This window comes from Cavia porcellus, unplaced genomic scaffold, assembly GCF_034190915.1.
Source record: "Cavia porcellus strain 051 isolate PalLab524CR breed Dunkin Hartley unplaced genomic scaffold, mCavPor4.1 scaffold_19, whole genome shotgun sequence".
Lineage (NCBI taxonomy): Eukaryota > Metazoa > Chordata > Mammalia > Rodentia > Caviidae > Cavia > Cavia porcellus.
The window spans coordinates 27,724,152-27,795,783 of NW_026947502.1; the positions used below are offsets into that span (position 1 = coordinate 27,724,152).

Here is a 71,632-nt window from a genome sequence, read left to right on the forward strand (position 1 = left end):
AGGAGAATATGCACAGGGAGAGGTTTGCTGAGGGGGACAGCCAGGAACATGGGCTAGTGTGGGGAGCCAGGATGGCCATTTTTTGGTGGACTTATACCCCAGACAAAAGCAAGAAAAGACAAGGACAGAAAGCCAAAATCACAAGCCCAAATTTAAATCACTGGGCTTCCTAAACCATTCAGCCTTCTAATGTCATTCTGCGTTTTAATGTTCAAACTCTGTGACCCTGGTAGCCCCACAGCCAAGCCTATGTAGGATTTCGTTTCCTGTTCCTCATGCTCTCTCAGCCTTTCTCTGTCTCTGTCTGTCTCTGTCTCTTGTTCCTCTTTCTCCCTCCATCTCTCTGTCTCTGTCTCTGTCCCTGTCTCTCCCCCACCCCTGCTGAGATCTCCGTGAAGAACCATGTACCACTCTCCTCAGGTGTGTGAAATTTCGGCAATTTGCTGTAATTCTGGAAACTTCCATTTCTCCTGCAAAAGAGTAAATTGTACCTGTTGCTCCAGCGTGCTTGGGGGATTACATGAGAGAGTGGGGGAGAAAGTCCTCGCTTAGCATAAGACCCCGTGACCAGTATTTGGCCCTGTGCTCTCTTCCATCTCCCCGCCTATTGTTAGGGCCATGGGTGTGTGGTCTACAGGTAGCAAGACGCTGAGCTGGTTCCCCTGAATCTCCCCTGCAGGCCCCTGTCTCTCCCCAGAGCCAGGCCATGTGGTCTCAGCCAACCCATACTTCTCATTACAGGGCCGGCCTATAATTAGACAGTTGCCTGGTTTGGGAGAATGTGCCCGTCAGCATCCAGCTTCCCTACCTTGTGAAGACCTACCTCTCTGCTTGTTGCAGAGATCTCGTCCCTGCACACAAGAACATCTTTGAACACTGGAAATAAGGCAAGGTATTTTGTTCCTATGGCCTTCTTTAATTTGGAGTCAGCTGAGTCAAAGTTTGCATCACAAGAATTTTACAGATGGGTCTCGCCATTCCTGAATAGAATGCTCAAAATTTTAGTTTTGACAGGGAGGGTAAGAACTGAGTTCTACAGAGAACTTTGAAATGTCTTCTGCCATGCTCCCAGCCCAACTCATTGCAGATTCTGGGGATTTGGGGGGCATGGCTGTCTTTATCCTACCATCCTACTATCTTAGCCTGAGAGGCAGGGAGATAGGTGATAAAGGTTCAGGCACACATTAGAATCCTAGGTTGATCTTTTGCTAGCTGTGTGGCCAAGTGATATCCCACTTAAAGGTCCCAAATTCTTCATTGAATATTGGGAGGAATGAGCCTCATCTCTGAAGATTATTGTGAAAAGTAAATGCAAGAAAAACACTTAGATGCACTAATCACTCCAACAATGAATGATAGCTGTCCTTATTTTCTCTAGCCTGGCCTCACCCTTATCTCCTTTTCCTTCCCTAATCAGGCTTTACATATGACTGAGCTTTTATACATACAGGTCCCTCTCTACACAGAATATTAATATCTTATACGATTTCCCTAGCAAACTCCTATTGAGTCTTTGAGACCCAGATCAAATGTCACCTCTTCAGTGAAACTTTCCCTGATTCCTCAAGCAATCATTTACTTTGTCATCTGGACTCCAACAATAATGTTTATACTTTTGGCAGCGCATTCAGATTTTGAGTTAGGCATTAAAACTGCTCTATTCTGTTGCATTAACCCTGTGGCTAGGTTAGGAGGTCATGGACTATAGGGCCTCTACTTGTTTTTCCTGGTAAGTCACAGAGTAGGTGCTTTGTAATTCTTTAGTTGAATAAACAAATGACCACATAAGATAAATAAATGGATTGAAGGATGATTACACGGAAGATCAAACATTAATATAAGAAAAACACAGAGAGGCCCAAGAATCTCTTGGTCTTTCCATCACTACTGCTTTCTTTAAGCCCAGACTGGGTTGGAAGTTCAGGAACAAGAGGAAGGAAATACTCCACCTAGAGAGACAGTGACCACTCAGGAAACTAGAGACAAAGAGCGAGTCTACTCCAAGAGGCTGCGGAGTGGTCTCAGAGCAATTTTTACCCTCTATGATACAGAAGGTTTAAAAAGGCTCCCAAGTGGTTGGCAGATGAAAAGCACAGTCTGGAGGAATGTGGGGGCCCAACTAAGTGGGCCACACCCAATGGGCCTTGAGGAAAACACCACGCCTTAGCCTGTGACCGCAGGTCCTGGTGACATGTGCAGACTCTTCCCTGCAGAGGAAAGGACCTTGGCCATAGCTACAGCTGCCTGCAAGATGGAATGTTTCCAAGAGAGGCCCCAGGGAAGGAGACAAGGACTGATGCTAAAGAGAGCTGCAAATCCTTGGTCACAGACAGCATCAAACCCAGAGCCACTTGCCTCTTGAGACAAAGAGGTCTTTGGTCTTCTCCTACAATCCTTACACACTCTGTGGGCTTGCTGTGCTCCTGGACTGACTCCTTCTCTTCTTTCTGGTCATGTGGTAGATGACACCCACTTAGGTCCTTCTTTGCCCACCCCATAGCTTTGGCTAATTCTTCACTGGATCTCATGTCTTCACAGTATGCCTTCCTATCTCTTTAGTTACTTTTTTCTCATTTCTGAGACAAAATACCCAACCTCCAAAATTAGGAAAGAAAAGATTTATTTAGCTCACAGTTTGTGGAGATTTCAGCCCATAATTCAGCTGACTCCAAGACAGGCTGGCGTGACAAAGGGGCAATTGTTCATGGTGGCTGCAAGTGACAAGAACAAAAGGACAAAAAGGGAAAAGCAGGTCTCCTTCCCTCCCACATATTGTATGCCTGCTACCCGCCCCTGGGCAGGTGTTACACTCATAGCGACAATCCCAGAGCTAGACAACGAACCAATCACAAATGCTAGACTCAACTGCCTTCAAAAGGCCCACCCTCCCATGACCACATGAGGCTTTGGGGGACATCCAAACACAAACCATAGCACTACCTGAGCTGGCTCATCTGCTTCTGTGCCTGTGGTCTCACTGTCCTTTGGTACCCTCAGCTCTGTGAGGTGGTGACAGGTTCTCTTTGTCCCAGTTATATCCCCATATCTTGGCACAGGACCTCATTCAGAACAAGTCATAGGGGTTGGCTGAGTGTTTGTCAAATGAGCGAGTGAAGGAACGAGTGGAGGGATGGGTGAGTGTGCAAAGTCTCTGGGCCTGATCAGAAACAGGACTGCATGACTACTAAGCTATGGGTTACCTCAAACCTATGTGGACAGAGGGAGCCTGTGATGAGACCCTGAAGCCCCTCTACAGGATCTGATTCTTTATAGTACCCACAGTGGTACCCATAGCATAGTGCTGGGCATGTAGCAGATGCCCAAAATATGGTGTGTCCAGGTCCAATACACTGACCACATAGGCTACTCATGTCGGATTCCATTCTAAAGTGCAGAAGATCTTTGAGTTATGAAGGGGTTGTGTGCTGATTAAATCCATCATAAATTAAAAATATCTGAAGTTGAAAATGCATTGAGGCAACCTCATCTACTGAACATCCCAGCTCAGCAGCACAGTGCACCAGAGTCTCGGTCATTTCCCCTTGTGATCTCAGGCTGAATAGGAGCTGCTGTTTGCTGCTGAAACCCAGAATCTCAAAGGTGTATGCACCACACAACGCTATCAGGGTAAAAGCATAAATTCAAAGTATGGTTTCTTTTCCATGTATATGGCTCTTGCACCCTCCCGAAATCTAAAAAGTGTTCGCTGCAGTTGAGGACCAGCCAGATTCAAACCTCAGCAGTGGTACTTTCTCACTGTATGAGACCCCTGACTGTTTTTTACCTTCTCTGGGTTCCCATTTCCGTAAGACAAAGCAGCCAATAATGACAGTTTCCCTACTGAGTGTCATGAAGACATGCAGGGACAGAAGACAGAAAAAGCACTGGCGCCCCGTAGATGCTAAGCACATGAACAGCCCAGTATCCCATGACTCCCGCTCCTTTAAGAGCTTTGCCCACTCCCAGCAGGCACAAGCTTATCTCAAATTTGATGCCACCTCAAATCTCTCCACATACCTCACTGTTATTCTCAGTTGAGACTTTGGAGGGCTTTAAGGCTCCTTTCAACACCTCCCTTCTCTCCCTGCACCATGACTTTTCCCTGGGTAAGGTTACACTGGGATAAAATTAGCAGGGCTGGTGTGCTGGGAAGAAGACCTGGGAACACGCATGTGTACTTCCCTTGGTCCGGGGCTCCACTTGGCGAACACGGACCAGTTGTTTACTTCATGAGCAGTGGGAATGCCAGGACAAGGCACAAAATCCCAAATAATCACTGACTCTAGCAGCTGTGAGGATCTAGAAGGGCTATTCGGGCTCTTTGTCTTTGAAAATGAGGAAACTAAGGTAAGTTCAGGCCAGCGCTGGGAACTAGCTCTCTGTGATTTCTCAGCCTCCAGAATTACAGAGACTTGAGCTCAGAGATGAAGGCTTTTCACGTCCTGAGAAAAAGCTGGGTGGCATTTTTAAGTGGTTTTTAAAATACCATGACTGTTTCCCAGATCATCTTGAAAATAAAAACAAATGAAGACAAAGAAGCAAACTGTCTCCGACTGGCTCAAATAATGAGACAACAGCCAGCTGGGTATTGACTAAAACCCTTTCCCCCATCCTGTCCAATGCACCGTGCCCTGGGCAGCCCCGGCCCCTGCTGAGTCCCTCCCCTCACCTGGCACTTCAGCCTTCGCCTCCACCACCATCCCTTCCTGTGGCTTTCCTAGAGCTTCCCTGGCAGCCTCTGCTGCATCTTTTGGCCTAAACCAGAGTCTATGCTTATTCCTAAATCAACCCTGCAGCTCTTATGGGAACTCAATACATCTTAATTAAGTACCTATGCAGCATAGCAATGAGCAAAACAAAATTTCCAAACATGGACTTATATGTTATCAGGAGGAGAGGGGCAAAATATATTTTTTTAAAAAGCCCAATACACAGTCAGTAATTTTTAGATGTGGTAAGTTCAAGTGCCGTGAAATAAAAATAAAGCAGTAAAGGGAGATGGCTAATGCAGGAGGGAGAAGTTGCACCGCTAATGGGGTGGTGGAGGCAGAGACCCGAGGAATGCAGGAGAGAGGCAGGAGAATACACAGGGAATAGCATTCCAGGCACGGGAACAGCCAGTGCGAAGGCCCTAAGCCAAAGCTTGCTTGGTGTTTTCGATGAACAATAAAGTAAATGATTCAAACAGAGCAGCTGAAAGGGAGACTGCAGGAGAAGAGGTCAGGAGTTAAAGGGACAGGGAGCCTAGTCCTTGAGGCCCATTCTGAGATTCTGGCTTCCAAGGAGTTAAATAGGAAACTCATGGAGGATTTTGGCCTCATTTAGGTTTGAGGTTTATGCACACCGTGGATGCACAGTTTGCTTGTTACCTCTGCTGCTTGGATCCCACAGTACTATAGTGTGTTTAACCGTCTGGGTGCCAACCAGGCTGTCACAGGTGGAGCTGCTTGTCAGATTTTAAGTCCTGACTGCACAGTGATGGCCCTGAAAAGATTTACAAATACGGAGTCTGAGTCTCCTCCCCAGAGGCTCCGAGTTAACTGGGTCGGGAAGGGGCCCAACTTCCAGATGATTCTGACGTCCAGCCAGAGCTGAGGGTTCTGTATGCTGAGGGCCCTCTGCTCCTTGGGTCTGACACAGCACATCCCCATTTAGATGTGAGCTCCCAACTTTCGATCTCTATTTTGATGTCTAATAATTATAAAATCATGTTCAACTTCATCTGGTCTTAATCACCCTCCTGACTCCACTGCAAACTTGTTACTTCAGAGTCTTCTCTGTCTTGGTAGGCTCCCCATCCTCGTCCTGCTTGAGTTCAAACCTTACTTTGATGTTATTTTTATGTCTTATGCCCAGTGTTTTAGGAAACACCATTCACTGTTATATTCCATATTCACCCTGTTCAAAACGTATCTATACTTGGGCTGGGGTGCAGGTCAGTGGTAGAGCACATGGTTTAGGATGTGAAAGACCTAGTGTTTGATCCCTAGCAGCACCACACACACACACACACACACACACACACGCACGGACGCACGCACACACGCATGCACGCACGCACGCACACACGCATGGGCGCGCGCGCACACACACGCACACACACACACACACACACACACACACACACACACGGGGGCGTGCCTGTGATCTCCACAGTCTGCTATTGCTCATCGTACCCACAGTTACCATCCTCACTGAACTCTCCTTGCTCTCCATGTCTGCCTCCCCTGCCTCCAGCTGTGGTGCCTAAGCCTGGATCCCATAAACTCATATTGGAAGCTTTACAAACTATCAATGAAAACCATTTTCATCTTGCTGATGCTTGATGCTATTTTTAGTTTTTGAGTCTGATTCTGAAATTATCATTTGTATACCCAGAATTCTCTCCTGCTCCTACTCTGGTCCCAGCTCTTCCACAAGAGACAGCCACTTCTGGAGATGCTCAGATCGGAAGAGACCCAACATTCTCTTTCCCACCAGACACTGCACACCAGAGCCCTAGTACTGTCCTCACATCACAGAGAAACTTAACCTGTAGTTCAAAACCTTTTGTTACTGATTCCACTTATAACAGCCCCTGTTTTCTGACTGGGCAGAAAAAATTTTAGATCCCTATAACAGAATATTAGCTTAGCCATAAAAATGAGCTATAGATATTGGCAGCAATTTGCATGTTGCTCAAGGCATAGTGGTTCAACAGTTGCATGCATCATGATTTCACTTGCATGATATTCTCAGAAAGACAGAGCTATAGTGATGAGGAACAGAGCCATGGCTGCCAGGGAATACAGGTCAGGGAGAGGATGTGATTAAAAGGGCACAGCATAACAGAATTTTTTTTATCTTTTGAAAGATCTCTTTTTGGGGGTGGGAGTAGTACTGAAGATCAAAGGCGAGACCTTACATATGCTAAGCTGCCGAGCTACACCCCTAGCCCAAGAGAGGTTTCAGGGTGGCGGCACATGCCGAATCCAGATTACGGCGGTAGTTTCACGAATCTGCATTTACGTTAACATTTGTAGAGCTATAAAATAAAATAGAGGAAAAGCCATTTTTATCATATAATTTATAAATTAATTAATTTTTTGAGAACACTTTGGCTGCCTGGATGCTGAAAGCCTGCCGGACCCTGTTGGGTGAGATGGTGCTGAGAGTTTAGTAGTTCTCCAGGTACTTTTGTTGTGCAGCCACGGTTGAGGGCAGTTGATACTGATGGAATTAAACCCAGAGAATTTAAAATTTAAATCAAGAGAAGCAAAGGGATCCAAAGATTGAGCTCTCCTAAGGCATATATGCTGGCAAGTGAGGAGGGACTGAGGAGAGAGCAGAAAGGGGACAATCTAATGGCTGGGGCAGGGCAGGAAGGACCCTGATCTATAAGACACATTGCTGGAACTGTGGATGAGGTGATGGCCCCAGAACTCAGAGAAGTCCAGAGGAAGGAGAGTGGATCTCAGAATCAGCTTCTCTGGGAAGGGAAGTGATCTAGCCCTGCTGATACCTTAACTTTGACCCAGGGAGACCTATTTTGGACTAACACCCTTTATGACTATAAAATAGATCTGTGTAAATCATCAGACTTGTGGTGATTCACTACAGGAGCAATAAGAAACCAGTTTAATAGCCTCAAAGCATGCAGATTAGGATCCTGGTTCAGACTCCTCAGCTGCATCCCACCCTGCTCTCAGATGGTCTGACTTCATACCAGTTATACCTGTCCACTGGGCCATCTTGGGCACTCTTGCCATCTCTCTGAGCCTCAGCTGTCATCTGTGAAAGGCAGCTCCTAATCCTGCTGGTGTCACGAGCGTGGCTATGAGGGTGAATGCGACAATACTTGTGAAATCTCTTAGCAACCATCGTTGGCACGAAACTGGTGCTTGGTGCTATTTTTAGTTGTTGAACATAATTCTGGAACTTTCATTCCAATACCCAGACCCCCTCCTGCTCCTACTAGGGTCTCAGCTCTTCCTAAGGGGACAGCTACTTTTGGCAGTGCTTAGATCAGCAGGGAATTAATGTTCTCTTTCCCATCAGCCTTGGGGCATTAGGGCCCTGAGCGTGTTCTCAAAGGGAAGAACTCAACCTGGCGTTTATATCCTTCTGTTGCCATTGCACAGCTGGTTGGCATGGGGAGTTACTTCATTTCTCTGAACCTCTATCACCTTATTTGTAGAATGCCCCGCAATAAGTCCTAGCACAGGGTACCAGTGGGAAAGGTAAATGGGCTCACAGCTGGGTATGTAGCAAGCACTCAATAAATAGCACCAATCACTGGAACCACTGGTCTCCCAAAATACACATATGCTTTTCAACCAGGATTTGGGCCAGGTTTGTGGGTCCAGGAACCCATATAATTTGCAGCATCCTTTAAGCATCCAAAGGCTTCAAGGGTTTCAGGTAGAGCCAGTGGCACAGAAATGTTTAGCTTTTGATCTTTGCTATCAACCTTTTCTCCTCCATGATGCCTTGCACCAAATGCATCCCAGAAAAGTCCTCTCTGACTATCCTGAGTAAACCCCTATAGCCTGAGATTTTCTGGAAACGTCAGAGGCAGTGACCACCTGGGGCAGTATCCAGCCTCCCGTGGTAAGCCAGTAAGTCTTTCAATGAAGCAAAAGCAAAATCTTTCCTGCATGGTATCAGTGCCTTGGAATAGAACAAACATTTTATCTCCTTTTTCTTTAGACATTAAGGTTGCCAGATTTAGCAAATAAAAACGTCAATTGCCCAATTTAACGATGAGTAAAATTTTATTATAAGTAAGTCCCACATATTGCATGGCATATTGGGAGAGATCTTATTTTATCTGGTAGCCTTGTCTGTCAGGGACCCTGTCAAGTCAAGCACAGTGCCAGAAGACACAAAATCAACATTAGCAGTGGGACTCTGGGCCCTTCTTCCCCAGGCGAGAGTGTGGATATTCGAACTCACGTTATGTTTTTCAAAAGTGTTGCTGCTTTGAGAAGTACCTGATACTTTTGATCTTCAGCACAGAATAGCCAATGGCAGAAGACTGAGACACAGCCACCCCTTAAGCCACGCGGTACTTGATTATCAGCCACACCTGGAGTCAGGCACATGAGGTCTGAATCACAGCTTTGAGACCAAGTTGTCCTCTCTGATTCTCCACTGATGTTTCTTATGTCTTTGGGTAGCGTCATCATTAAACAGGAAAACGTGGATAAAGTGCGTGCACTGGATGAGACTCAGTGGTAACTATTTCAATTTCTCAGTCCACTCTTGGTTGCTGTAACAAAATACCTGGCACTAGGTGCTTTACAAAGAACAGAAGTTTATTTGGCTCTGGAAGGATGGGAAGCCCAACAGTATGACACCAACATCCTCCGGACACTTGGTGAGGACCTTCTTGCTGTGCCATAACATGGAGAAGGACAAAACACGAGCTGCAAGTTTCAATGTCTCTTCCTCTTCTTGTGAAGCCTCCAAGACCACCATGGGCCCCACCATGATGACCTTATCTAGTACCCTACCTCCAAATCATATTTACATATGAGTTGGGGATTCAGTTCCCAATCAAGAACTTTTTTGGGATGCACTGAAACCACAGTACCCTCTTTGGTTTTTATTCTCTTTTGGAAAACAGGCATTGCCCCAAATGGTCAGACATGCTTTCCTGAAACAGGCAAATTAGGAATTCACAGGCATATATCCATGGTCATGAGCTGAGGCTTCTCCATGTGGCACCTTCTATCCTCTGTTGAACACCCCTGTGTTCATCATCCCTGTGGTAGAAGCTGGCAGACATCCAGCTGGCCTGTTTTTTTCAAGAAGCCTCCTTGGAGCACCACCCATTTCTTGGCTCTAACACCTGGAGGCTTCTTGGCCTCAGTTGCTGATGCCCATTTTCCAGCTCCATCTCAGGACTGGGTTATCAACCCTGCCCTCTACATGCCGGGCACCCAGGGATGCCTCTGTGGTCCCTGCAGAGTGACCTCAGCTCAGTTGACCACAGACAGCACACAGCAGCCTGTATACTGCATGTCCTAAATGAGTTGCACAACCACCCCTATGAACAGGTGTCTTCAGTACCCTATTTCTGCAGGTGCTGAAACAGAAATCCAAGTGGACAACGTATGGTGCAGGACTACTGTATGCCATGTTTTACGTGCAATTAGCTCGTAGCAGGTAGAATTTTCATCATTGCTGCTTCTATTGCTATAATACATGCAAATACCTGAGAAACACAGCATTGACAATAAATCCTGTCCACACGCAATAGCTCTGATCCCCCTCAAAACTCCTCAAGATTTCTAAACATCTCAGCTATTAACATTTTCTGTCCGATGATTCGCTGTGGTCACAGCGTGGTCCACCTGTGCGTGGTAGGATGCTTAGCACATCCCTGGCCTCTTTTCACTAGATGCCAGTGCCCCCCCCCCTCAATACAATCATCTCCAGAAATTGTCACATGTTCTTTAGGAGTGGGAGTAGGCAAGTGGCTGCTTTAGAATAATCACAGTAATAGTTTCTTGAGAATCTTTTTGAGGATATTTTTATGCACATGCACGTACCTTTAAAGAAAAGATGGGTTGATATACAGGTTTCTTCCACTACTTACTTTTTAACTTAATATGCCTTGAATCTCATTTGTTAAGGGCACACAGAATCCTTAGGGCTCCTTTGAATGACTGAGTGGTATTTCTTTGCAGGCACTGCTGCAAGTGATATAACAGTTCCTTAACAATGAGTATTTGAGTTGTTTCTTGTGCTTAAGCCATTAGAAATACTGCTTATAAGCACACTCCAACACACGCATCTTGATCAATATAGACAGAACACTTACTCATGAGGGAGTCTGGGGTAAACCTTTAAAAGTCAAATTGCTTGGCCAGAGTATACACTAATTTTGATCTGCCACCTTGTAATCTAAAATAGTTTGCACCAAATTAGTACACTGCAACTCATATTTTGATTAAAAAACCAAATACGAAGTGAATTCTGCATTTCACACTATGTTTAGTTACTTGCACGTGCTATCTTATTTAATTCTTACTACAAGTCTGATCGCCAGGAATTATTGCCTTTTACAAATGAAAGAATTGGGGTTTAGAGAAATTAAGAATCTTTCCTAAGCTTGCCAGTATCAGCACTCAAACCTCAGCCCAGAGCAGTCTCCGACTAAAACTGTTCTCTTAACCAGTAGTACATTTAGTGTTCTTAACAATGCTTTTAGGGAGGCTCCCTTATTCCCATTCCCTAATGGGATTACTGAGGCCCAGAACAATTAAAGTGACTTGACCAGCACCATACAACTGAATCGGGAATCTAAACCTGACTCCAGAACCTCTGCTCTTCCATAAAGCTGCCAATGTCATCCTTCTTGAAAAGCTTCCTGGGGTTGCTCTAGCCGCCCTCATCTGCCCTCCAGTAGCAGTTCCCTAGGAATATAAGGGGAAGGCGTGTGGTGACAGACACTGCAGGTACCTCTCACTGGCTGCACATCTCCCAGGTCAGGTATCACACTTTGCATGGAACATCTCATTTTACGTCTGGCAAAAAGCCTATAAGACAGGAAGTATCGTCCTTATTTTACAGGTGAGAAGACTGAGGCCCAGAAATATTCAGCGATGTTCAAAGTCTTTGGGGCCAGTGCATGGCAGAGCTGGTCTTTGAACTTGAGTCTGTTTCGATCCAAGGCCTGTCCTCATCCGTCCCCTCCCTGACCTAACCATGTGACTCATGGAAGAGTTTTCAGTATTTTTGTTTGTTTTTGGGAAAAACAGATTTTGTCATAACAACACAGGTGACCTTCATGTTTTAACAACAAGCTTGATGCCTGGGGCACAATTTTTACAAGCCTAACTGGCTCTTCCTTGTCTGTTTCTTGAGAGGAGAAAGTCCCTAGACCAGAGTACTCACCTTGACTTGTGCGTGCACACACGCACGTGTGCACACACACATACACACACACACACACACACACACGGAAAGGGAAGGAGAGGGGGAGAGTGAGGGGGGAGAAAGAGAGAGAGAAACAGAGAGAGATTTGTTTGTACTGCTTTCCTTTAAAATGGAGGCAGAAAAAACAGAGAGAGGCCTGGCTGAGGCTTGCAGCTAGAATTTAACAACAAACTGAAACCTCACCAAAGTTGCTTGTGCTGATTTGCTTTGGATGTTAAAAATCCTAATCCTGCCAGGATGCTAATTGTTGAGGCTTTGTAGAGCTCAGAGGAGTTTCCCAGAATGCACAGCCAGAAAGGCAGGCACAGGCAAATGAGATGAGGTAGTGTGGACCTAATCCTTTTTGTTGTGCATTTGGGTTGCAGCAACCTGGAAAGATATAGATAGGTACATGTGAAAATACTTTGTTCACTAGATTGTGCAATGAGGAGGAGAAGGAGACTATGACTCAAAAGCTGGAGTCAAACTCAGCTTTGCCACCAGCTGTGTGACCCAAAGGAAGCTGATTATCTGAACCTCGGAGTCTCAGTCTGTAAAAACTGGTTGGACTACCCCATGTCATTACTTTATCCAAGTCTAACAGAGATGATCTTAACCTGTTCAACAGAATTTGGTTTCTGAGAAACACAGCCTAACAAGTGATAATGGTAATAAATGCTAAAAGTAGATAATTTTTATTAAGCATTTCATATAAGCCAAGCACTGAGCAAATTATTTTGCATGGCTTATGTCACTTATGTCTCATAATAAATGCAAGAGCAGGATAATTTTATTAACCTCACCCTACACATGAGGAAATTGAGGCTCAGAGAAGCCAAATGATTTGCTCAAGTTCGAGAGTTAAAAATAAAACAGACAAACAAAAAACCTGAAAGATCTAGCCAGCAAATTTGCCCATTTCCATGATCTCCTTAGGCAAAGAATAGTATCAGATGCTGCTGGTTGTAGCAGTGGACGCTGTCATGACCACTAGACGGGCAATCATTTTAGGGTCACCGGAGAGCCAAGCTCTGACCTCCTTTAACTGGGTACCTCTGGCTTAGGCTGCAAGGTAGACCTGTAACCCGATCCTCTTGGAGAGGCCCCAGCTTGCTGTTCACTGGGCTGGAAACCTGAGCTGCTCCGGAGAGGGCTGGAAGACAGCTTGGGGCCTGGGGATTGGTTCATGCTATCTCAGCTTTTACTCTAGCAGGCTAAGTGGCTTTTGGCCCTTGTTAATGGCGCCATCTCAGATCAGTGTCAGGGGAACCACTGGCCACTTGGGGGACCTTGAGAGTAGGAAAGGCAGGAGGAGGTGGAAGGTGACAAGCATGCCCTCCACCCCCTTGGTCGCCTAGGTGGACTAACCACTTGCTCCAGGGTGGTGCAGCAGAAATTTCAGGTAGGAAGTTTGACCAAGTTCAGGGTCCCTTTCCCTGGTCTATCCAGCAGGGGCGCAGTTGATCCTCAGAGGTACATGCCAGACAAAGAGTGCAACAGCAACTGTGTCTTGTGGTTGTTACCTCAAGTTAATGCAGTCACAGCTTAATCCTATAGTGGAACACCCCACCTCCACTCTTGGCCCCCACCCCCTGCCTTCACCACGCAGCAGGGAGCCCATGACCCAAGCCTGGGCAGTAGGCGCATCTATGCTGATGACTCCATTTGCCACCCCAACCCCAACCTCCTCTGCCAGGGCATCCTGCTCTCAGCCCAGGCTTCTTCCTTGGCTGCAGCCTGCACTGGGCTCTGGTGACACTGTTTCCTGTCCTTGCCCCTTTGGGGTAAGAGATTCCCTTGTAACTAGTGCCAGGTGCCACAACACCCTCCCTAAACTCACCCCAAGACTCCATGCGTGGATCTTGCACAAATTTATATTCAGAATCCCACCACCTGTTCTTTCTGTTTCTGTTTCCAACTGAGACTCTGCTTCATCCAGACTGCAATTCCGGATGCAGTTAGTCAAGTCACGGAAGCTTCATTATCCCCTCCCTCAACTGACAAGATGGGGACAGAACTGCTTCTCCAGGCTGTTGTGAGAGAGAAATCAGGTCATGGTGAACAGCAGCTAGTTTATACTTGAGTCACGGCGACCAATTACAACACAGGTTAGTTCTCCGCTATTGCTACCAAATCTTGCTACTATTAATATCTAGTGTTAGCAGAAATGAATATTTGTAGATTGAAAGGCCCTATGGTAGATTTTCTTCCTTTGACCTTTTGATTATTTTTCCTCTTGAAATAGCAGAATAAGACACCTAGTACCATGGTGACAGTCTCTATAGAAATCCATAGCTTGTTCTCAGCACACTCACGGATGCAGTGGGAGGCTGGCATAGATTTGGACCAATAGAGAAAAGGCATGCTTAGCCTTGTCCTGGTTACAAAGAACATTTTTTCCCCTTAGAAATGGACCTTCCTGTCCCCAATTTGGCATCACCTAGCACTTTCCTAATGTGGGTTAATTTTCCATCAGCTCCTAGAAAGAATGTATTTCCAGTCTCTCCTGGGACAGACAGGAGTTTCAAACCAGATAAAGCAAGCTTCAGTGGAGAATATTCAGAGCCTGCAGAAAGTTAGACTGTTCCAATTGCATCTCTGCCAAGGGGTGCAAATGTATTTGCTTGGAACAGGTAATCCTTTCAGATACTCTAATCCAGGGTTAGAAATAGACTTGGTAGCTACCAGAAATCCCTGTTGTTTTGATCCTTACTGTATGAAGCTTGCCCTAATAAAGCCTGAAAATATAGAGGCCTGGGAGTGAGGCACTTTGCTGACATCAGCCAAGGCCTCTGTCACTTTAAGAGAGTCCTTGAGGCAGGCGGTTGGAGAATCACAGAGATGAGGGCCAGATGGCCAGCAAACAGGATGGCAGTGAGTTAGGGAGAGGGCAGCCAGTGGGCCATCTGCTTTATCACCTTGCAGTAGGAGGCTTGTGACTGGTGGCTGCAGGTGGACTGCTTGGGGGAAGAGTGGCACCCTGACCTGGGGCCACTCATTGATCCAACTAGCCCAACTTCTGTCTGAAGTGGAACTCAGCTGTGCAGACCCAGTGGGCCAGACGAAGATGGGCTGTGGAGTCGGACAGGTCTCAGTTCACATCCTGGTTGTCTGCCCTCTGTCAGAGCTCCTGTTTCCTCATCCATAAACTGAAAAGAGAGGCTTGCAAACTTACTCATGAGGGGGAGGTAGATATGCAAGTTAAGGAGGCTATTGTACACAAGCCAGACATTTTAATCCTCTCCTCTGGGGAGCATATAATAATTTTTCAACTGAGATGGGTACAAGGAAAATATTTCCCTGAGAGTCATATGTCCTGGCAATCTAAAAATGGAGATTCTCAAATTCTGTTTAAACATCTCCTAAAAATGCAAGTGTATCACTCAGGACTCCTATCAGTTACATGTAAGAGAAAACCCAGATAACCGGCTTAAATAAGATAAGGATTCACTTTTCTTTCATATCAAAGAAGTCCTGACACAAGCAGTCAAAGACTGGCATGGTAGCTCCCCTGTCATCCCCACCAAGGAGCCAAACTCTTCCACCTTTGCATTCTGCTATTTTAAGAGCATGGCTTTCCATCATCAAGGTCATTGCATGGTCAAAAAAATGATGCTGTGATTCCGTCCTATGTGCCCACATTCCAGGCCCAGGAAGAATGAAAAGTGAGAGAGGCGGCATCTGTCAGATGAGTTAGCACTTTAGAAAATGTTTTCCAGAAGCTTCTCCCAAAGACTTCCACTTACTGTACATCTTATTGGGCATCTTCTACAGCAGAGAGACCGGGAAATTTAGTGGGCAGGTGGGCAGCTCCAGTAATGTGAAGGCTTTGTCAGAATAATAAAAGAATGTCAACTCTGCCATAGCCAACGTCCCAGTTCCAGGAATCTTCCCTTCCCTAAAAAAGTTCTAACTGGGCCAAGACTGGGAATATTTCTCCCCACAGTACAAGAACAAAAACATGACTCAGTTTTTCTGTCTTCTCTACAGCTGGTTGTAGCCCAGTGGTCCAGATGTTTCTGGAAGGGCCTTGATAAGGGTAATGTCAGAAACCTGCCGTAGACATCTGCCCTCAAAGGCAGAGCTGTGGTCAGAACCTGGTCTTGCCTCTGATTGGCTGAATATCTCTAGGCAAATTACTGAACTGTACCCCTCAGGGTGCGTTGATCTCCTTAAGGACCAATGAGATCCTCATTCAGCAAAGGCAATAGGTTTTTGCACAGTTTCCTGTCCCTTTGGAACTCACATAGCTCACCTACCACTTTAAAGCTAGTAAACCAAGCATCAGTTCACACCCATCTGATACAGATTTTGTAAATCAGAATCAGAGCCTCAGAGGGATCACAGGGAACAGTCTAAGGCACCCAGGATAACTTTTAAAATCTCAAATATTTTGCACTGTCTCACACCTGTCTGCCCTATTGGCTGTATCAGCTACCTGTTGCTTTTGTGACAAATTACCCCAAAACTTAGTGGCTTAGAAAATGACACAGCTTTACCATCTGGCAGTTTCTGTGGTTCAGGAATCTGGGTGTGGCACGGGTGGGTCCTCTGGCTCAGAGTCACAAGACTGTCACACACGATAGCAGTTGAAGCTGCTGCCAACTCAAGGTTCGGTGTGGGAAGATCAGTGGCCAGATTTACTCCTGTGGTTGTTGAAGGCTCCAACTCCCCCCTGGCTGTTGGCCCCAAGTTCCCTTAGTCACCTGCCACATGGGTGTCTCCACAGGGTAGCTCACACCATGGTGACTGGTTTTATCAGAACAAGGGAGAAGCCAAGAGAAGGAATGTAAGCAAAGAGGAAGACTTTACAAATTCATTTCAGAGTGGCGTCTATCACCACCTTATTGTGTTTATTAGATGTGAATTACTAGTCCGGTCTACACTCAAGGGAAGAGATTACACATGAACATCAATACCAGGAAATGGGAGCCTGGTAGGGGCATTTTAGAAGCAGGAATTGATGTCCTGCTTCATTTATCTGTCCTCACTCTCAGGTTCCTGGCATAGAGCCTCTTGTATTCCATGAACACGTCTAGCTCCCTTCTTATCCCAGGACCTTTGTATAGGCAGATCTGTCTTCCTAGTGGCTCTTCCTTTCCTCCTTCGTAGTTGTGCTTATTTTCAGATTTCATTTCCAGCCTCATTTTTGTAAAGAAGTCTTTCCCGGACAGTTCTCTGATGAAACACAGGAAGAAACCATCCCCAAACCACAGCACGGCCCTGGGTGACTCCAAGGTGTTGCCTTCAAGCAGGATCCTGGACCTTGATTCTTTCTTCATGCACTGAAAGGCTCACCACGCTGAGAACTTCTAGAGGAACAGTAATCCTCCAAAAGGAAAACTTTAGATTTAGTTCATGGGTTTGTGTTCCAGGAGTCAAAAGAGAAGAGCTGATCCTTGTTTTAGGGGAGATCCCAGCTCAGGGTGTATGTTTCTCTAGTCAGGTTGTCTTTCTCATCTGCATTCATTTATTCGCTGGTAGGATGTGTGATTGTCAGGACATAAAGTCAGATGTGAGATAAGTGTACGTTTCTCTATAGTCCCATCCTGAGTTTGACTTCTGATTTGAGTCTCCCTTTGGCCTGGGAAGGGAGCAGCTCGATCTCTGTCAACCTGCTCCTCCTGTTTTTCAGAGATATCATCTATGCTTGTACAAAGGTGGTGAGAGGATGGATGCTTGGTCTTTGATGTCACATAGTATTTGTCATTTTGAGTCACTGGTCAGTGATTCTGCTCCCTGGCTCTTCCACAACCTATCTCAGGTCTGATGACTATTACTTCTGTGACTTTCTGGGGCTCGCAGGAATCCTTCGGTTACACCTGTGCCTCACAGGACCCTCCTATGGGGATCTCAAGTGCCCACTTCTGCTCTTCTGGTGTTTCCTGTGTCCCTGAGGGCCCCTCTTCCCTTTTGCTATGAAATCCTAGTTTGTGACTCTGGAATATTTGCCTTTGTCCCTACACCTGGCCCCCAGAGCAGAGCATATGAGTCTCTTTCCCAAGGACGCTGACACCTTCAGCCTATCCCTAGAATTCCCTTATCACAGCAATTTGGGGAACATTTTGCTGGTCTTCAGGAAAAAAATTTTGCTTATGGCATCTTCTTGTAGAATGCTTAACCTAACCATGAATTCTTTCCAACCTCCTGAAAACTTCATCTGGAAAGCTCAGAAGGTGAAAAGTTCAATTTTCTCCTCTTTTCTGCTGTGATACAGAATAGCCTCATGGCCATAAAGTAAGAAAGGCCAAGCAGGAAAAGCTAATGGGGGAAGAACCCCATTTGCCTCTCAGATTCATTCCATGTGTATTTGTTAGGATTTGCCATGGGTCAGTCCCTCTTCAAGGTGCTAAGGATAACAAAATTAAGACTCAGTTACAGCCCTGAAGAATTGCAACCTTATGGGATAGGGGAGGATGGGCTTATGTAACTGATCCCCCTAGAACAGTGTCATCAGAGATGCTTAGGGTGTGGGAACCTTGAGGATGCATCCCCATTGGAGGCAAGAGCTAAGCTGGAAGGTAGGCTAGATCTGGAAATAAAAGCAAAGAGTAGTTCAGCAGAGAGTGAAGCCTGTCCCAAGGCACAGAGCTATGATGACTGGCCGCTGAGCAGCTGCCAGCCTGTTGTGGAGGAGAACACAGGTTCCATCTGCAGGCATGGCTGCAGATCAAGTTGGAGAAGTGGCAGGAATCAGGTAACGAAAGGTCTTGGGTGTCAGGCTGAGGCATTTGGAGTTTTATCTTCAGGAAATGTAGACTCATGGGAGGATTTTTAGGCATGCAGTGATATGACTAGCTTTGTGCTTTAGAAGGTTCTCCTGGGCCATGGTGGAGGACGGGCTAGAGAGAGGGTTCCTGGAGCAGAGTCAGCTACAGCAAAGAAGAGGGTGGAGCACTTGGCGTCAGAGGGGTTGTGGGGTTGAAGAATTGCAGCCTAAGAGGACTCTGAGACTACTAATGGTGTCAGTTAGCAGATTGGCAGGAGGAGATCCTAACAGAAAGAGGCTGGAGAAGAAGAAACTGTCCAGTGCGGAGTCCAATTTGGTGTCAGGAACCTGTGGATAAGGAAACTTAGTTTTGCAGTTCTGAACATTAGCAGAAAGTTCTGGAGTATGAAAGCCCACCTAAGAAGGGTGTAAAGAGGGCAGCTCCAAATTCAAGTACTTTGCAATAGTTGCTATAATGGTGGTCAACTAGGAAAATGCAGTTCACAGCAGCTCAAATACACGCAAGCATTAAGACCCTCAGAAGAGTCCCACAGCTCTGCTGTTTCAAGGACCTGGATTCTTTTTTCTTTCTGTCCTTCTCTCCTTATCTATGGGCTTTTGTTCTCTTGCTAACAAGATGGATCTTGCATCTGAAATTTCAAAATATAAATGAAATATACCAATATTTCAGCGAAATGAGACATTGCATTTTTCCTGGATCCATCAGTGTATTAGCAGTGGCACCTGACATATAAAGCGCGCAGTGTCTGGCAGTCTTTTAAGAGATTGCAAAACATTTAGAAGGCAACAGGGAGATGTGGAAAGAGACTTTGGGGCCACACAGGCTCTCACGTTAATCTCAGGCTCTCTGTGAATGTTGAGCGGTTTGTTTCCTTTCCTGATACGCCCTTGGCCCATATGGAGCTACTCCAGGAAACACAGTTTGCAAAATAGGAAGCAAGAGGTGATACAAGAAAAAAACCCCTTCTAGAAGTTACCTGTGTCACCTTTGGGTTTGAGCTGTCAGCTGCAGCTGCTTCACTCCCACAGCCTCTGTTGTGTACCTCGAACTGGCAGAGCTGTGAGTCAGTGCCCCCCCTGTGCCTGGTGTGCTCATGCGTCACTGTCGCCTGCCCCAGCCCCTGCCCTACCAGGTGGCTGTGATCTTTGGACATCTTTGTTTTCCTTTATGGGAAAGGATGATGCCCTGCTTCTGCGTTCTGCCTGCCTGGAACAGAGGCAAAAGGCTCTCCCTGCAAACTCCCTGTTTTCAGGGAAATGAGATGGGAGCTGGGAGGAGGGGGTGGCGTTTAAGCTCCTCTGAGGTGTGCAGAAACCAGAATGAGGCAGTGTAAGAACCTTTCAGGATCTGCAAGCCGCTCAGCTGAGCACACACAGACTCTGCCAGATGCAGTTGTTATGCAAAGCAGCTTAATTGGCCCACAGGTTGGTTGAGTTTCAAACCCACAAATTATACCAATGCAAGAGAAAGAAAAACAGATTTGACAGATTCTGGATGGGGCCCTGTAGTTTATACAAATGGAAAAGGAAAAACATGCAGGGGCAGAATGAGCCTCAACTGGAAAAGATGAGCATACACACATATATGCATACATATGTAACACTCATTAATGCGTAATAGAAGTATAATGGACACGCTTTCATATGTAATATATTGCATTTACATTATATTATGTGTATTCTATGTATTAGCTGAGGGAAAGCAGGAAGAAATGCAAGCATGAGGGTAGTTTGGGATTGTGAGCTGCTTAAAATGCAGCCCCAGTGAAAGCTCCATAAAGACTGAGACTGAGAAGTGGATTGAGGATCATACAGGTTGTTCATTCTCAAGAGTTAGTCTATACCCAGGAGAGGCAGAGTCTGCGGTAGAAGTCATCTGCTGAATTGTGTCACTCAGGGAAAATATTTATTCATCTGGTCATTCACAGAGGTTACAAGGGTGATGCTTTGAGTATGGGTTTAGCAACCAGAGATCATAGTTTGAATTGCTATCCCAAGAAGCTAGTGACTTTGGGAGACTTATTTAACATATTTGGATCTCATTTTTCTCATCTACAAATAAGTATCTATTTTATGGCATGGAGAAGATGAACTTAAGTAATAGCTATGCCTAGCATAGAACTGCGACCGTGATTGTATTTATGCTTTTGTGGATTATTCTACTCAGTAAAGTTTAACTGGACATGTCTTACTTTTTACTCGTTGCTGAGACAAAATAACTGATGCCCAAGGAAAGGAAGGGGAAGGAAAGGTCTATTTCTTACAGTTTTTGGAGGTTTCAGTCCATACTCAGTTGGCTTCCAGGCAAGGTGCCATGGCAAGGCCACAATTCACGGTGGCCACAAACAGCAAGGTAGAAACCTGCAAGAGAGAGAGAGACACACCTTCTTCCTGCCATTACATCATACGCTGGCTCCACCCCTAGGTGGGTGTAGCACTGACACCATCAATCTAATTGTTAGACAATGAACTGATCACAAATGCACAATGCAAGTGCATGAGGCCTGGAGGCCAGCAACATAAACCATGACAGGGCACATACTGTGTACTGGTCCCTATCTTGTACCCTGAGGCTGTAGACTTGGTTCATGTATTTCAAAAATATCTGCTGAGCACATATGAGCTTGAGAGGCATTGTGTTGGGCTTCCAGTCTGGCAAGAACAACAGACACCAAAATAACTGAAACAAGTAACTAGCATGAAAATCTCCTCCCAGAATGCCAGAACCTCAAGGTCTGCAGTCCAGCAGTCTTGAAAAGGGACTAGCAGAGCCTCTGTAGGTAAGAAAATGCAAGCTCAGAATGCTACAAAGATGTACCCGGCCGGCATCAGTGGTCAGTGAGAGGCAGCACCAATGGAGAGCAGAGGCCAGCCTGACTCCAAAGCTTTCCCAACAAGCACCTCTGCTGGCTGTGTTTTCCACCTGTTGAGTTGAGACATTGGGCTGGGCAGGGTCAAGAAAACATATGTCTGCACAGGGAGGGGAGGAAGTTGAGTATGCCTGTTTGTGTGTCAGTGTGTCTGTATGAAGATCTGTATCTTCCATGTATGTATTTCTGTGTTTATACCCCTTCCCGTGCCTCTGCTTGACTGTGTGTGTGTGTCTGAGGATCTGCCTATGTCAATACAGTTGTGTCTTTATATTTCCATGTGTGTGTGTTTCTGTGAACCTGCATATGTATTGTCACTGTGTATATTTTTGGTATATGCCTCCTGTGTGTTTATCAGATTGTGTGTCTCTGTGTATCTGTGTATGTGCCTATACATCAGTGAGTGTCCCTGTGTGTGCTTCTATGGCACAGCGTGGTCTGCTCCCTCTTCAGCTACCAGCTGTCACCTTGGAGCTCATCTACCGTGCCCTTCAGGGTCAGGGAAACTGACAACGTCAATGGCTTAGCCTTATCTCCAAGCTTGCTACTCTGTCGGGGGAAATGAAATTGGCCTGGCACGGCCTGCTCCTGGTGATGTCATTTGGCTGTGATTGGCATGGTCTGCCCTCCGAGGTATTTGTCTTTTGATTGTTTGATGAATACCTCCAATATAGACATTAAGTGAACATGAGTTTTGGGTTGTCCCTTTTCTTTTTTTAAGAGTCATACCAGGGTGAAACATTAGCTGTCCATCTTTGTTGTGAACTTGGGAACCAAGGTAAAGGAGAAAGAGCTTTGTCTCAATGATGGTGAAACCTTGGCTCAGGCCTCCCATTTGTCCCTTTGAAAGTTGTGTGGCCTTGGGGAAGACCCTGTACATCTCTGAGCCATCATATGTTACCTTGTAAGATAATTCCTTGGAAGGAAAGATGCAATAATAGATTATTAAAATGTTCTCAGGAATCCATAAGCTTTCAACTATGTGATGCTGAGGCAGGGAGAGAACCTTAGGCTCAGAGGGCAGACGGCAATTATCTAGGTCCTGACTCTTTCCCCAAAATACAGTCCTGAGTAAGCTACTGGATCTTCCTGAGCCTTTGGTTGCTCTTCTGATAAACAGAATAGCAGGTGAGTGTGATAGTCCCCAGACTGGGAGCTGTCACTCTTTTAAACAGTGCAGCAGGGGTGATGGTAGTATCAGTTTCTGCCCTCTTTTGAACTTTCAGTGAACATAAGCAAATTAAGCCTCTGGCAGCACAGGGCTAAAGGGACGGACAGCATGATTGAAGTGATTTACTATCACTGGTCTTTACTATTTCAAGATGCATATATCAGCAGAGTGTTCTTGGCATTGCCAATAGTTGGCAAGCATCTGCACTCCATCTAGAACTTAGGGGCTGTTCTCTTCATGGACAGAAGCTGAGTATAAGGTGTCCTTCCACCCAGAGTGGTCCAGGCTGACTTCCCCGGTTCCCATGCCAGCCCCACCAATCGCACCCTTTCTATGTTATCTCCTCGCCTCCAGGGTGGCCTTGTGTCCCCTTTGTCTCTGAAGACGCTGTTCCCTTTGCCTGGAACACACATGGACAACACTCACTGCTTAGACAATCTGGTCTTGGCCCAAGGTCCCTCTGCCTCAGCCAAAGCAGATGTCTGTGCTCTGTGTCCCAGGGCAGCCTGGATTCACCCCGTCCTGCATGCGGTGCTGGGTATTCAAATCATCTGCTTCTCCTCAGAGTTCCCTTGCATAGATGCCTTCCCAGAGGGCAGAGATGGGGCTCCCAGGAGTCCTGACTGGATGCTCACAGAGTAAACACACAGAGACCCATGATCTCATATTTTTTCTCCCACACTGTGGGTGCCAGTGCCTTCACCTGCAAATACATTCTTCTTACATAAATCCAACCATTTTGCTCAATAACAGATTTCAGAGATTCCGCTCTTTTCTTCCTGTTGAACTGGGTTTTGAAGCAGATGTCTTGTCTTTCCTGTATCTGCTTGTTTCTAATGACAGTGTCATGCAGATCAAGGACAAAATCTTCCCAAGTGTTTGAGCAGCTCCAGCCTGCGTTCAGAGATAACCTGAGAGTTTGATCCAGAAACTGTGGCACCAATAGAGACCTATAGCATCAGGAAGGACTAGTTGGATTCCAAGCCTTAGTTCTGACACTTACTAGCCATATGGATGCACTTTGTGACTCAGTGTCCTTATCTGTAAAATGGGGATACAAAATGTTACATGTTGTCTTTCTGGATTTTGTTGTTGTTGGGATTAAATGAAATCAGTTGCTCTTATTTAATGGAGCAACCATTGTGTTGCATTTGTAACCAGTGGTAATATCCAACAAGGGCCTCCACTTTGATGATAAATAACTGAGGATGAGCATCTGGTTGAAATACTGTATTAGTCCATTTTTCATTATTATAACAAAATACCTGAAGGTAGGTACTTTAAATAAAAGTTTATTTAACTCACCAGACGGGAGATTCAAGAGCATGGCGCCACCATCAGCTCAGCATTGGTGAGGTCTTAGTGATAGATGACACCACAGTGGCAGGAGGGTACCTGGCAGTAACAGATCACATCATAAGACAGAAAGGCAGAACAGGAGGAGGAGTTTTTTGCAGTAACTCTCTCTTGCAGGAAGAGTCTCATGATAAAAACTTTTGTCACTTCTAGAAGCACCCTTCCAATGATTGAAGGACTTCCCATCTTCTAATGTCCTGATACTTCCCAACATTAAACTGGGGACCAAGTTCCCAAAACAGGAACCTTTGGGGGACAAACTCAAACCATGTCCAAACCATCACAAATTTCTGTTCTTGTCCTGCAGAGCAGAACTCCTAGAATTAGACATTAGCGTTCATTACTCTGCAATTTCAGACAAGTCTTTTCGTGACTGTGGGTGTGCTCCAAGGATGGCCCACTGGTACCTGATACAGGTGTGAGGCCCAGGAGATTCTCACCTTTCTTCCTCCAGGTACATCCAGTTGGCAGCCTGTTTGACCCTCTTTTCACCTCATGATGCGGCACAGTGGTCTGTGGAGGTCCGCCAGGTCACCCTGCCCCAGACCCACGTATGTCTGTGCTCACTTAGAAGCAGTGCAGGCTGTATGGTGGTGACATCCTTAAATTGGCTTCCAGTTTCATTAGTGAGTCTGACCCAGGCTGTGTGTCTTCATGAAAGCAGCAGCTGATAACAGACTCTTACAGTTTGTTATCAGTGGCCCTGAGCCCTGTTGGGCTCAGATAGATGAGCTGCGATAGGCATAGAGGGGCTAAGATATGAGATAATGTCTCCGCTGAGGCCCGCATGATTCCAGAGGAAAATTCCTTCCCAGAATTAACTACAAAGCAGATTACTCATTAACCGTAACCTAAATCTGTCTGTTCTGTCCCTTCCACAAGAATGCTTCCTTTCCTCTGTTACAAGCCCTGCCAACCTCGCCCCTTGTCTACCACATCCAGTTGCAATCCCCTCACCATTTTTCTCAAATAATAAATACCAAACTTCTGGGGGACTCCTGGCCTTCTGCTCCCTGAGAAGTACTGGTCATCCCAGATCCTTGCCTGTGCCTCTGTTTTGTGTCTTGGTCTTTCTTCCCGCCATTTGCCATTAATCTGAGCAGGAGATTGAGAACTCACTGCAGGGTTTTCTGAATAACTAGCATCATGGAAATGTCTCTAGTAGGAGGTCAGCAAACTATAGTCCTCAGGCCAAATCTAGCCTACCACATATTTTGTTAAATAAAGTCCTAGCCCAACACAGTTTATTTGTATGCTGTCTATGGCTGCTTTAGTAATATACTGGTAGAGTTGAGTAGTTGTAACAGTCTTTAAGGCATAAAATATCTTCTCTAACCCTTTAAAGAAAAGTTTGCCAGCCTTTGGTGCTATATAAAAGGGTTAAAGATGGATTCTGTTGGGTTAACCCGGAAAGTGGAGTTCCATCCCTTCCTCTGTGCTCTCCTTCAGTCCTGACATGGATTAAAAACCAGAAGACTTTCTCCCGCTGTGTCTCAGACATATAATCTTCCAACACCACTGCCCCGTTTCCATGCCTGCAAGTGTCCTTGGGTGAACTGGACTAAGATAACCATGTTAGGGGGATAAAGCTCCATGATACATGTCACTGGGCAGCCAGAGGACCTCTGTGCTGGCAAATCACATGGACCAAACCCTGTGGACCACACCTAATCAATCAGTGATAGCCACGGCAACATTGTCTGTTGATTATATTTTCTCTTATTGTTTCCTGTCTAGCCAGCTCGCCACAAAACAGAGTGATCAAACAGGCCATGTCCCTTTCTTTCTCAAACACCTCGATGGCTCTCTACTACCTTCAGGATAAAGCCTATGCTCCTGCATGTGACGTTCAAGGCCTCTTGCGGTCTTACCTTTGCCAGCCTCCCAGCTGCGTGCCTCCTGCTCAGCCTGCACAACTGCTGAGCATTCCCATACCACGCGGGGTTCTTCAGACCAAGACGTCCATGTTTGTTCATTCTTCGGGAAATGACACTTGTTCATCCTTCATGAAGTACTTTGCTCTTCTCCTCCATCTGCCAAATCCTGGCCATCCTTCAGTCCCAGCATGAGCAGCTCCCCTCTGTGGCATTTTCCCTTATTTTGCAGGTGAGATGTGCGCATGCCTGCTGTGGATCACTGTCGTCCTCATGAACCTTGGCTCCTAGACCATGAACGATCACAAAGGCAGTGCAGTGGATCTTGGGCACCTTTTAAAGGTCACTTGGTAGTGCGCTGCTCCTTATCAGGTGTAGTTAGAGCACAGGACAAAGAGCACAGGCCTGGAATTCAAGTCTGGCTCTATTGTTGATCAGTCATGACCCTGGGCAAGTGACTTAATCTCTCTGTTCCTCAGTTTCCCAATTTTTTAAAACAATGGTAATGATAACACTGTCCTCATAGCATGTCATGAGAATTAAATTAATTAATGTGTTTTGAGTCTCCAAAAATGACAAAAATCTGAAAGCTCCACAATTCTTGGGTATAATGAAATAAATAGAAAATTCTATAGTATAGTACCAGTTTTCATCCACAAAATTATATAAGTATTCTGTAATATTGGTTTCAGGCTCTGTATATAAGATGAATCAGTGAATTTACTGCTTAGACTTGAGTCGCAACCCCAAGATGTCTCGATATTTGTATATGAAAATATTCCAAAATCTGAAAAGCCTGGAACAATTAAGCATTTCAGAACACATTTAATCTGAACAGATTTTGCATTCAAATATAAATATATAATTTATAGCATACATCTCTGTACGTATTGTATATGTGTATGTATAATACCTTAGAGCAGTACCTATCCACATAGACAATATTATAAACATGCTAGCTGGTGTGTATGTACACACACATGCATATGCATTTGTGCATGTGTACATGTGAGTGTAAGTGTGTGCCTGTAATTTATGAGAAGCACTGTCTAAAAGCTTCCAGGCTGATGGAAATTCATTGTGACATTTATTAAAGTGATTATTTGAATATATTATGATTTTGTTTTTCACTCTTTCATAGACAGGGACCTCCTGGTGGGCAGGGAATGTGACTTGCTGACTTCTGTGTTCTAAGCACCCAGCAGCACCCTTTATAGGTCTTTTTGAATAAATGACAAGATGAGTGCCATATCCTGAAGCTGAGCCACCGCAAGGTCCCTTTTCTGCAGGCTCAGGTCCTGCATCCTTCATTCCCCTCCTCCACCTCCTGCTTCTCTAAGCTTATATGAGATTTGGGGGACTTTCTGAGGAAATCCGGTCTTCACAGGGAATACGCGATCACATCTCACTGTCAGCGGAAGGGAGGTAAGCACGAGGAACCCTCAAGCGAGAAATGGAGTCTTCAAACTGACTCTGAGGAAAATGGAAACTCCAGCTGACCTAAGAGATTTCTATAATGAGAGAAAACCAATTTAAATGCAAATTACTCCTGGCATGGTTAGGGCAAGGCTTCTTGCCGCAGAGAAAGTCTGGGAAAACAAACACTGGCTTCATCATGAAGCCACCTCACCATCGGACAGGACAGCTATTTTATCCACTCAGGATCACAGTCTAAACTAGTGACAAAGAATCACATGCATTGCTGGCAGCATCCCCTGGTGCCGCAAGGTGCTGACTGGGAAGTGGGTGTCCCTGCGGCCACTACCACTTACCACACCCAAGCAGGTCAGGCGCCAGGCAGGCCTGCAGAGAACAGAAGGTGGGCACACCCAGGAGCTGACCTTGATGGTTGCAGCTGAGGGCATGCCCTGAAGTCCATTCTGGATGCAAAGAGAACTAACATTTCATTAACTACACACCAAGCCAGAGTAATAACTATGTGTGATAGTAACTCACAAATTCCCACAGAAACCCTGTGATGTAGAACCTACTATTTCTCCACTTTTACAGATAAGGCTGCAGGAGGGTAAGAAATTTGCCCATGACTGCTGAGATTCACCCAGGAGAAAATAGTGCCAAGTAAGTGGCACTGTTCTCCCCCAAAAGGCTGGGAATAAAGGTTCTGCAGAAGGCATGGGATTGCTGTGTCCAGCCCTGGGTTCTGTCAGTGTGCTGATGCACACCCAGAGGTACCTTCTGCAGAGCAGGTGCCCAAGGTCAGGATGTTGTGGGACAATGTCTTCCACCAGTCTTGATCGAGTCAGCAAAATGCAATATTCCTCAAGGTATCAAGACCTGTGGGTTGCTGTGCCACTAACTGGCTGTGTAAACTTGGGGATCAGTTTCTGTCTCTGAGCCTCATTTCCTTATATAAGACGAGGAGCTCCAAATTAGTCATGACTCTGAGAATGTATTCTTCTGGGACTCCAGCTACCCTCAAGAACCACCACTGACCAAATGACAAAACACCTCCTTCCTTCCCTTGTCTCTACTCCACCCTACTCCGGCCCTCTCCTCTGTTGGCCCATATCTGTTGCAATGGGGCACTTTAATTTCCTCCTTTGGTTTCATAATTCAAGGACAGCACCATCTGCCACGTTAAATCCGCACACTCTGCTTGCCTCTTTCTTAAAATAAAGGATGGATAAAGGCTTCATCCGGTTTATTTCATGGATGGAGCAAGAGCTGGCAAAACCCAGTGGGAGCAGCTTTGGTCTCAAAAGCTGCATTAATCCCCTAATCTTCTGGTAGGACCCAGAAGCTCATTCTTTCATCTCTCTGCCTACCCCAGCCAAATCATGATGATGAGGAGGATGATGGATGTTTACTGAGGCTTTTCTTTGCTAGGCATTTTCCTAATTGTTTTGTGGGTTAATTTACTTACTCTCTCTTGCATCTCTGGGACAAAAAGGCTGACAGTAATGACCCCATTTTAAAGATGCAGAAACTGAGGCCCAGGAGGTTAAACAATGTATCAAGGCCACTTAGCCAGCAAATTACAGAGGCTGAGTTTAAACCAAGTGGGAAAATGAACATATATATGTATATATACACACAAAGATGGTCAAGAGAATCCAGAGAACCCAAGAGAACCCAGGCTTCACTGCTGAACTCCTGACTGTTAATCTTCTTGAGTTGAGGCCATATTCGCCTTTTAAACATTTATGTGACATGTGTGCCCTTCACTGTGTGCTGGTAGCTGCTATCCACAGAGGGAACCAGTTTTGAGGAAGGCCCTTGGGGACCCACTTCCATAGGATTGATCTAGCCTGGCAACAGGTACCAACCAAGCAACTGAACGGACATTGTCACTACAGGCGACAAGAAAGCACCATGAAGAAAAAACAACAGAGATGTGAGAGAAAGCCCAATAGAGTTAAGAAAGGGCCTGGCTACAGAGGCCATCAATCTCAGACGCTGGACTGTACGTGGTCTTATGCATTACAAGACATTCAGTAGCATGCAGCAAGATCCCAGGAACTGTCCCCTCCTCATTGTGATCATGAACCTTTTCAGCCATTGCCAGATGTTCCTCTGGGGGCCAACCATCAGCGGTGAGAAGAGCTGCAAGCAGAAGCAGCTGTGTGAGAGGAGAGCAAAGTATTGTGGGAAGTTTCTCAGAGAACCGAGAAGCAGCCAGAGGACTGATCTGGCTGACAGGCAGTGGGCCAGGGAAGATGGCACAGTTGTCACTGCCGTGTGCTCTTCAAAGCTCTCCTAAGAACCAGCAGTAATAATGGAATTTCTGCTCTGTGTCAGACACTTCACAAAGATGCATTGCACACTCCAAGGTGCTAGGTATCAGGGCAGGCTGACCAGACACACGTGTTCCTGAAAGCAGCGGTCAGCATGGGGCTGTCCATGGTGACAGAGTATCCCAGACAGAAGGCACGGAGAGTCACTTCAAGGAGAGTGACCAGGGGACCCGAGACCCTGGAGAAAGCAGTGGCAGAGCTGCTGTGTGAAGAGGTCAGAGGCAGCTGAAACCTTCGCCCCCCAGCATCCTTCCCTATTGTCAGCTACCTGCTGCCACTTCTGGGGCTCACACTTCGGTGAAGTTTCTCATGGCAGTGCTCCCGAGCCTCACGAAGGGGCTGGCATGAAAGCCAAGGTTGGCCATCAGATTCTTTCTTCCCGGAATTAGAAGATTGGGCAGAAAAACTCAAGGGCATTAAATGGTCATAGTCAATTTTTCTAATGGAAACGGAACAAAGCATGCTCTTTGTTCTGACATTAATTTTAGCCATCTCAACTCCCTAGGAAGCAGTTGTATGTGCGTTTCTCTCAAGGTCTAGGTTTTCAGCTTTTTGTTCTAATACCCTCTTTGCTACAGGGAATTTGCTCAGGGTCTTTGCCTTGAGCTACATCAACAGCATTTACTTGTTTATTTGCTTGCTTGCTTGTATGTTTGTTTATTATTTTGAGACAGGGTATCACAAAATTGCTCAGGTTGACCTCAAACTTGTGATTCTCCTGCCTCAGCCTCCCAGAGTGTTAGATTACAGGCACATGTCACCACACTCAACTTTTCTGAAGTCCTTTTAATGTACATCTACTTAATTCACCAGAGTGAGTTTTTGATGCTCAAAGTGCAATTAAAATAGAAACAATGCCACATGAACAGGGGGACAAGACTGTAGGTGTTTCTGATTCATTGCACTCACAAGTTTGTATTCAATAAGCTGTGTGTCTCTTTCTTTCTTGGTTGCAATCAAGGTTTCAACACCAGGACTGTGTCTTCCCATCTTCACATCCACAGTGCTGAGCTTATTGACTTTTCTTTCTTTGTGCTCACCATGGTTTGTAATTCTATTCATTCTGCAGTATCCATGGAGAATTGGTTCCAGAATCCTGGTAGATACCAAAGCCATAGAGGATCATGTCTGTTATACAAGATGGCTTAGTGTTTACATAGGACTTATGCACACCATCATGTACACGCGCTTAAATTGCCTCTGGGTTACTTATTATATCAAATACAATGTCAGGGCTGTGTAAATTGCTGTTATACTATATTATTGAGGAATAACTACAAGAAAAGAGTCTGCACACTTTCAGTACAAATGTAATTTTTTTCAAATATTTTCAGTTCAACGAATTGAGTCTAAAGACAAAGGAGCCACAGATACAAGGGGCCAACTGTGTACATTTCTTTGTGAGATCATTTGTTTAATGTCGTCCTTTTTCACCATGTAGAGGCCAATGAAGATAGAAAGCAGGTAGCTTACCCTAACCAGTGGGCTGGTCAATCAGCTCTGTATACCTTGACCTGGAGGATTTTTGGGGATATGGACTTCCAGGGTTAAAAGTGAGAAAGTCCCAGGCAAGTTAGGATAGTACCCTTCCAGTGTATGGCATACAGAAAACTTCAAGCACCATTGATGCTAGTCACTCAAGAAACATATGTTGACATGAGCTAAACTTAACTATAAAGGCAGCCAAGCATATTCATGCATTCCAAAATATTTCATCATGCCTACCGCATGCCAGGTAACCAACCCACTGGGAAGACACAGAGGATTGAAAGAGAAGAAATATTGGCAGCCATGGCTGCTCTAATGTTACAGATTGAATTCAGATTGCAGGGGTATTGAGAGATAGGCTCAGAAACCTGGGAATATGCACAGCTTCGCCAATTTAGAGGCACAAAGGAGACCCCAAGAGAGGGACACTTTTCGGGTGATGTATTGGCAGCTCGTCCCTGACTCCCTGACAAGGAAACATCTACAAAGAGAAGAAGCAGAAGGTATTGAGAGAGGGGATGGAACTTGAAATCAGCAAGTTATTTGATTGTTTCCTTCTAAATTCTGTGCTGGGTAGAGAAAAGGGGTTAGAAACATCCCTTTTCATCTCAGGCACAGCCATCTGCTCTGTTCAATGAGCAGAAAAATCCACCCCCGGGAAACGTGAATTTATTTGTGGGTATGTGATGAATCCCACATCTTTGCTTTGCATGGAGAGCCAGTGACCGAAACCATCTCACAGGGTCAATTTGATGAATTACAACCCTGTTTCACTAGTAGGTGAGAAACACATTTTTATGGAGCTGCTGGAACATTTTTATGTTCTCCAACTTACAAGTTCTTGTATTAAAACCTAATCTCTAAAGCGAAAATATTAGGAGTGGGAGCCTTTGTTAGGTGCTTAGGTATTGGTGAGATCTGGAAGAATGGGATTAGTACTCCTACTTAAAAAGCTCCAGAATGTTCCCTCTTTCCTTTCGCTATGTGAGGATGTGGCAAGAAGGACTCACCTATGAAGCAAACTGCAAGCCCTCATCAGATACTAGATCTGCTGGTCTTGGACTTCCAGACCCTAGCATGGTGAGGGGTAAACTTGTGTTGTTTGTAAGCCACATAGTTTATGGTATTCTGTGATAGGAGAGTGAATGGGCTAAGACATGAGCCAAACAAAATTTTAGATGGCCTTTCACAGAATTTTAGGGCCTAGAAGGCCTTAGAAAAGAATATTTCTCTAATTTGGTTCCCTCATTTCAAACCAGGGAAAGCATCTTCCTAAAAGGATCTGTAAGTGATAAGCCAAGGCTGGGCTACTCTCTCCTTAGCTCTTCTCATAAAAGAACTGAATCACATAAAAGGGGTCCCTTGTCCCTCAAGGTCAGGAGAAGGTTCTAGAAAAAAAAAAGCACTAAATCTTATAGTGAGAGAAGTTTTTTTTTTTTTTTCCTGTTTAAATTCTCCTTTCAACTCTTCCCATTATACCAAGAAGAAAAATCTAACTGTGGTACTAAAAGGTCTTTAACACCTCAGTAAAATCTTGACACCTCTCCAAATCTCCTTTTTAAATGGAAATCGAATAGGCCTCAAGCCCAGAGTCTTTGATGGGCAACCTGTTCCTCTAGAACTTAATAATACTGCATTATTTTCATGGCATTTCTTTTTGTGGATGGTTTCTATTTGTGGTAGGTGTTATTGGCTTTCCATTTTTGGTAGTGTTTCTTTTAGAAGGAGTCACTTTAAGTTTTCAATTCAAGACAAACTAAAGAAAAACAGTGAAATGTAGACTAGACAACATGGTCTGTGGCTATAGAAAAATAATTGATAATCCTGAAAACAGTTGAAGTTTGAGACAGTGGTAGAGGTCAGAGGGAGTCTAACTTCAGGGCTACTCACCACAGTAGGCTCCACTCATGTCATTAAGAAAATGTCCAGCCTGAAATGGAAAAAGGTAACTTCCTAACTGAACTAGAGACAGAGGCATGAAAATGCTAGAAAGTTCTTTACATGACCTTGAACAGACAAAGCCTTTGGAGATGAGAGAGAACAGCTCTGTTGTTGAATTTGACAAAGGGCTGGTCTGTAAGTGATTCTATAATCTAAATAAAATTATGCCTAGCACCTTTATGTATGTTTCTATGAACAATAACTTTGTTAGCTTTCTGTCACTATGATGAAAACTAAGATAATCTACCTATGAGGAAGACAATGTTTTGGATCATGGTTTCTGAGGTGTCACTACATGGTTGGTACACGCCATTGCTTTTGGGCTGTGGCAATGTTGCAGGCAGCTGAGTTAGTTAGAAATATTATAGGCAGCGAGACAGAGCTAGGTCCTCAATGGAGCCAGTGCAGATACCTGGCAACTGCAGGGGAGTCTGACACCTCCTGCTTTGGGCCAGGCCTCAAGATAAAAGACCAAACAAATGCACCCATATCCTGAGGACTGATATTCTAAATAGTTCCCATTCCCTTAGGGAAGAGTCACTGCTCCTTAGGAATGCCTGCTTTCTATATCACTTGCTTTCTCATTTGTCCCTAATATAATCAATTTTACCTGAACTATTGATTTTATTGGCTAACTGTAGTTCTGTCCCACCTCATGCCCATCTGTCTTGTGAGCTCCCAGTCTTCCCCCACCTTGAACCCATGGTTTTACTCTACAAAGTCCCTGGAAAAGACAGAGTCCTTGGCAACCTGCTTGGGATCCCTTCTGTCTCTCTTTAGACAGAAGTGTTCTTTCTCTCAGTACATATATTCTGCTCTTAACCTCCATTGTTGTTAAAATTCATTCTTCAATTTTAGAGAACACAAGCTCGTATCAGACATAGTAGGTGAGGAGCTTCATTCCCCTATATCAGCAAGGCAGCACATTGTGATGGGATCGTGTACCAGAAGCTGTTCAGTTTGTGGCACTCCGAATCAAAAAGAGACACAGGAAGGGGCTGGGATGCTAATATTCCCTTACAGAACACACCCCCAAAGACCTAACTTCCTTCCACTAAGCCCCACCTCCGAAAGGTTCCTCCATCTCCCTATAGTGCGTGGGCTGGGGTCCAAGCCTTCAGTACGTGGGATTTTGAAGGACATTTCAGACCCAAACCATTGCAACCACTGACGCAGTTAGTAGCAATGATGGGAGAAGGGCAGTGGCAGCAGCTGCTGCTTATCGAGTCTCAGTGCTAAGCTTTTCACGAACTTCTGAGCATGTCTCACAGAACTCCTTTAACATCTCTATATGAATGAGTGACCCCTATCCAAAATGCTTGGGACCAGAAGTATTTCAGATTTTGGACCATTTATATATTCACCATGAACTATTTTGGAGATGAGACCCATGTTGGAATATAAAATTCATTTATATTTCATACACCTTATATACTAGCCTAAAAGTCATTGCATAAAATAGTTTAAAATATTTTTGTGCATGAAATGGAATTTCTGTACTTTACATCATCAGATTTCATGAATGGAACTTTCCACTTGTGGCATGAAACTTCTTATAGTTTGTATTTTAGAGTATTTCAGATTTCAGATTTTTTGACTAGCCCTCTTCACTATGTGCTATTAGTGCAAATAATATGTAACAAGTAAGCAGCACGAGATCTCTCATGTCTGTAGTATTGAGATCTCTTCAAAACTCTTCTTCATTCATTTAGTCCTAACAACCAGCCAAGGAAGCAAGTGTTACTGGTCCCACTTTACAGATTAGAAAACCAATGTAGAAAGAGGCTCAGGAGGTCAGAGATGATAGTAATAGAAGCAGGGTCAAGGCCAGACATTCTGGCTTTGGAACCTGAGCTCAGCCATTACACCTCATGGAGATGAATGAACAATGGCTTCCTGTCTGTGTCACTGAAGAGGACACTGGGCTGCTAAACTTCTGAGTCAGCTATGCCCTCCTCAAAAGTGAGTCACTGCACTAATTCAACAAATATAAGGTGTGATCCAAAATATGGTACTTAAATAAATGTTAAAAATTTTATTATGGTAAAACACATATTACCATTAATCGCCTTTGGCATACTCCTCCTTGCTTTGAACATGCTTATCCCATTCTCCAGAAAGTATTCTTGCCAATTTGTGAAGCAGTCCTCTTTTAGGACTGCCTTTATGGCTGCCTGGATCTGTCTTGAATCAGTTTAAAATATTTATAACAATTTCTGTCAAATAAAAACATTATGGTGTGTCTTCATCTACCTTCTTCACTGGATCAGACACAGTACAACTTCTGGCTCTTTCTCCAGGCAAAAATGAGCATGAAAAGTAAATGTCTTGAACTGGTTCAGGACATCATGGCAATAAAGAGTAACTGAAGACACTCATGGAAGAGGACTTCAAGAACTACTTCAGAAAGTGAGGAAGATGATGGGATAAATGTGTTAGAAGAAGCAAAGGGGAGTATTTTGAGGGCGATTAATGGCAGTGTGACCTTAACTGCAATATTTTTAAAAAATTAAATATTCGTGAGATGGAGGGAAGAAAAAAGAAGAGAGAAAGGAAATGGAAAAAGGAAAAGAATTGAAGGAAGAAAAGTGATGAAAATAGAGCCTTTGCATATGAGGAGACTAAGTATTGGAAGGAGCAGGGAGTGTGAGTAGATGGAAATTTAAAAGAAATTAAGATATATTATGCACATGTACCAACTCCTGTGATAAAGGAAATCATTATGTATTGCAAACATGTACTATTTATTGAACATTTACCATGAAGGAAAAATAATTCTTCCTGTACTGGTTATCTGCAGTGTGGGGAGTGGATCCATTTCTTCCCTCTCCGAAGTAGAGAAGTTACCCTCCATACTTCTTATCCAGGCTCTGAGCTATACAGACAAGTGTAATTCACACCCAGTCATGAGCCTGGCTAGGTAGAAGAATTAGAAAACTTGGAGTCATAGAATCTTGATTCTGGTCCCAGTTTAGCATTTTTTGTGTAAGTCTCTTTTTAATCTACCAACTTCAATTTCCTCACCTAAAAATGGAGCTAATTAACATGGTCTGGAAGAACTCACAGGGAATGTTGAAAGGCAGGTGACACAGTATAGGGAGAGATCTTTTTGAGCTGAATGGTAGCCATAAGCTGGATGCCACAGCACATGCCTATAATCTCAGCACTCTGGAAAACCCAGGCAAGAGGATCATAAGTTCAAGTCCAGCTTGGGAAAATTAGTGAGATTTTTGTCTCAAAATAAAAAAATGGAATAGCTGCCTACCTGAGTGGGAAGCCTTGGGTTCATAGCCTAGTACTGTTATTTCAGGGAGCTTCTTCTAAAAGCAGCTTGCCAAATAAACATTGGCAGGTTGTGGGTTATTTGTCTCTCCTTCTAGAGTTAGGTTCTAGGTTCTTCTAGTCTTAAACAAAGAATTGAACACAATGAGCTAAAAATCAGTGGCAAAGTTTATTTGAAAAAGTAAAAGTGAAGCATAGAAGAGAACCTGGCTCTGCAGAGTCATCTTGGACCAAGTTGAAAAAGGAAGGCAAGATAAAAGTACACCCTGGAGGATGCAAGGTGGGCTAGCATCAGGAGAGCCACAGTGGAGGGCTCCTCTTGACATCCGTGCCCTTTATGACATCCACATTTTTGGGAAACGTATGAGAACTTCTATATACGGGTCCTGAGGGGTGATGCTAGAATCCCAGGCCTCAGGCTGATGTCCCATCTAGGCCACCCTGTTGAAAACTGGCTCGATTTCTCATAAGTCCACGTGCAAGGCTTGGAAACTGTTCTGCGTACATGTTCCAGGATCTTGTTAACAGGTCATGTCTACCTCCCCAGCCAGCTTTGCCATGCCCCAGTTGCCCATTTCATTTTCTCCTGAGAGACACACAATTTTTATGAAGTGCTGAGGAGTGGAGGTCTCTGTCTTGTATAGCTTTTTCAAGCTGGATAAGGCTGTAAACCCTACAGAGATCACATGTTCTCCAAATATCTTGGGGTTCTGTGGCTCTCTGGCTGGACTGAAGAAAGAAAACCCTGTCATAAAACAATGAAAAAAAGAGTCAAGGACAATTGAGCTGCCTGTTGGACAGGAAAAACTTCACTATTAGTCCAAAAGTGGGGAGCAGGTCAGAGTTCCATGTTTCCTGTAGCAGCACTGGAGTCTTACTTTTGAAGAGAAATCTCAGCTCTTCCAGAGGTTCACAAGTAGCTTTCTCCTTTTGGGTGATCTTGTTGAGACAATTCAGATGGGACTGGCTGTATTTTAGAAAGATGAGTCAATATCTATCTGCCATCTTAATTGCAATGGGTGTGGCAAGGATTACTGAGAAGGGGCCCTTTCATTTTGATTTTAATCAGTGGGTGTCCCCTGTTTCCAAGCTTTCACAAGCGCTTGGCCTCCAGGATGGACAGTAGGTGGTCATCTTCAGCCAGGATCTGGAAGGATTCTGTTCCTATACCTTTGGATAGTCTGTTGTTTTTGGCCAAGATTAGTGAGCCTTGTGGTCTTTGGGTCTACTATCATATCAGGGAATAGAAATGGCCTCTAATATAACATCATAAATAGATCAACTTATCCCAGTTTGGAGCATGGTATGAATCATCATGAGTTCTACTGGCAGCAACTGGCAGAACTCAGTCATATGTTGGTAAAGTTTTGCTTTAGGGTGTGATTGACTCTTATCTTTCCATCAGATTAGGCTGCCTTATTCTAAAGGTTTTGCCATTCCCTGGGTTATTAGGTAATGCAATGTCCAGTGTCACTCTGAAGGGACTGGAAAGCTAGTCCACAATTAGGAATTCAGCTGCTACAAACCAAGCCATCCCTAGGAAGGAGTGAAGCTGTTGCTTGGTGGCAGGAAGCCCAAGATAATAGATAGCCTGGATCTGGTCCCTAGATGGCTGTCATTCCCCAGATATAAGAATAGATCCCAGATATTGAGCTTTCTGGAGGAATATCTAAGTCCTTTCTTTGGAGATCTTATATACCTTTTTAGGTAGAAAGTTGAGAGTCTGTACAGTGTTAAGAGTTAGATAGTTCCTTAGATGGGCTGCAAACTAGAATATCATCTATATACTGTAGGATGACTCCCTGTTTAAGCTTTAAATTCCTCAAGTCTTTCTCTAGTGTGTGAGCAAGAAGTTGAGACTCTAAACCCTTGTTTGAGAACTGTCCAAATATATCGCTGCTTTTCTCTTGAAATGGGACTTTCTCATTCAAAGGCAAGCAGCAATTGGGAGTGTGGATGTAGGGAGATGGACAAAAATGCATCTTTAAATCTAAGACTGAGCATCAGTTAGTGTGCCCTGAAATTTGAGGAACAGTTGTATATGGATCTGCCACCAGAGGACAGACTGAAATGGTAGCTTTGCTAATGAGGCAGAGGTCTTAAACTGTCCATCATTCTGCTGAGGGTCTTAGCACAGGAAGAACGGGAATATTGCAAGGGGACTGACAAGGCTTCGGAAGGCCATGTTTGAGAAACTTGTCTATGAGAGTCTGAAAGCTTTACATGCCTCTTCCCTGATTGGGTACTGTTTTTGGTGAGGAAATCAGCTGGGAACTTTTAGCCTTATAACTATTGGCACAGCATAGTTTTCCACATCGGGTGTTCCATCATACCATGCAGCAGGACTGGCTTGTTGACTAGTTTGTTCAGGGAGACCTGGTGTAGTCCCAACACACAAAATCCATTATGACCTCAGTCAGACTTTGAGAATTGCACACCCAATTCCAGTTTTGTTAGTAAATCTTTTCTTAGCAAGGAAATAGGACACTGAGGAGCAATTAAAAACTCACAATTAGACATTTGACTTTCAAAGTGACATGTCAGAGGAGGGGTAAAGAATCTCTGACTAGGGGTCCCTTTTACCCCAACCACAGCTGTAGGATGTGAGGAGACTTTAGCGGAGAGTTTTCCAGGGAGAGAAGTAAACACAGAACAAGCTGACCCTGCATTGATAAGCAGTTGAATTGGCTCACACATGATGTCTGAGATTAGCTAGTGTTCTTTGAGGAGAAGGTGCTATCTATGGACAGAGGCACTGCAGGTTCCCCTGGGCCTCTTCATTTGAACAAGAAGTGAAGAGTCTTGGCTGCCTAGGCCCTCTCTGAAACTGGGGATAGTCACTCCAATGCCATGAATCAGGCACATTTGCTGCCTCACATACACAATAGGGCACAGGCAGAGGCTTGGGAGAGCCCAATGTCCAATCCTTTTGCACTTAAATTAGGCATTCTTTTCCTGGCTGTGCCTGTGTTTTTCCTTAGACAACTTGCATGGGTTTATAGCATCACCAATTGCAACAGCCATGAGCCTAGCTTTCTTCTTTTGTCTCTCCTCTGGGTCCTGACTGTTGCACACAGAAAGGGTCATGTCCAGCAGTTGGGCTATTGGTGTCTGTGGCTCCATATGAGGTTTTTGTAGTTTACACAAAATATCTGGGGTTGACAGAGGAAATGATGTCCCACTACTGCTTCTCCCTGCCCTGGAGGGTGGATCTATATTTTCAAATTTATAAAAGATCCTATTAATCAGTTACAGAAGAAAGTTGGAGTTTCCTCTGTGGCCCATATGACCCCACATACTTTATCAGTGTTCATAGACTTTTTCATTTCCATGATAAGAGCAGCTAACATTTGGACATCATTTCTAATCCATGTCTAATATTAGAGTCCCAGTATGGTTCAGTTGGAGGAAGAATAGCTAATCCAGGAGGGTTTCCTTTCCTTTTCCAAGTGTGTTGGTCAACTGCATAGTTTCTTGCCTCTTGTAGGATTCTTTGTCTTTCATCTTGGGTGTAGAAATTGGATAAGATGAACTGGACGTCTCACTCTGATAAAAGCAAGGGTCAAAGTTTGAAATTCCCTGCAAACTTGCTATTGTTCTTTGACTGTTGGCCTAGTCTTTCTTTGCACTGCTAGACAATTACAAATGAAAGAGACCTATGCTTGAGTATTCCATCCTGCCCCTGGGACTTCTTTTAGGGGCAGGACAAGTTGTGGATTAGGTGAGTAAGAAGTACCACTTTGGATTTGACCTGCAGGGTTTAAAGCTTTCTGAGAAACATGATGAGGGGGCTGAAGAATGCCAGGCACCTCTGGGGCACTGGGCTCTAAAGGAGTTCCTGAGTCACCTGAGGGGTGGACTTGATTTCCTGGCATGGGGACTACAAAGAGCAGTTTGAGGGGGTCTCTCAGTTCCATCAAACAGATCAGAGACCTGGAGCCCCCTAAAAGAAAGACAAAGTGGGGGGTCTCAGGATGGGGTCATTAAGAGTATTTTCTCTTCCTTGGGAGGTATACTCTCAGCACCACAGTTCCCAAGCATTCCCTTTGATGGTCACAAAAGCCTGAACAGAAGGCATTTCATTCCACATTGCATGTTTTAAGTCGAAAGCCTGTAATTGGAAAATAGTCTCATAATTTAAAGTACCATCCCATACTCATCCCTCACCACCTCCTGGTTTGTAATGAACCCAAGCCATACTGCATAAGTAGGGAAGCTGTTTCTGTTTTAGTCTGTCGGAATCAAACCTTTCCCACTTATCAAGAATATGGCCCAGTGGTGAAGTCAGTGAAATCCACATGGTGGCAGAATCCAAGAGGCTTCCCATTGGCTTGGCTTGGGACCTATAGAGACAAGGAGACAACTAAATCTTGACTTGTTAAGATCATGTTCTGTGCAGAAGGAGACCTGAGGGTTCCATGAACTGTATCTTGTGAGACCTTAATGAAGTTTAGACAGACATCTCTATCTAAGTGATGCAGGCATTATTAAGCACAGAAGAAAGCCCTTCCTCCTGGGGGCTTTTGTTTTCATATTTGGACCCATTAGCTCACAAGGGACAAGGGACAAAGGCACCTGCTAGCCTTACCTAGTCCTTTAACTCCTGGCCTCAGGGGTGGAACTCCCCCAACCAAAGTTCCTTTAGCCACTTAGTTGAACTTCTTGATGGTTCTACTTGCATTTCTTGTCCCTTGATTACTCTGTTTATATTCTGAGCTTCTGGATGGATCAGCTGGTATTTTAAGTCCCTTAACAAGAATGGAACCAAATGGGGAAAATGAAATGAAACGAAACAAAACAAAACATAAAACAAAGCAAAGCAAAACAAAACATAAAACAAAGAACAGGGATGACTCTGTTTTTGTATACTCACAGTGTCTTTAACTAAATTTTAAATGCTATTTGTTCTGCTCAGGTCATCAGGCATAGAATTTTAAATTATCTGAACTTCAACAAGGAAGAAATCCAGCTGGGAAGGTCTAGTCCTAGGCAGTATTTGAGACAGAGAGGAGTGAATTAGCTAAAGACTGAACAGGCCCTCCCAGCCACTGCCCAGCCCAGGCAAAAGTCTTGGGCCTTTAAAGTAGACAAAATTTTCTTTTTTGTATGAAGAAGAGTCACTATGTCAGTTAAAATAATTCAAAAATAAGGAGCTCCTCAAAATCAAAGGGTTAGCTCAGAAGGCCAGTTAGTAAAAAAGAAAAACATGGTGGTAACTGACCTAAGTCCCTCTCTAGCCACATGATAGGGAACCCCTAATCCTAGCGTCACACCAAACCACAAACCAGGGAACAAAGTCCATTTACAAAACCAGGGCAAGTGGAGACCTCATTAATTTCCATAAAAGAGTAACAAAGTATGACCAACAAACAAATGGACAAGGGCCTGTAGAGTGAGCACAAGCCGCTAGAAAGAAACCCCCAAACTGATGTTTCTTTCCCCCATCTCCATGGTCGGCCCTATACCGTGCCTTGAGAAGAGTCCCCCTGTTCCTGGCTTAGGACAGAGCATGAGGGAAAGAAGGAGACAAAAAACAAAACAAAAATTATGCTCAACTTGGGCCTTACCTTGGTCTCCAGTACCTGAGCTTTAACGACCATCATCTGGCTTGCCAAAATGTTATCAGGTAATTCCTTTTAAAAGTGGCTCACCAAATAAACATTCCAGGGTTTGGGCTGCTTGCCTCTCCTTCTGGAGTTAGGCTCCAAGTTCTTCTAGTCTTGAACAAAAAATTGAATGAAACAGACCAAAAAAAAAGCCTGTGGCAAAGTTTTCTTTGAAAAAGAAAAAGTAAAGAGCGAGGGAGAAACTGGTTCTGCAGAGTGAGCGTGGGCTGAGAAAAAGAGGAAACAGCAAGCACAAGTACACCCCGGATGGTGCAGGTGGGCTGTCAGGAGGACAGCCGCAGTCGCAGACCCCTCGTGGTGTCTGTGCCCTGCTATGCCATCTGCATCATGAGGAAGCTCACGGGAACGTCTACCTTGGGTCCTAAGAGACAGGGCTGGGGTCCCATGCCTCAGGCTGATGTCGCCTCTAGGCCATTTTATTGAAAACCTGCTCAAGTTCTCTTAAGAATCCATTCGAAGGGCTTTGGGAACTGTTCTGAATGTGTGTTGTAGGATCTTGTAATAAACATGTCACGCTTCCTTCCCTAGCCAACCTTGCTGTGCCCTAATCGCCTATCAAGTGGGAAAAAAAAAAGATTTATTGAAGTTGCTCTCCAGCACCTTTTTTTTTTGTTGTTTTAAGGTTAATATTTAAAATTTTAATTTTTAATTGACATACTATTAGCACATATTTGGAGGCCAGAGCAGGATAATCAAAGCATGTATACTCTTGTGATGAGATTATGCAGGCTGACCTTATAGAAATAGAAGTCACTTGATCTGGGAAGAGCAGAAGGAAAAGAATAGAGAGTTAGGATACGGGGGCTATGATGCGCTTAGAGAGAAAGAGTGAGTTCTGGCTTTCTGCAGTAGGGATGGTAACAATCGTCTACATCACTCATGTTTCAAAAGTCCTAGATGCGTCTGAAGCTTCTCAACACATAGAAATGGTATGTTTCGGAGGATAGGAAAATGCTCTCTGGTGAGGTCTTTGGAAAATAGGAGTGATTGTTTGTCTTAATATCAAAAATTTGAAATTATAGAGTAGCACACAGAAACAAAAATGGCTTATTACCCCACCACTCATGGATAATCTCTGCTGACCTGATGGCGTATTTCCTTCTGCATACATAAATATGAATAGAAATACAATCATTGCCCCTATGAAAACCCCACAGCACCTGGGATAAAATCCAAAATTCTTGTAAACATCTAATCTTGGCTGTCCATCTTTGCATGACCTGGTCCGTAGCCGGTCCTCTTATGCTGTCTCTCCCTACTTACACAATATTTATCTTCTTTCTCTCCCCATTGCACACCAATCACACAGCTCCTCAAGGCTTTGCTCTCTGCCTGAAGACTCTTCCCCAGACCTTCCTAGTTAGGTTTTTTCAGCATGCAGGTCACACTCAAAATGTTACCTCCTTGGATTATCCTTCCTCCACCACTCACTCTGACCCAGTGCATCTTATGTGGTGGTATGTCACCCTTTTCCTCATGGTGTTGCATTACCCTCAGCAATTATTTTATTTGTTCCATGCTTGTTGATTGCCTAGCTCCCCCACTTCATACACTGGACATGCCCCTCTTTGTGTTCCCAGTATTTAGAATAGTGCTAGGCATGCAGACATACTCATTAAATACTTAATAAGGAAATGAATTGAATTGAGGTATTATAAGACAGGATCCTGCATGAATGTTTTGCTCTCTGATTTTTTTTTCACTTTCAATGATGTGATCACATTGCCTTTTAGTACTAATATAATGTTTTGTGATATAAGTGTATTATAATGCTTAACCAAGCCTATTGTTAGCTAGGTAGCACATTTCTATGTTTGGAAATTAATACTACATTCCACCGACTGTTGTTATCCATACATATGTCTTGCATCTCTCCATCACAGTTTCCCTAGAATTAGTTCCTAATAGTGAAATTGTAGGATCAAAGCATTACGAAGTTTTAACCTGCTTGATAAGTCTTGCCAAACTGGCCTGTAGAAACCACCTCTAGGTTTGCTTTAATGACCCTCCAGTTTGTGGACTCCTCTGAAGGCCATATTCGTCATTATTTCCACTTACCTAGAAGAGCGAAGGCTAAGTCATTGCATAAGACAGATCACACCTACTTTCTCTGGAGAAATCATCTCCTTTTGCAATAATGACAACTTTTAGCCCTCGCTGACCATGTGCAGTGTGGAATATGCAGGGAGATATTAAGGCAGAACTCACGTCTTCAAGGCTGAGAAGTTACCAGTGCTGGAAACCACTATGGTCTACCTCCTCTAGCCTCCAGGAGCTCGTTGTTTCTCCTTTGACTGCCCAAACACACTGGCCTCAGTCTTCTGAACCTTGCTCTTACTTGGCCAAGTCCTCCGTGTTGCTGCTTCACCTGCCTTCACTTTATATCCTACTCTGTTTTATCACACATTCTGGAAACCCCCGTCCATGGTCCAGCCTCAGGGTTTCCTCTCAGCCCAAAACTGCCAGCCTCTCTTCTGATATTTAATCATTCTACTGCCTTGCATTGCTTGTATCCTGGGATGCCTGAGTAAAGTGGAATCTCAACTGAGTGCTTTTTATCCTCTGGAAGGTCATTCATAGTTTCATAGCATTTGGGGGGAGAATTGGCACTGGGATGGGACCTCAGCTCTGCCACCTAGCTCTGTGCTTTGGGACAATATAGTTAACTTTTCTGAGCCTCGGTTTCCCCATAAAACGGGATCACACTGGTGCCGATATGAAGGGATTGGTCTAATAATTCAAAGGATGTAAGTTACTTAGTCCCTGGCACAGAACAATCATTAAAAATAGTAAGAATGCAGTATTTATCTTAAGTTTGCTTTTCTGTGCCTCTAATAAAGAGTGAGCCAGGAACATGCACAATATTAAAGGAAATATTTGTGGAATGGAAGGAAATAAAATTGTGTAAGCATTTACTGAGCACATTTATCCTTTCTAGCCAGAAGCGAGTGTGGGAGGTGGTGGTGGGGGTCCTTGTTTAGACCCTAAGGACCTAGGACAGGAGAGAGACAAATTGCTCCCTGTAGCCAAAAACCTTGGAGCTTAACCCAAAACTCCCTCAAGAAGACCTGTCATGGATCTAATCTCCACAGCCACCTAACAGAAGTGTATTTTTATGCCTTCGAACTAATAAGAGGTCTCATTTGCTGAAACACTTTCTGTGAGCCAGATCTATGCAAGAGGCTTTGGAAAAATGTGATTTCATTGAAACACACACTATCTGGAGACAAGGATTCTTCTCATGGAAAAGAAAACAAAGTCAGAAAATTTAAGAAACTGCTCAAGGGCAAAGATGTAATGAGAGGAAAAAAGCAGAGGAGCCAAGATTTGAACAGAGGGGTGCTAAATAAATAAGTATACACATAGAATAAATAAATAAATAACATTAAAAAAGAGGCTGTTGTTTACCAGCTGGTGTAAATATTCTCCCATGCAATCAGACAGCACTTAAAAAGAGCCACGCTGAAATCTCGTGGAGACCAGTTAGTCTTCGGCCTTCTAACACATGCGTCACAGGGACAGTTTCTATTTCCGGTGCCCGCTGCAATCTCCAGGGAAATTGCTCCCCACCCCCTGCTCTGCGTCACGATGTTCTTGTTTTTCTCCTGGGCCCTGTGACTCAGCACACAGCGCCAGATGGCTTCCTGCGTTTTCAGCCTTGTTATGGACCCTGGTATAGTAAATGCACCCAGAGTAAGATGCAAGGGAGAGGCAGGACCCTTCTGCCCAAACCTCCATCGTGGACACTTTGTAGTCTGCTAGTCTTAGGTTGCCCTTCCCCTCCTCCAGCCCTATGTGGTTCCAGTGCAGGCTTGATGATGTGAGGGGCCCAGTCCTTCTGAATCTAGTGATCATGGGCAATTTACTTTCTGAACTTTAGCCAGAGGACCGCCAGGGTCACTATTATTATTATTTTTTTTTTTCTGAGAGTTGGTTACAGAGTTACTGCCACAAGGTGAAATACACAACTGCCTATTAAATTTAAATAACAGGCACATGACTATTTTTTAAACGTAAGTATGCTCCATATCTTTTATTTGAGTTTTACTGGGGATCTCGTGGCTTTATTTGCTAACTTTGGCAAAGCTGCATGTGGTATGGAGTGAGAAAACAAATGTGAAAGCACTTTGTCATCTGTCAAGAGCTACACTTAATACAATCTTTGTCATGAGACTTACATACTTATCCATTGCAACTGGCTTCATGTGGGGCGTAGAACATTCTTGCAGGCAGATGACAGAGCATCTTTGGGCCACCTCAACCTGTGAAGTGGCACACTGGGTCCTGTTTGTCAGTTGACAGCCCTTTGGACGTTTTCCCTCTGAGGCTCAGTGTGTCCATATTTAATTCCTCTTAATATTTGGATGAGAAACAGCAAGACTACAGATGCCCAAAACTTTGCCTACTGCTGACTACCTGGCAAGTCTGGGGACCAAATCTAGAGCTCATGTCTAAAAGAGTCAGGCAACATGACTTACAAGGGGTGTGTCATAAAGGATGTCTGTGCACAGTGTTTGGCTCTAAGATGTTTGTGCTGCCCTGATTAACATAGCAAGACAAAAGGAAACAGCGTACTATATATAGAGCAGTTGTTTATTTTGGATTTTGAGTGTCTCCTCCTACTAGAAATCTGAATTATGTAAGGGGAGGGAGTTTTACTGTTTTCTCAGAACAGTGCCTTGATCCCAGAAGGGTAGGACATTTGAAACCTAGTTTAGCTGGCCACATTAAAGAACGATCAACGCTTTCATTATCTAACACCAAGGAACCTTTCCTAGTTAGCTACTCTTCCTTTCTTTCTGAAGAATGGCCATAGCTTTATGGTTTTTGGAGCAATTTATACCACTTCCTAACAGAATTGTCACCAGCTAGTGACTCTCTCAAGTGTCTAGTGACCAGGGCTTTGTCTGTCTTCCCCTAAACTCCCCAAAGATGTGATTGCGACACTTTTGCACATTAATAGATTTTCATTATCTCCTGTTTCATCTGTTATATGCCTTCCTGATAAACACCTGACTCACAGTTTGCGAGACTAAGGGTTCATGTGGCTTTGCCTGGCTCTGGCAAGGGCCTGGTGGACTGCATCCCCTTTTGGTAGATGATATTTCAAGCCACAGCTGCTCCTAAGGCAGGAGTGATTGCCCAGCATGTAGCGAGAGCTTGGATTCTGTGACTGGCCACATCCTTAGCAAAAGAAATACAGGCAGGCTTTAGAAATACGCCTTCCAGAAAGCCCTAAGAACCCTGTTGATTTTGCTTGGGAATGTCTGATGGAGGAGCCTGACATGGCTGGCCACTGACATTTGAGAGAGACTCACCAGTCTCTGCAGCTGCATTTGGGTCTCACCACCTGAGCTGGCCCTTTACTGCATTTGATTCTACTTGAACTGCGGTCACTGGCATTCTTGCCTGATAATCCCCAAAGCTGGCTCCTCACCAGCCCTAGTCCAGACCTCCCCACCTTTCGCAGGACTCCTGGTTCATCCTTGGCTTCCCTGATTTCATACTTTCCTTCACAAATTCACCTTCCCCACAGCCCCAGAGTTCACTTTTTGTGAAATAAATGTCACCTGCAGTCATGTTGTCCCCTGGCTTCCATTGTATGAAATTTAGGAAGCCTAATGTCATCTCTAAAGTGTTTCTAAGTTTCTTTCAGAGAGAGAAGGAGAGGGAAACCATGCTCTCATGGCTGTTTGAAGCTGAGAGTCCTGGATTCTGCTGCAGTTTAGTATGGGGACTGGTCATTCTGCACACGCATGTACACATCCATACCAAACGCCCTCCGGTTGTAAGTCACATCTCTGAGACCTGGCTATGGCTCTTGTTTAAGTCTATTTTCTACTTTTATAGCAGAATACAATAGATGGGGCAATTTGTAAAGAATGGAAGTTTATTTAACTTAGGATTCTGGAGGGTGGGAGGTCCTTGACCATGGATCTGGCATCTGCGAGGCTTCTAGTGAGAACAATGTGACACGGCAAAAGGGAAAAGGCTGGGGAGAAGGACAAATGTGCTTCATAACAATTCAGTCTCACCAGGACAAACTCAGTCCTACAAGAACGGGATCAGTCAGTTCAGAAAGGTGGAGCCTTTGTGACCAAACAACACCCACTGAGACTTCCTTCCCAACACTGAAAAATTGGAAATTAAGGTTCTAACACTTGAAAATTCAGTAGAAACATTCAAACCCTAGTAGTCTCTTTCCCCCATTTGCTTCCCCAGAAAATTCACACTCACAGAATGTCATTTTTGCATGAGTCTGTGATCAATTTTTCTGATGGCAGAAACTGTGTGTCAGGGAGACATCACCTTTGATATTTTTCTTTTCTTAAATAACACGTAATTGTAAAGGGGGTATAGGATGATTTTCTGATACATGTATACAACATAGGATGATTAAAGTTGAATGACTACCATATTGGTCACCTTGAACATTTATGATTTCTTTATGTGAGCGCATCCCAAATCTTGTTTTCTAGCTATTTTTAAATGCATAATATTATTGCTAACTATACACATCCATTTTTGAATAAGTAGGAAATGCATACTTTCATTCTCTTGATTAAAAATTGAGCATGTTTTTAAAATGGAGAGCAAAATAGTGATTAAAGAATCAGAGATAATGCTGAGGAGATGGAACAGGCAGACATAGGAAGCTGGTTTTTCGACATTGCCATGGAGCTGGTGTTCAGCCCCAGACTGCATACACTTACCTCTTGGACTTCCTGTTGCAAGATAAAAATAAACTCCCACATCTCAGGTTACCGTGAGTCAGGTTTTCTGCCCCGTGCAGCTGAAATTAGTTCTACCCGCCCCCTCCTACCTACCCCTGAGCCTCTTCCTCTCCCATCATCACTCTTGAGTGCCTTACCTGTCTTTTTCTTTACTTTCACCCCTAGTTGAAAGCATATTATTTCTTAATGGCTTACAAGTTCACTCTGTTTATCCATGATAATGTAAACTCCAAATGGAAGAGGTACTTCTCCATGGTAACTCCAGAGCCTAACTTAATCCTTGGCACACGGTAGGTGCTCGATAAATATTTGTCAAATATAGGAATCAGTGCAAATTCAGTCATGCCGTTCTTCTTTTAGAAGAGAAAATCCAGAGTACAGAGATGCTCTTCAAGGCCATCCTTGCGCTGCACCCTGCCTCCCGCCGCCCGCCTTGCACCCCGCTGTACTGCTTGTCCTGCTGCAGGCTTTTTGAACTTCCGCCAAGCCCTTGCATAGGCTGATAGTCCCTGTGCGTTGCTGAACATCTGCTGTACAGCAGACATTTTTCTAGAAGGAGCAGCTCCCCCTGTATCCATGAGGGATGCGATCCAAGACCACCAGTGGATGCTTGAGACCATGGACAGCACCGAACCCTATTTTAATGTTTTTTCCCGTTACATACGTAACTATGATAGCTTAGTTCACAAATGTGACACACTAAGAGGTTAACAATAACAATAACGAAATGAAAAATCATATGTTATAATAAAAGTAATTTTATTTTTATCAGATTATTTATTTCTAGAACTTTCCATTTAATATTTTCAGACCCCAGTCAACCATGGTAAATGAAACTGCAAAGTGCTAAACTATAGGTCAAGGGGTATACTTCATAGGAGCTGATCTAATGAACCAGGCAAGACAGAGTCTGTATCCCGTTGGAGTTTAAAAAAATGGAAAGAATTTGGCCAGGCGACTATAGTCTTATCAGTTTTGGGTTTTTTGTTTTGCTTTGTTTTGTTTTGTTTTGTTTTGTTTGTCTGTGTATAGCCCAGGCTGGCCTGTAACTCACAGCAATCCTCCTGCCTCAGTCTCCTGAGTGTTGGGATTACAGGTGTGAGACATCCCACCCTGATCATCAGTCTTAATGAAAGCAAGGATGCAGGGAATTATGAGAGATCCTCACTCTCTAAACAGCAAACTCTTTTTCATCTATTAAGGCCCAATTTCAATAGCCTTTCCTCTAGGAAGTCTTCACGAAAGTCCTGATGTGGGGCAAGTGATTTTGGTGCTTCCACAACCACTGGGCCTTCTGCGTTGCAGCACTTAACCCACTCTGCTGTCTTTGTCCCTTTGTCTGTCCAGCAGCCTGTAAGTCTATAGGGCAGGAGATTCTCTTCGTGAATCTCTGAGTCCCCAAGTCCCACGCAAGGGTGCCCGCGGTGTCTTCACTGAGTTCGCTGCTGACCTCTCCCTCCCTCGGCTTGCTCCCCTCCTTCCCAGCCCCTTTCAAACCTTGCTGGAATTCCAGGCTTCCACAGTGTTTCTGTTTCACACTCAACTACTAAGCTTTTTTGTGTCTTGCTCAAAATGAACCCCTCCTCTTCCTAGGGTCTTTCCCCCCTAGGATGACTAGAAAAGTTTGAAGTGATCCAAGCTAGTGGTGATTGTTTTCTGCTTCTTAATTTTCTTTTATGCTCAAAATAAGGGCCCTTACTTCTCCCCTTCCATCTTGGATTGCTACTGGTCCATAGTGCCTTCACCAAACATGCTAAGTGTCCTCTGTATCTTTGCACATGCTGTTTGCCTCTGCTGAAGATGCTGTTCCCAATTGTCCCATCCTAGTAAAGCTGCCCCATCCTTGAAGCCCAGGTCCCATGTTAGCTCCTCAGTACGACTTCTCCTATGCCTCCTTCTGCACCCTCAAGAAACAAGAGTTGCTCCAAAGTTCCCTAGCCTTCCTTGGCTGTTACCTGATCCTATGGCATCCTGGCAGTCGGGGGGGCATGTGGTCCACATTGAACCGAGAGAGAGCAGCAGCATTAAAGATGTGGATGGAGACTGCAAGTGGGAGGTGGTGAGGACAGAAGAAAAGCAATGAGCCTAAATTATCACTAGTCCCTCTCAAATGCACCTATGGAGTTCAGAATATTTGACAGAACCTGGCTATGCTCATATCTCTGTGCTTTTAAGCAGCCAAAGTGTTCCCATCTCAACTCTGCCATCTTAGTGGGAAAAACATTATCCAGACTTAGCCACGGCATTTCCTAGAGTGAAGGAGCTGGGGAAGGCAGTGGGTTGAAGATCTTGGGCTTTGGAGTCAGGCAGTGTGAATGGGAGGCTTAGCTCTGCTGCTCAACACACATGGGTCCCTGAGTCCTTGACACTCAGTCTTCATGAGTAAGAATGGGCACATCAACTTGTAAGGTCACTGAAATAAACACAAAGCACACTCAAGTAGTAGCTGGTCAACTACAATTGTTATTCTGTGTAATTATGATTGGGTGTCTGCTACCATCATTCGTGGTAGGAAATGTCCAGGATAGTGAGACTTAAATGAGGGCACAGGGCCAGGTGTGGTGGTTCACACCTGTAATCCCAGCACTTGGAAGGCTGAGGCAGGAGGATCACTGTGGGTTTGAGGCCAGTGTGAACTACATAGCAAGACTCTGTCTAAAAAACAAACAAAGCAAAACAAAACAAAAACCCCTACAGCACAAAACGGGAAAATAAAAAGAACACTATTATCCAAGTATTGCTAGACAGTCCTGTGTACACAAGTGACAGGAGCCCAGCTTTAAGCATGCTTAAGTGAAGTAAAAGCTACTGCAGAGGAGAAGCTCCCAGGCACATGCAGGAAGAACAGATCTCCGGCTTCTTTACCTCTTCACCCCGCCTTACTGTGGGCAGCCCCGTGGTCAGGTAGTCTTCGTGCACACATCGGCCCCAGCTCCTCCTGGCTGGCATATCTACACAGTTATCATTCTCTGCAGAAAACCAGAGGGTTTCTTTCCTAACATTTCTCACAAAAGTCTTGGAACTGAGTCTCATTTGTGTAATTCAGTTGCATTCGCATGGTGGGGTTAATCTTAAGCATAAGAGGCTGCTCTGATTGGCAATACCTTGGTCACATGATTGTCCTGGGCAAAGAGGAATTAGAGATATGGACTCATCTTAACCACATGGGCTGAGAGGGAAGAGTGTCTCCCAGGAAAACTGGGGTGCTGTCACTCAAAGAAGGGGAGTAAGTATGGTGTGCAAGGAAGCACAATAGTTGTGTCCTAGAGTAGGAGATGGGCTGTCCCAGGGGCTCTGGAAGGCCGGGAAATTGGCAGAGTCAGCACTCACCAGGCAGTTTGAGGTTGCTGCCGCTGGCTTCTGTTTCCAGCAGGCCTCATGCAGGAACATGACTCAGCAGTGCAGCTGCCACACACGTGGTTTGGCGGCCAACCATTCCCCTCTGCCCCAGTGCTGTGTCAGTTTGCCCCCAGAGCTGGCCTGGGATCTCACATGCAAATGCTGCCAGTCTTCTGGGGGTCTTCGCATTCTTCATTGCAGGCCTCCTCTTTCCTCTTCTTCCTTGCTCCAGGGCAAAGTGTGGCAACTGTTGAGAAAAGGGACAAAAGTCACCTTAAACTTTGATGAGTCACTTTGGATAAGTCTGCTGTGGCTGCTCTCTCTGTGCCCAAGCAGGAGAAAGACAAAGACAGTTTGACCGATTTTCCAGACCCTAGAGAGGAGAAGGCCAAGAGGCTGGGCTGGGTGTCCTGGAGGTCCTGGCAAAGGGCTTTTCAGCACCCCAGTGATACAGGGGACCATGAGAGTGGTCCCAGTTGGGTCCATCCTCTGTAGCAAATAGCAGGTGAGGGGATGACTCCAAGATGCCCTTGACAGAGGGAACTGCACCCTCAGCAGACCTTTCCTGGCACCTCCTGAATGTGCCACACACCAGAACAGAAAGGCAAGTCAAATCTCATCCCTGCACTGAAATGAGGGAGTTACTAAAGGAAAGAGGTGGTTCAATTATGGCCCAGGTGATGGAATCCTCTAACAGATGGAAACTTGAGGGCTTGGAGACAAATGGGAGAGATCAGAGGAGTCCGGGACTGAGCTGGCCTTTGGAACAAACATTGCTGGCTGAGAGAAAGAAGAAGGGAAAGGCATCCCAGGAGAAGCAGCATGTGCAGAGGTTGACAGTGGCTTGGGGACCTGAAGCGGAGCTCACAGCCTTTCCCAGCAGAGGGGATGAGAACAGGAAGATTGGAGTGGCAGATGGAACCTGTGTGACAAGTCTTAAATATGACAGTGTTGTGGTCTGATAGAGCCCTCCAATTCAGTTCATTTCCTCTACAACAATTAAACAAAAACGTGTGGGACATCTTCCTTCTCTAGGAAATTGTCTTAGAGAAGACTAGGAGCCTCTCAGGAAAGGTAAACAGAAACCAGACTTTCTGAAAAACAACATCTGAAGGTTTCTTGCACAGTCATTCCCACTACTCCAAGGTCAAGTTCCTTTCTGAGATGTTGAGTCCATGGCGAAGGCTTGGACTGCAGCAGTAGCCAGATGAAGAGACAACATAGCTTCTGCCTACCCTCGCTGGCTAAATACAGTGGCCAGGCAGAAGCCAGCAGCGGGCCTTCTAGCTAGTAAAATCCACCTTTCCTTGTCTTTTTCTTTTGTTATTTCAAATTCAACTCACTGTTGGAGGGAAGTGAGAGCCTTGGTCCCAGGTTCCCAGCTGTGTCACTTTGGCCAGACTCTTGTAAATTTGTTTCCTGAGCTGAAAAGATGATGCGGGGATGAGCCTGGATCTAAGATGCAAAGCCTCTGTGCTAGGAGATTCCCTGGTGGCCTGTTCCCCCAAATCCCACCTCTCCCAAGGCTGTGAGTTTCCTTTAGCCCATGTAGGCCATGCTGGAGGCCAGCACTGCTGCAGGTACTCTCGGGCCCCAGGCTCTCCCCGTTGGGTCACAAACTATGTCTGAGAACTTCCACAGCATTCAGTCCTGCTAACAAACTGTTAAATAAAACTTGTCAGGTCTCGAAGCATGACCACAGAGCTTCCCAGTGACCTGAAGGCAAGGTCAGGAAGTGGGGCTCTTTGGGGTTTCACACCAGCATGCAGCTGCTACCTTACCCACTCCCCACACCTCACAATGTCCAACCTGTGAGACATCTGGACATCAACTTCCACAGCTCCCCAAAGCAGCTGCCCCTTGGTCAGCCATGGGGCCTAAGGGAGCCCCCCTCTAGCCATGTGGTCTGTGGTGGGGAGAGGCCCATGGCACCTTGGAAGTGAGCTCAGATATATGGTCATGGAGTCCCAGGGCCTTGGGAACCTGGAGTGGCCTTTGGTGGGCACATGTGGGGTCCCATATGGCACCCCTCCTTTTTCCCTGAGACTCATCGCTGGGGGAGCTTTGCAGGAACAGAGAAGGGTTCTCTGAAATGCAGGCTTAGGGATGAAACCTTCTCATCCTGTCAGAGGGTATTGGATGGGAACTGGGGGAAAATCAGGTTCTTACTATTTCTAACTGAGATCTGAAATTAGTCCCTGAATCTGGCCGGTCCTCGCTCTTCTGCAGTCTCAAATTATCTCATCTCTGAGTTTCCTTCTAACGCTGGTCCAGGATCTGAAAACTGGTCCTGCCCTTCCTCAGGCAAGTAGATATCAGCTCACCCGCTTCTCTGGGCTCTGCTGCCTGGTGCCAGTACGCCCAGGGTCAAGACAATCTTGGGAGTTCAACGTGAGATTTTTCTGAACCTCAGACCTGGAACTGAGAAGCAAACAAACTGACTACACCTTTGATGTGTCTCATTTGAGACCTTGGATTGTAAAAGCATGCCGGTCTGGACCAGGCTTGCGGAGATAGTTCCTGGTCAGGATCCCCAGGACGACCAGCCCATGCTGATACCTGCTACAGCTTGGCTGTTTCTCTCAACCAGGTCTGCAATCAGAGCCTTGAAGAAAAGAGTTGAACTAGGAAAACTGACAAGAAAGAGAATTCTAGACCTAGTGTAGGAAAAAGTAACAGATGCAGTTCAGGGGGGAAAAAAAGGAAGGAGGTAGGCCTGTGAGTGCTGCAGGACCCAGGGACAGGCCTGGGGAGGACAGATAAGGGATGAGAAGGAAGGGGCCGCTACTATAACCAGGCGGTGAGTTTTACTACATGCTGTGACACGTGCCCGTATTTTCACCTACACTTCCCTAGTAATTTAAGGCTTCCATAAACCAATGAAACCCTTTCCTTTCCAATGTCCCGGATTTTGAAAGCTGATGGGTCTGCCTACTTTCTATTTTGCTGCAGATATTTACTGAGGGCCTAATCTGTACCAGGCATTCTTTGGGACCCTGGGAGGGGACTGAAATAAGACAGACACAAATCCCTGCCCTCCTGGAGAGAGTCAGACAATGGGCCCAAGCAGGAAATGACAGAAGGTCTAGTGGGGTGAGAGCTCTGGAGAGAAACCAGGTCAGGGAAGGGAGTGCGGCAGGGGTGGAGCAGGAAGGGTATAATTGTCAATAAGGCCATAGTCAGGGGAGGTATCTGTGAGCAGGAGACACTGGAGTAAAGTTCCCAAGCCGGTAAGGGAGGGAGCGGCCTGGTGGGTGAGGGTGCGAGTGGGAGGGAGGGAGGGAGCCCAGGGACAGGGACTGTGAGCAGCAAAGGTCCTCAGCCCGCTCAACTGCGGGAAATAAAACTGCGGGAAATAAAACTGAGCAAGAAACAGAGGGAAATTAAAAATAGAAAATCCAGAATAAATCCCATTCCTCTTAAGGGAGGGCGATTGGCGATGTCTTATAGACACACACACACACACACACACACACACACACACAGAGTTGTGCTTCAATATCCCAGGGAGCTGAATTCCAGAAACCCCATGGATGCAAATATTTGTTATACAGTACCATTTAGGGAATAAGAACAGTTATACATTTTTGGGACAGGTGTAATGTATTTCCAGAACTTGTTTGATCCGTAGTTTTGATCTACATAAAGAACCTGCTGATATGTTGAGCCAACTGCATATGCACGTATGTTGTATGTAACACACACATATACGATGGTATTGTTATGATTTTAAGCTGTACAAGAATAAAAACTTGCTCCAAGTCAGTTTCTGTCTGCAGGTGAACTTGCAGCAATTTACAGCGATGACAGTTCACAGGTGAAGCATCCACGCCTCACAAAGGGAGCCCATGTTGCCTATGACACAGTACCCGAGGGCAGGATTTGACCTTGGATCCAGCAGAAGCTTTGCTCTTACCCAGTCCCTACTCTGGCTTGCTTGGCAGCCACACCTCACCCCAGCCTCCAGGGCTCCCCAGGTGCTGATTAAGAGGACTACTTTGCCATCTGGTTTAATCTGATTTCCCTTCTTTCTTTTTTTCCCCCTGAACTGCAGGCCTTGTGGACAGTCACCCAACTGGTAGGACAGGTGGGTGGGCAGGACCAAAGACTGTTCTCTTTCCTGGAGACCAGTGGGCAGTTCCCTGGCGCCAGGCCTGCTGGGGCCTTGGCGTTGGCAGTTGGCCTATTCAGGAAGCCCCAGTTGTGCTGGGGGGTGTGGCCTGGAAGGCTGCATTGCTTCAGACCAGTTCAGGACACTGAGCACAAGAGAGCACCTGCTCTGTGCTCAGCCCTGGGATCTCTGTAAATGACCTCACCGCAAAACATTCTCTCAGCCACGTGCACAGGGAAGTGAGCGATCACTCAGTCACTTGTTCGTCCATTTCGTTCCACCAAATTTTGCTGAGCACCATTTCCTTCCAGGGAGTATTGTCTGAGGCTCCAAGATGTGCCAGGCACAGTGCTGGACCCTTGTACTCTTTATTTTGAGTGTGGCTTGGGGTGAGAATCTTCAAGGTAGATTTGTTCAGATTGGAGGAGACTCAGGTCAGTTTTGGGCAGGGACTTGTAGTTTAGGGTGGGGAAGGGCATTCGGGCAGGTGAACAGCCGGAGCAAAGGCTGGTAGAGAAGAGTGTTTGGGGGCCAAGAGCTGACCCTCTGGCTCAGGGTTTTCCTGTAGGCAGTGGAGGGAGAAGTGATTACTGGAAAAGGAGAGTAGGTGGTGCATTCACTGTCTGCTCTCTGAGCGACCTTCACAGTCACTTCCCTCTCTGACCCTCACTTTGTAACACTACGCGCCAAATGTAAGGATCCTTATCTTGTCTGTTTTTGAAGGGAACCTTTGAAGGTCAAAGGAATCAGAAATTTTATGAGAAGAGAAAGAGAGACAGAGATACACCGACAGACACAGACGAGAGAAACAGAGACAGAGACAGACAGAGAGACACAGATCCATCTCGTGCTTATTCAGTTTCAGGCCTCACTTTTACGAGGCCAAATCTGACCCGAGTTTCACCCAAAGGTCCTCAGTTCAGCCTGGGTTCGATGGTCCCTTCAGGACTGATTTCAGCCACACCTTACCTGGCCCCCAAGATGCTCCTGGAGGTCAAGGATACATCCGCTCATTTGGAGGCCTGCTAGCCAGTCTGCACAGGGCTAGCAAGAGGTAGTGGGCACAGCTGTCCCCAGTCTGATTGTCCATTCAGGAACATATTTCCCTTGAGATGCTCAGCAAATTGGTTCTGTCTCCCGCCTCAGTTTCCTCCTTGATGAAATGAGAATGAACACAAGGTTATTGTAAGATGCAGTGAGCAATTGTTGACATGGAGCCTGTTTCTGCCTCCGCGATGGGCTGCTGCTGCCAGTCTAACCAGGGCCTTCACCACCTCTACCAGGAAAACCTGCTAGAGAAAAGGCTCCTGTGGTTCCAATGCACAAGCCTCTGATGGGCAGGGAGGCCAAACTGAGAGTCAATTACTCATTTCATCCATTTACTCTCTTACTCCTTCAACAAATATTTACTGACCATCTTCTAAGGACCCAGCATAGCACTGCGTTTCTGACTCTGAGTGAAAACCTATGAGAGAATTAAATTAGCAGACAATGGAAAATTGTGTGCTCCGTAGAAGTGAGCAGCAGGAGGAAAGGCCTCAGAAATTGAGAAGTAGGGTGTGGCAAGAGCATGCACTGGGACATCTCCCAGGCGAGGTGACTTTTAGCAGAATTTGTGGAACTCAGATGAGTGGGAGGAGCGAAGGGGCATGTCAGATAAAGGGAGCTGCCTGTGCAAAGGTACAGAGGGAGGACTCTGTGTAGCCACCAGACCTGCTCAGCTGGAAGGAGTGGATGGAACCTGCTTATGCAGGTGGCCAGGGCTGGGCAGGAGAGGATCAGACATCCAAACACTTCCTGCAGCCTGGGATTCCAGGGTGTTGATGAGGTGAGGTTGTGTCACTCCTGAATGTTTATTGGATGTGCAAAAATCACTGCATAAACTCAAGTCTGGCCTTCTTGTTTCCTTGTTTAAAACTCTCAGCCTTGGGATAATCCCCAAACTTCTCAATGCAGCTTTAAAGACCTTGTGTAATCAGATCCGTGGTCATATTTCTAGCCTCAAACCCTAACCTTACCCCCCTCACATTCAGCATGTGCTGCAGAGTCCCATCGCCTCCCTTTCTGTCTTTTCTACGCATTTGATTCTACTGTGTTCTCTGCATGGTGCAGGGTCTCCTTGGCTGTCTCAGGGTTGGCCCTCGGTGTCACAAAGCAAAGAGAACAATGTTTTTGATGTTCCCTGGCCTGGAGGCTAATGCCATCTCTGCTACTTGCTGGCTATGTGAATTGTTATTCTCCAAGCCTTAAGCTTCTCAGCTGTAATGGGCACCATATAATCAGCTTCACAGGGCAAAACAAGATAAGGATTCAGCAAGGAAATGGATATAAAATACAAAGTAGAATCAGAAAATGTGGCACTTTGCTATGTGCTTAGTAAACAAAACTAGCTTTTTCATTCCTGTAACTGATACTCCTCTTGGTACTTTACCCTTAACCAAATAAAAGCACAGTAGTTTTTTCAGTTTAAGAAGTGACCGACAAATACACTTCTGGTCAGGAGTGAGTGATAACACGGAAAGGATACAGTGACAGTTACCATTTGCTTGCACCTACCGTGTTTCAGGCACTACGTGGAATGTCTAAAAACTCCACTCCACTTAATTCCCAAACCCCCCGGCAAAAGTTTCTGTCTATGGGCAATCTCCAGCGTAAGCTGGTTCAGCTTATATTTTTTCAACTTTAAGGTTGTGCAAAATGACAGGTCTCCAGGGTAAATTGTACTTCCTATTTTGAATTTTCATCTTTTTCTGGGCTACTTATTTGCTGAATGATGTTTTCTAAAAATGCTGGACAGTGGCAGAGAGCCACAGCTGCTGGTCAGCAGGGCGGTCACATGAGGGGAGCAAGAGGGCCGCACGGTACGCAGCGTTGCTAAGCTGGACGTCTGGTGCCTGAGGTGCACGAACCGCATCTTCTACTTAACAGTTTTTTCAATTTAGGTTGAGTCTGTAAATCAAGGAGAATCTGTATTTATCTGTTTCAATATGCACATGCACACACACAAAACAAAATAAAAACCAGAGGCTCAAAGATTTTTAGGAACTTATTGGTATCCCACAGTTTATAAGCTTATGAGTAACAAAGTCCAGTAAACATTGGCCAGGTCTGAGTCCAGTGACTGTACAGTTAAACATATAGACAGACACACATGTATTCTACATCCACACACATTACACACATAGCTTCGCATCTCACACTGTATGTTTACATACATGCACACACACTCTCGCGTTTACACACACAAAGGAATGAGCACAGAAGACAGGATAAATAGGAGATTGGAACTATGGCTGATTTAAAAAGAAGGAGGAGGCATGAGCAATCTCACTTGGTCCCAACCAAGGATGGTGAAACAGCTTGATTCCAGGCGTCCTGACCTCCACTGTCAGCCTCACTCCACTCATCAAGCCCTTCTGCACAGGATGCTACTAGAACTTCCTGGCTTCAGAGGCTGTTTCCCCTCCTGAAAAGCACTCTTGCTTCTCACAACAGTCCCAGGTATTAAAGGCCTGGCAAAGAACACGTGCTCATGGCATGGTCGTGAGCTCTTCCTGCAGGAGGGGAAGGCAGGTTCCTTGTCCTGGGACCTCCCTACCCCTTATCTGCTGAACAACAGATGGGCTCTTGACTGGTCAGTGGGATCCTCCCCTTATTTCTCTTTCTCTTTCTCCTCCATGTAACATCCTTCTCTAAGCCCTTGTGCTGTGCTGATTGTGCAAGTACCTTCATTTTCATGTACTGTCATGCGTGTGTTACTTTTATAAATTTTATATTCAATTCGATAAAGAAAAAAGTTTTAAAATAATATCTGAAAATGCCTGGAGCACTTTAAGTATTTCAGACACATCTCACTTTAGAAATGATGACAACCAATCTTGTGCCCAACATTCATTCATCTGAAAAATATTTATTGCATGACACCTACCATGGGCTGGACACTATTATCGTCACTGTGATAACAATCGTATACCAAATAGGCATGCTTCTGGCATCCAGGGAGGCACAAGAGGAGATGGAAAGCAAGTTAGTAAAAAAATAAGCACAGTAATTTCAGGTGATGTTGTGTTATAGATACAACACAAAAAGTTGTGTAATACAAAAAGAGTCAACAGCAAGGATCCAAACAAATACTAACATTCAAATACTAATATTCAAAGTCATAGCAGCACTATTCACAATATGTCAAAAGGTAGCAATAACTCAATGTCCAATAATAGATGAATAAATGAGATGTGACATGCATGCACGGCAGAGGAGTGTTCAGCCTTAGGAAGGGAATTTTGACCCATGGTTCCACATGGGTGAACCGTCAGGCCATTATATTAAGTAAAACCGGCCAATCACAATAGGTCACATGCTGTATGTTTTCATTTTCTTGGGTTACCAGTGGTCAAATGTACAGAAGTAGAGTTCCCAGAGGCTGCGGGATTTATTTAATAGGTACAAAGTCCTGTGTGAGGACTAAGACAATGCTGGCGGTGAGTGATGGTTACCTAATCCTGTGTGTGCACTTCATGCCACTGAAGTGAGCACTTCGAAATGGTTAGTGGAAGAATTTTATGTTTGCGTATTCAGTTGAAAAGTTTAAATAGACCATATATTGATTTTCACATGCAGTTATGAGATAGAATATACCTTGATGGGGTGGGGTGTACGCTAATTTCACTGAGGTGGCCATAGAAAGCCATGAGAACGAGCATTTGAGCTGAGAGTGGATGGAAGAGCAGCGGTCAGTGGTCAGCTTGACAGCGGGTGGAGATCAGGTGGGAGAGTTGGCAAGGGCCCCAGCTCATGGGGCCTTGTAGTCCAGGGTCAAGGAATGAAGCTTTTATTCTAAGAGCAGAGAAAAACCCTATAGTAGCCGTGGGTGTGACATAATCAAACTTACAGTTTTCAAAGCTCTTTTAGGCTGTTGTGTGCCAGAGAGGGCCAAGGGGTGACGGATGCCGAAGGAAGGACCGTGGCTTTCAGGTCAAGTTGAGAGCTGTCCCTGCCGCTACCTCTGCCTGTTCATCCACAGCCCCTTCCTGTTCCCACTTCAGGGGCCTGCAGTCACATTCTGGGAAGGAAAATGAGGAAATCAGTGTGTTGAAATCTGCTGGTTGCTGGGTTAGTGGAAAAGGCTTTGCATTCTTGGGGATGGGGCGTGGTCTGATTTATTCAGTTCCCCAAAGTACGGAAAGAAAGGCACAGAGATCCAAAGCCAAGGACCCAGTGCAGGTGAGGCTGTGGTTTACTGTAGTGTCAGCCTTAGCACTGGACAGGGCTGGCTCCATCACAGAGGTCAGTCATCAGCTGTATGTTTTGGGCAAAGGAGCCCGTCTCCCACAGTTCCAGCTTCTGCATCTGAGAAGAGGAATAATAGCAGTACTTACACTGCAGAATTGATGTAAGGATTCAATAAAATAACGTGTGAAGCTTTTAACATTGCTTAGGTCAGTGTAAACACTCAATAAAGGATAGTTAATCACTACCACTGTGTTCATTTTCTATTATAGATCTAAAACATGAATTCCATCTACTCTGGGTAAATAGAAACCATGAGTTTGTCTTTTGGATTAATAAGGTTGGTTACTCTGTTGGTTGGCTTTCCATTTCTGTGACATAATACTTCTAAAAAATCAGCTTACAAGGAGTAAAGATTAATTTTGGCTCATGTTTGAGAAATTTCACTCCATGAAATTTTGGTCTCAGTGCACTGGGACTGTGGTGGCTGGTGCCCAGCACATCATGGCAGGGAACACAGGGCAGAGATCAGGCCACTTCACAGTGTTCGGGGTGTGGAGCCAGAGGAGGAAGGGAGGGTCCCAGTATCTCCCTGAGGGCCTATCCCCAGTGACCTAACTTCTTTCCACTAGGATTTGCCTCTTACCACCAATAGTGCCCAAGAGTACCACAGGCTGCAGACCAAACCTTAAACATGTGAGTCTTTGGGGGTCACTCCAGATCCAAACTATAGCAGCTGCTGTTACATACTGTGTGAAGATCTGGGGAGTAGGCTTTGGATTGTCATCTTTCCTTCCTCCCTTAGCTCACATGGTTGGCATTCCTAATGCCCTAGTCTCGAGTACAACATTCAGAATACCCGGAGGTGCTTTTTCAGCATCTGGACAACCTGCCAAAGTGGGAATCAGCCCTCTCTGGGCCACGCTAACTGGAGACAGTTTAAAGATCTAGACTACCAATATGTATCAAAAGAATTGAAACATCTTGAAGAGGTATTTGTTTACCCATGTTCATAACAGCATTATTCACAATGGCCAACAGCTAAAAGCAAGCCAGTTGTCCATCAGTGGATAAATAAAGTGTGATCTATACATACAACAGGATATTTTTCTGCCTTATAAAGGGAGGAAATTCTGACCCACACTACAACACAAACCTTGAAGACAATATACTAAGTGATATGTGATATATATTAACCAGTCACAAAGGAAAAGTTGTATGATTCCATTCTTATGAAGTATATAAAATAGTCAAATTCATAGAGACAAATGGAGAATGGCAGTTGCCAACGGCTTGAGGAAGGGAAGTGAGAGGTTGTTTAATGAATATGAAGTTTCAGCATTGCAAAACGAAAACATTCTGGAGATTGCTTGCACAACAGAATGAATATTCTTAACATGACTGAAATATACTTTTTAATATGGTGAAGATGATAAATGTCATCTTTTGTGGAGTTTTCTTTTTATCACGCTTTATTAAAAAGAAAAGTACCTAGATTTCCAAATAGAAAAATCCAAGGTCTGACCTGGTTTTCGATGTAAACAGGAATCACAATTTTCCCAGTTTCTTATGCCGCACACTGAGTATTGTGTAACAGCCTCACAAGTAGTTCAGTACTTAGTACATGGTATATACTTGACAAACACCTGTGCTTTTGTTATCACAAGTGCTGAAAAAATGCCCATTGAATGGATTAATGGAACACATGTCTGAAGAGCCAGAAACTTAAGTTCTTAGTCTTAAAAGAAAACTGTGTATAAGGTCTTCGGTCAAGTCCCTTCCCTAATCCTACGATAGCTTCCCCATTGCTAACTCTGATGGCCTCATCTTGGATTTCAGTGGCTTGCGTCACAGGTGATCACTCTTTCCTTCCTGAAAACTTTTTTTCACAGTCAGGGACACTAGTCTTTCTTGATTGCTCCTTGTACCTCCCTCGAACCAACATCCCAGTCGCCTTCATAGCTCAGTGCCCAAAGAGCAGGGTTGTTTTGTTTTGTTTTCCTATTTGGTGAACTTCTGTATCCCAAGTTCCTAAAATAGAGCCTGGCACTTAATGGGTGTTCAGTATTTATTTAACTACCTCTTTGTCTACACTTCAAGTCAGGATTCAGCCAATGGGCCTCCCTAGAGCAGGACCGAAGTTTTCTCTACCTGGGAGCTGGACCAGTCACTTCTACGAAACAGATTGAGGAATGTGCAGAGGGAAGAGAAGGTGGGTGAGTAATGAGGGGGATGAAAGGCAGAGAGAATTGGGGGCCTTCCAGAATACATCCTAGTATCCCTATGATAATGTCCTTTGAACAAGCTTAGCAGACTCCTGCCTCAGGGTCTTTCCGTTTCTTCTGCCCAGAATGTTCTTCCTATTATGTATTCATAGTATGCTTCCTCCTTTCTTTCATATCTCCACTCATAAATCATCTCATTAGAGAGAGCTTCCTGCTTTCACAGAGTCATATCCTTCCCCCACTTTATGCTCTACTCCTTATCTTGCTATACGTTTGTAAATAGCACCTCTCACCATCCGATACATCACATGTGTCATTTACTGACCTTTCCCATTGTCAGTTTACCCTCAAGTAGTGTCATATCTACAAGAGCAAGGACCTGGTCTTCCTTCTTATTTCAAGAGCCAGTATCAAGTATTTGGTAATCTGTGTCCAGTGGATCAATGAATGCAAAAATGGACACAGCATGCCCATCTGCAAAGAGGCCAAGACTCATAGGGTCCTGGATGATGCTAACAATCTACAAACAACTGGAAGCCACAGCACTGTGTCTTTCTCACAGATAGGATCGTGGCTTTTGATATTGCCTCCAAGCCACCTGCTGAGTGGATTTATTGGGTAACTCCATGACCTTGCTCCCACTGGAGAACTGATCCTTCTTCCATTTCTACCATGATCTCTCCAAATTGCTGTCCAACAGACTGACCTCCAGTGTCTTTACCAACGAGGATGTTGCTTATTCAGAATGCCATGATGGGCTTCTGAGTCTGCTGGGAAACGGGCAATAGAAGTACAAATGCTCATCCCTGGGAGGCTGGGTTTTGCAGGCCATATGCAGCAGAATGGAGAGCAAATACATTACAGGCAGAGAACAAACTTGCCCCCACTCACCCTACTGCACTGGGACTTCTCCTTCCTGTGCTGTGGCAGGGTGTTTTTGACTTTGGCTTCTGGCAAACATTTCATTGACTCCTGGATTTCTCAGAGCATCAACAAAAGAATTGGGCCTCTGGCACCCTGGGAAACTATATTCCAGTGATGCTCATTCACATCGTGATTATCCTCCCTGATTCCCTAACCACACACACACACACACACACACACACACACACTGACTGTAGTGCACTGGCTCTGACTGCCCTGTGACACCACAGACATGAGAATGAATGAGTCACATGGCAGGCACTTAGAACTCACATGGGGTGCTTATGCAGCTCAAGTGCAAGGATGGGGGAAGTGACCTTGTTTCATAAATGTGATACTCTCGGCAGGAACTTATCTTGTGTTCTCCCCTTGCAGTCAACTAAGAGGCAAAGCCCTGAGAGAAGCTTTCTGCTTGCTGCTTGCTGCTTAGTCAAATAATTGTTCTGGACCACTAAATGGAGAAGGGAAAGAGCAACGTGTTAGTTCACTCAAGAGCGACTACAATCATGTTTCTCTTACAGGGAGCCTGTTACTTCCCACAGCTTGGGTACCTCTGTTTTCCAGGTTGCTGAGGGCCCACTGGTTTACAGCTGAGCCCTGTGTGTGTATGTAAGTACCTGTTTCACATTCCTGCACACATGTGCATGCAGACATGCACACAAAAGTCATGCACAGATCTAAAGACATCATGCCTGTGAATCACAAACACAGGCGTACATCTTTACATAAATGGTTCAGCCCCACAGTCTGCATAGGCACAACAGGTCCATACACAAGTACCTTTACCAGGATGCACACCCACCAAGCATGTATTTGCATATATAGCAACAAGCAAAAAGTGGGTCTTTTTCTACTTTTTGAGATACTGAGAAGCCAAAAATATACAACACTTGGCAAGGACATTGCAAAGTGAGGAGCTACTGCCCCTCAGCAGGAATTCCAAAGATGAGGAAAAAAATCTAGCTTTTCAACCGGAGTTTAATACATACCTGAGGGTAAAAAATTATGGAAAGCAGATCTCAAGAGGTATTTGTGCATCCATGTTAGTAGCAGCATTGGTCACAGCGGCAAAGAGGTGGAAGCAATTCATCCATTGACGGATGAATGCATAAGCAAAATGTGACCTATAAACACAATGGAATGTTATTCATCCTTAAAAAGGAAATTCTGACCTGTGCTGAAACAGTTGAACTGTGAAGTCATCATGCTAAGTGAAATAGATTGAAAAAGGCAAGAAGGAAGATGTTTGGGGAAGCTGTTAGAGTGATGTGACAGTTTCCTCAGCCTCACCTTGAGGCAGGACATGGGACTGTCCTTCACATCCTAACCCTGTGGCTGGGCCTCATTGCAGAGAGCTTGACCTGACCTCCTAAAGTTAGAGGCAAGCATGTTGGGGGTGGCTGGTGATTGTACCCCACACAAAATGCCTAAGGCTGGAAGAGATTGGGCTGGCTCACTGCTCAGCCCCCAGGAGAGAAGGAACACTGTGCTAAGAATGGCCACCACTTTGGCATTGGCTGGGCAGAGAATGCCTGAGCATTTTCCCTGCATATATGGACCAAGCACAAAGAGATCTGGTTGCTTTTCCCCAAAAGCCCCAGGTGCTGTGATATCAAGGGGGAATTTATAAGAGGTGAAGGGAATTGATACAGAACCAGGCAGTAAAAATAGCCACTGCCTTAACAAACTGCATTTGGGAGAATCCCAATGATAAGGGTCTTCACAAACCTACAGAATAACCACAAGATAAAGAATTAGGCTTAAGCCTCTGCTGAAGCCAGATGAAACAAACACAGGATCTAGGGGTATCAGGGAGTCCCAATTCCCACCCTCCATATTACCTAAGGAGGCAGAAGAGGCCTAAGGAAGCAGGAGAGAAGAAAAAGGACCCTCTCTTCTTGCCCCATGTTGGCTCTCTAGCCCTAAATCAGCCACTACAGATTGAGGGAGGTGAGAGGACACATATTTCACTTCCAGTACAATTTGAACTTTCTGCAGTTACCCAGGCTGGAAATTTTCATTATGGAAATGAGATTATTCTTGAGATTATAAGTGTCAGGGTAAGATTTGTGATTCCCTAAAATGAATGACCAGAGTAATCAGGCCTGAGTTTCTGCCCTGTAAAGATTTCCTCCATTAAGGTGGGGAAAAAGTGTGTAAGCCAGCATCTTCCGAGAGCACCCATTTTAAAAAATGAAGTTACTTATTGCCTTAAAAATTCTGCATTTCTATGAAGGGCTACTCCTACATATGGAATAAGCTTAACAAATGATCTAGCAATGAGATTTCTGTTCCCAGCCCACACTTCTGCCAACACACAGACTCTGTTTCTCTGTAACTTGGGGTGATATAATTGACTGTGTCACTTAACACACACACACAAGCACACACACCATGAATGTATGGTTTTGCTGTAGATTGTCCACAGCCAGCCTAGGAAAGAGGACCTCTCTGACATCTAAGAAATACACATTCTTTTCCTTTTAGATTCAAGGGTAATATGAAAACACAGCACATTCAAGGCCCCGAATAACAATGACTTATCTTCAAACCTTTCATAACTTTGGCCAAAAAATCTACAGTGCAAACTTGAACCATAAATTAAGTTCAAGCATTTAAATTGTTGGCATTGTACCATTTCTGAACTACGAAACTGACTTGCATATGGTTCAACCTGTTAATGTTCCTTTTTAGGATTCTTTTTCATAAAACGAGGGTGATAATTCATATAGAGAAGGATTATTTTGCAGACTAAATGTACAACAGACACTAGGACCTACCCTAAAAGCCACAGTCACTGGTTTTCAGATTATCTTTACCATGTATTGATTGGAATAGAAGTCGTTGCTGCTTAAAGTGCATTTAATTTCCAATGTGTCACCCTCTGTAGACTCTGGGAAGAGAAGCAGGATTTCAGAATCTGTTTTATTCTCTTTTGTCATAGAGCTGTTTATTATTTTCTGATCTTTCATCTTTATAGCCTTTTATTCTTAGGAATGTAATATCCACTCTTCTCTTTCTGAACGTTTTACTGCTGCTTTTCTTGTTCCTGGCCAGTTTTCTTCTATTTCCAGCATTGTCTCTGTCACCTTTGGGTTTCTTTTTTATCTGTTTCTCTTGTTCCAGATGCTTCGGTTGCCTAGTGACATTGGCTGGTGCTCCCATTTATGAGCTGGAAAGCTGTTTGAAAGCCCACGAGCAGAGCTTGTTGATTGTCGAGCTTCACTACTGGATGGCAAAGTGAACAGCTTTTGCTGTTAGGCTGGTCAGCTTTCCTATAAAGAAATCCTCCAGTCTCTTTCCTGGGAGTCATTCTCCTGGTGGCGTGTGGTTCTTATTGGCAGCCGTTCAGGTCTCACTATGCAATATGAAAGTTCTATTTAGTATTCTTGTAAAATAAAGTATTTTTCCCTATGCTGAACGATGTTTAGTGTCTCTCCAATTCCTCTTCCCCAAAAAGTACCCAGTATTTTATTGTGGATAGAAGAAGGACACAGCCTGAATTCTCTGTTTGGTGTTATGGTGTTTGGTGTTATGGAGTGATGGTGGTGGTGGTGATGGTAATGGCGCTTATGGTGGCACTGATGTTGTTAGTAGCAGTGGTGGTGGTAGTGATGGTGGTATGGAATTCAGTGGTGGTAGCAATAGTCTGATGGTGGATAGTGTTGAGAGTGATATTGATGCTGGTGGTGATGGTGATGTTGATGTTGGGGTGTTGGTGATGGTGATGTGGTGATGGTGTGGTGGTGGTGGTACTGATGGCAATTGTGGTGGCAGTGGTGATGGTGTTGATACATCTTATTTCTTCAAGTATTTTTATCACTCTCAACCCTTCTTCTCGCCCCACTACAAGATACTTGGTATCTCCAAGTCCTCACACAGGCTTAGTTTAAGGTTTTCCTCTGTTGGCGTAGGAAGTTACTGTTCACCTATCTCCCTTCCTTTTTCAAAAAATTAGTTGACACAGCTAAATTCATATTCTCTTTGTGAACTTATTCCTTTTTATAAATTAGTTCCACTGTCATTTTGCAGAGCTTGAGGAAGAAGCTGATATTAATGAATGGGGTTGCTTTCCATTTAAAATGGATGTTCTCCACTGTCCTTTTAATATCCAGACTTTGCTTCTTTTCATCTGATTTTCTGCTTTTTCTATATTTATTTTATTTTCAGTGCAAAAAAATACATTCCATCTCTAAGCACATTGAACACTCCAAAATGAGGTCAGACTTCTCAGCCTGTCTCTGCCCCAGTCAAACTCAGACAGCAGGGCCCTAAATTTCTTGGTGTGAAAGGATCCTGAGCCATTTTAATTTTTTCATTTTTTCAGAGTGCATGTTTTAAAAAATAAAGATATGCTAAAACAAAATTTGGGAAAATTGAACTATAGGTTTAAACGTTTACATTTACTAATTTCAAGACTGAAAAATCTACAAAGCAGTGAATTATATACTATCCATAAGATAATTACAGGATTTATTAAAATATTCATTCATAACACCTAGGTAGAATGATACAGAATGAAACGCAAGATTAAAATAGTGTGACAAATATCAACTTTAAATTGTATTTCAACCAATTTAGACAGAGTATCAGCCCTTTGAACCTTGGAACATACACAGATATGGCAGTCATGGCAAATGCTTTCGTCTATTCCTCTTCCTCTCCCTGCCTCAACCCAGCATGCACAGCCCTACAACAAAATGGGACCTGGAATCCATCTGTGCAGCTTCCACAAGGGCAACACAAATAGAGTACAGAATGGTGAACAAGTAATTCCCCTTGTGCAGTAGGCCAGGTGGGCAGAAGGTATCTGTTCTACAAGCAGGTGTTGCATCCACCCATTGTCTCTGTAATTAACTGTCCTCTTGCCTCTGGCCAGGAGACAGAGAAGGAGTTGAATGACTAGCATAATTTTGCCCTCCTTTAAGATAACCAGGCTACCAGGATTTAACCCAGAAGGCTTTGGAACTGAGGTGGATTCTTCCCTTTTCAAACCACCTTAACGTTTGGAGAAATACGAAACAGGAAAAAATCATCCATGCACCATTTCGCCCCTTAAAACCCAAGCAAATCATTTACTTTTCATTTTGTCACGTTTCCTTCCTCTCTGTCTGAATCATCATAGGCAGGTGTACCTGCACACACACATATATTGTGGAAATGAACAGAACCCTGGCTCTGAAGTCAGAGAGAGCTGGATTCAAAACTTGTCTCCTTGCCCTCCTCCCTTTACCAAGTGCAGGACCTTGGATATGTGATAAATGCTCTCAGTTCATTTTCATCTGTATAAATGGGTTAACAATAATTAAAATAATGTGAATAATATATGGGAAATGCTGATCACAATGTCTGCTACACAGAAAGTGTTCAATAAACAGCAGCCAAAGTATTGTCAGTGGTGCCTTAATTTAAATTAATGTAATGTAATGAACATTTATTATGTGCCAAGTGACAGAGGATAAGACTATATGTCTGTGTTCCAAAAATTGTATCATCTAAGACTAGAGATGGATACCTACTCAGATAATGAGCATTCTGTGTACTAAGGGCTCCATCCTACATGTGCTAGAAACAATGTGGTCTGAGCTGGCCTAGACAGACTTTGGTTACTGTAAGTCATGGGAATTTGGGAGAATTTGCAGCAAGATAATTTGTATTCTGTCTTCTTAATTTAGCATCATATTATAAGCACTTCTGATGTTGCCACATAAGCTTTCCATCATTTTTAATGACTGCATAATATTATACTGCTTCAAGGTACTGTATTTTCCTTTACGTTGCCCCTATTATTAGATTGTTAGTCACCTACCCAGAGCTATTATAGATATTGCTACAGTGAATATGTACATGACAGCTTTTCTGCCTGGAAATTATTTCCATGGGATAAATTCTGGGTCAAAGGCTATGAGCATATTTAAATAGTTCTTGCAACTCATTGCCAAGTTTTTATCAAAGGGCTCATACAAAGAATATTATAATTTTATGTATTTTGTCAGAAAAGATGAAATGAATTTGTGAATGTTGCTTTTATTTTCATTTCTTTGATGTGTTAGTGAGGCAAAACCTCATGGGCAGGAAATTTGGAGGATACGAGGTCCATCCCACTGCAGGAAACAGTGAAGGGTCTGTCTCATTAAAGCGCAGGTACCCAGGACTTCTTAATTGCATTGTTTTTTTTTTAACCTCTCTTCCCAGTTGACTAATACATAATTGGCATCATAATAATGGGCACTGAATGAAACAGGGCAAAACATTGTCATTTCCACACCACACTGCTGTTTCAGGAGGAGAGTAACTGTTTAACCTGTCCTTTGCTTTGCCTATCCACTTTGAAAGATTTGGAAAAGCAATTCAAACTAGATTAGTATATATTTATAGATCTTCTATTATTGATCAGTAAATTGTTTGGTTTGTTACTTGCCTGTAGCCTTTTGTTATAATGCATTTTCTATTGCTGTGATAAAATACCCGAGACCAAGTTATTTACAAAGAACAGCTGGTTATTTTTGCTCCTAGTTCTGGAGGATAGGAAGTCACAGAACACAAAGCCAGCATCTGGCAGGGCCTCCCTGCTGTATCATAACAGGACAGAGAAAAGCACTCTGCAAGACACAGCAAGTGGGCCTGCTCAGATCTCTCTTCCTCTACTTAAATAAAGCCACTAATCTCATCATGGGCTTCCACCCTCATGACCTCATCTAATGCTAATTACCTCCCAAAGGTCCCATCTCCAGATGCCATTAATATATGAGTTTGAGGATTAAATTTTAGATACATGAACTTTTGAAGGACACATTCAAACTACAGTACCTATCTATTGTGTTCTCAAGGAAGACTAAAAAGCAAAGGTCACTTCAGGATAGAGAAAAAGATTCAACTTAGAGCCCAGATGATTTGAAGAAGGGGAATCCTGCTCCTTCTGCTCCCCTGCAATTGATCTGTAGAGAAGACGGTGCAGATGAAGGGAACAACCACACAGGAAGCTGACTTTCCCAGCTTAGGAGGGACAGTAGGGGATGGCATTGTGGAAGCATTTAGGAGAATCCTGGGAGCAGAGGATGGGGTGAGGGAG

The 71,632-nt window shown here is 44.6% G+C and overlaps 5 long non-coding RNA genes across 9 annotated transcripts; 2 read left to right on the forward strand and 3 right to left on the reverse strand.

Annotated features, from left to right (window-relative positions):
• The first annotated feature begins 12,009 nt into the window (after window positions 1-12,009).
• Window positions 12,010-27,020, forward strand: LOC134471615 (uncharacterized). The gene is made up of 2 exons (XR_010041106.1): window positions 12,010-14,012; window positions 25,769-27,020. It is a non-coding gene; the product is annotated as an uncharacterized LOC134471615 (long non-coding RNA).
• LOC134471616 (uncharacterized) lies at window positions 16,720-24,865 on the reverse strand. Of its 3 annotated transcripts, none has more exons than XR_010041109.1 (3): window positions 24,472-24,865; window positions 23,981-24,070; window positions 16,720-20,995 (listed from the first exon to the last, which is right to left on the reverse strand). It is a non-coding gene; the product is annotated as an uncharacterized LOC134471616 (long non-coding RNA). The 3 variants fall into 3 exon arrangements; XR_010041108.1 differs by having other exon boundaries at window positions 16,720-23,716; XR_010041107.1 differs by having other exon boundaries at window positions 16,720-24,070.
• A 9,501-nt stretch (window positions 27,021-36,521) lies between the features above and the next one.
• Window positions 36,522-45,527, reverse strand: LOC106028419 (uncharacterized). Of its 2 annotated transcripts, XR_001202044.3 has the most exons (5): window positions 45,407-45,527; window positions 41,939-42,090; window positions 41,245-41,356; window positions 40,960-41,119; window positions 36,522-40,714 (listed from the first exon to the last, which is right to left on the reverse strand). It is a non-coding gene; the product is annotated as an uncharacterized LOC106028419 (long non-coding RNA). The 2 variants fall into 2 exon arrangements; XR_010041110.1 differs by lacking the exon at window positions 41,939-42,090.
• A 4,178-nt stretch (window positions 45,528-49,705) lies between these two features.
• On the reverse strand, window positions 49,706-61,297 carry LOC134471617 (uncharacterized). Of its 2 annotated transcripts, XR_010041112.1 has the most exons (4): window positions 61,074-61,297; window positions 57,152-57,335; window positions 52,063-52,318; window positions 49,706-51,701 (listed from the first exon to the last, which is right to left on the reverse strand). It is a non-coding gene; the product is annotated as an uncharacterized LOC134471617 (long non-coding RNA). The 2 variants fall into 2 exon arrangements; XR_010041111.1 differs by having other exon boundaries at window positions 49,706-52,318.
• Window positions 61,298-63,333: 2,036 nt separating this feature from the next.
• Window positions 63,334-67,984, forward strand: LOC106028376 (uncharacterized). The gene is made up of 3 exons (XR_001201994.2): window positions 63,334-63,623; window positions 65,082-65,169; window positions 67,687-67,984. It is a non-coding gene; the product is annotated as an uncharacterized LOC106028376 (long non-coding RNA).
• Window positions 67,985-71,632: the final 3,648 nt, after the last annotated feature.